General features: G+C 42.5%; 2 long non-coding RNA genes across 2 annotated transcripts; both read right to left on the reverse strand.

Annotated features, from left to right (window-relative positions):
- Nucleotides 1-25,144: 25,144 nt before the first annotated feature.
- LOC120401939 lies at nucleotides 25,145-47,455 on the reverse strand. Its single transcript, XR_005596854.1, has 3 exons — nucleotides 47,374-47,455; nucleotides 29,144-29,287; nucleotides 25,145-25,319 (listed from the first exon to the last, which is right to left on the reverse strand). It is a non-coding gene; the product is annotated as an uncharacterized LOC120401939 (long non-coding RNA).
- Nucleotides 47,456-49,490: 2,035 nt separating this feature from the next.
- Nucleotides 49,491-52,855, reverse strand: LOC120403715. Its single transcript, XR_005597691.1, has 3 exons — nucleotides 52,769-52,855; nucleotides 52,598-52,655; nucleotides 49,491-49,532 (listed from the first exon to the last, which is right to left on the reverse strand). It is a non-coding gene; the product is annotated as an uncharacterized LOC120403715 (long non-coding RNA).
- Between the last annotated feature and the right edge of the window lie 19,234 nt (nucleotides 52,856-72,089).

The raw sequence follows: 72,089 nt of genomic DNA on the forward strand, positions 1-72,089 counted from the left end.
TTATCATTTATATATTACACTTAGAACCTAAGACCTTCAGTGTCTTTGCTGAAGTCAGCACCTTCAGCCTGAGCCTGTCATCCATGTCTCTCTTGTGAATCCTTTGAAGTTAATGCTGCTCTGAACTGAAAGAGAAACTGGCAATTTAAATGTGGGGGGGAGAGGGAAGTATGTATTCAACGGGCAGATGAGTTTTGACGTAACCAGAGCTGTGAGTAGAGTCGAAGCATGCATGATGTACAGCATACAACTACACTTCCTTCCAAAACCACGCGTTTGGGCCAGATCCATAGCTGATGTAAAATTGTGTGGCTGCATTGACACCAATGCAGCTCTACCAGTTTATACCAGCTGAGGATTTGGCCTTTTTTGTCTTTAGCTCAACTTGAGCCACAGTTACTTAACACAAGAGACTCCAACAAACTCAGGCAGAAAAGCTTCTGGTTTCAGTGCAAACTTCCAAAGCTCTGGCATCTGTGGCTAATATTGTATAGTTAAATATATATCAGGCAACCTTAATAATAGCTGGTGCTACCAGCCCTGCCTATGATATCTTATCACTAATCTTAAATTATTATTCTGATACGAAAGAGAGAAAATCATTTGTTAAGCAGCTTCAAAATAGAAACACTTCTTTCTTATAGTAGCCAAAAAATATAGTTTTTCAAAAAGCTTCATTTTGTAGGTGGAATCTAATCTCCTATTCTAGGGAGTGCAAATATTGAAAGATAGCCACACTTTGCAAGTACTAGAGGCATTTGGCCTGCACCACAGAGTATGGGTAACTGGTTTTCTTTCATGGAGGGAATTTGATTCTTAATCCTTCCTTCCCAACTGCTAGCTGTACAGCAGAGAACTAATTTGACGTTTGAAAAGGACACCAGGGGAAATATAGTTCAGTACATTATATAACAGACAGGATACACTAACATATTAAAAGCTCTGGACAACATAGTGGAAAAATCCCTAGTCTTAAAATCCTTTCCCATTGCTGAAAAAGAGCAATTTCAACTTCTGTTTCTTAGAAACTGGAGCAATTGGAATGAATGTTCTGCATACTGGCCATCACGTTACACATCTCATCTGAAAAGTAAAAGAGTTTTATGCCTTTGTTGAAGTGGAAATTAAAGAAATGTAGCTACAGAATTTTCCTTCAAGAGATTTAAGTACTTCTGCAGGTTGTGCAAGGTATTTTGCTTCCAAGATATCCAACCACCAGGCATGCAGATATTCTGCCATTAAAATATTTTGAAGGTAACACTTCCAGGACTATTGTTACAGTGTGTCAGCTTAGTCAGTTAAAGGATGATCTGCAGATAAAATGGGAGATGGGTATATTTTTTAACGTATCTATTCTTGAAATGCCATGTCTACTGTAGCTAAGCCTAATGCAGTTTTAATAATACAGCAATAGTAAGGCACAATCCCATGGTTATGGACAAAACTCAATTGATTTCACCAAAGGCTGGCCTACATTAGGAAACTGAAACATGGCTGAATCTTTTTTTAGCCACAGTTTTCTCTGAACCAATATTGAAAACAACTGGACAAAACAGGTTTCAGTATCACTTGAGAAGGTATTATTGTCAGCAAATGTCTACACTTACCTCCGGAGCGATCGAGCCAGCGGGAGTCGATTTATCATGTTTAATGAAGACGCGATAAATCGACCACCGAGTGCTCTCCCGTTGACTTCAGTACTCCACTGGAGTGAGAAGCGGAGTCAACAGGGGACTGTCAGCAGTCGACCTACCGCAGTGAAGACACCACAGTGAGTAGCTCTAAGTACGTTGACTTCAGCTACACTATTTTCGTAGCTGAAATTGCGGAACTTAGACCTATTTACCTCACCCCGCCTCTAAGCCTTGTGTAAACTAGAGACACTACTAGTGCCTTCGTAAAACATCTTGTGTCCAGACCCAAAGACCTTGTCTGACACTGGGGAAATCTGCAAAAAATATTCCCAGCAGTGAGAGCCATAGGATAGATGAGGCACCTGTGACTGTCGCTGTTTTTACCACCATTTTGATTTGTTTTGTTTTTTTCAGTAGATTTAATGAAAACTGTGGTTAAAAGGGGATCTAGTCGTGTGAGCATTGTATATTGCAGCTCCGACTGGTTTTAATACCAGTTCAACTGAATTGGACTTAGAACCAATGGATTTTTTTACCAATTTTTACCATTTTAGAGACATGGTCAAAAGTACTCCAAATGGTGCCCCTGTTTGCCAAATACTGTTTGGAGTAGACCTGACTTCAGCTAGTCTAAATACCATTTCAGTATGCAAAGTTTTAGTGCCCATGATGAAAGCTGCTGGTGCCTGGTCAGACCAAATAGTCACCCCATTACTGCTCCACAATTCACTGGTGGCCTTTCAAAATCTCCCAGAATCAATGAAATAGTTTAGAACAGCACTAATGCAGATGTGGAGTGAAACTGCAGCAGTAGAAAACACACATTAGCATGGATAGTGTGGACACACTGAACTATTCGTAATTAAACAAAGTTCTATCCCAATGGTTCAGTTACTAATAGTTCGTTTTTCTCATAAAGACACAGCTGTAGTGTTGTCAAGCCTTGAGATTTTTAGAGTACTGCAGAATTGGGCCCTTAGTTAAGTGTAGTGCGATATTTTCCACACATTACACAAATATGATAGATGATCTGCAAATGCACCCAAAGAATTGAATTTTCAAACTTTAACACCTTAGGCCCCAATCAGTTTTCATCCCTAACTGTCTAGTTAATTATTAAAAATACAGGATCAACAGCAGGTCACACACACAGTGCAGATCATGCAGGTCCTTGTCCTGGACCACAGAGCCACGCAGCAGAGGAATCTGTATCTGTCCTCCAGGTCTTCTCTGTAAAGAAACTGAACAGTCACAGGTCACGCTGCTCACTGAGGAACCTAGGTTTCAAAGCCTCCGAGATCCAGGGCAGTCAGTAGCCTTCGCCCCTTGAGAGAGATGAAAAGCACACCTCCACACCCATTCTGCACTTGCTCAGCCGGTAGTTGAAGAGTTCCTTGTCAGTGTCTCTGCATCCCCAACCCATCCAGTTATTTATCCCCAAGAAAGAAACACCTTTCCCGAAAAAAGACCAGAGTTCCTGAAAAAAAAAAACGCAGAGCAGACCTTGCCCAGCCCCGGCCACCCGCGTTGTTAAACGTCCCTATGGTCTGGTGGTCCACCAGTGCTTGCACCACCATAAATTGCAGCCCATTTCTGCAGCCAGTGGAAGAAGAGGTGGTGCGTGGAGTGCGAGGAGTTGACACGCGCCATAACTGGGGCGGCTGCTGCTGTCGCAGTGTGCATGGCGTCCGCGCTGTCACCCAGAAAAAAAAGTGGAACAGATTGCCCGCGCGGCGGCGCAGGGAGAGGGAGGGGGGAGGGGGGGCGCAATGATTGTTACCCAAAACCCCACACCCAATTTTTTTCCCCAGCAGGCATTGGGGGGCTCTACCCAGCAATCAGCAGGGGGACTGGGGGACTGTGGGGGGTGCTGCCCACAGTGCAGTGCAGCCGCTTCAAAGTCGGCCCCTGCCCCATTAGTGTGGACTCACAACTCACAATTGTCCTCTTAGTGTGGACACACAAATTTGACTTTGTAAGGTCGATTCCACAAATTCGACTTAAGCTGAATCGAACTACTCTTGTAGTGTAGACATACCCTTAGTGATGGATACTGGAATATATACTAACACTTAAATTCTGAGAAGTCTTAATAGTTTACATCTGGGGTTCTTAGCCTTAAAAGCTACTATTCCATCCCTTTTCAGCCCCATTTCAAGAAATATGCATAATTTGTGCCTTATCCAATAATAATTTTAAAGCTGAAAATAAACATTTTATTTTTTTGGAGGGGGGAGGGGGATCCATGTACCTATCAACCAGATGCTTTGCTAGTTGTCATTTTAAGTTTTCAAATCTCTACATCCAGTTTACAAATTAGTACATTTCTATACCCCCCTGTGAATGGCAATAATCTGTTTTATTTGGACTGTTTCCCCCCCAGCAATGATAGCTAGGCTGAGCAGACAGCAAGTGTGAAAAACTGGGACGGGGGTGGGGGGTAATAGGAGCCTATATAAGAAAAAGCCCCAAATATCAGGACTGTCCCTATAAAATCAGGACATCTGGTCACCCTAAAGATAGCACAGCAAGAAGAATTTGTAGGCATTGTAAGAATGAGTCACTTACAAGAGGTACAGACATTATAGCCTTACGTAGGGTAGGGAATTTAACACATGGCTGACAATTGATGTTATTGCTGAGTGCAGTTGAACAATGCTGGTGACCAGTGGCATAGCCAGGTATGGTGGGCAGGCAATGACCAGAGCGCTTGGCTGGGCCCCATTTCTTATCCCAGTTACCCAATCCCCATCACTTGTTGTATAATGCACTGTTCTCTACACCACAGAAGCAACAGCCCCTGTTCCTCTCTGTCCTGTAGCTGCTGCAGCCTCCTGGCTCTGACTTCCTGCTACCTCTAGCTGTATGTTCCCCCCTGTCTAGGGGGGCTGGCAGAAGCCCATACAGGTCTCTGAAAGCAGCTGTGTTCCCCTAGTAGTGTGCCCCTTCTCTCCCTGTTGGGTGGGTGGGGCTGTTAATGATTGATCCAAAACAAACAGCTTAGGGGAGGAGGGAGATGCTGGCAGGAGCACACCCAAACCTACCTGTGGCTATGCCCCTGCTGTAGACCAGATCAAACTGTATTCAGTACCATTTCAGAAACCTTGGTTAACATTTGACAAGACATTTGTTCAATTGCACTAGTGTTAGCAGCATAGTAGTGAACTCTGGTGTAGGAATTTCTATGGCTGTGGCAGCCATTTTTAGCACTCTGCCCTGTGACACTCTTTCCATTGAAGTCAATGAGCAAGTTACCCCAGCTGAATGCTTTTGAAAATGACTCTTGTAACAGAGAGCTTGGGTGGATTTTTCTAGTAATCAGAGGACTGCAAAGACAGGATCACAGGGTTCTCCACAACACATAGTGAGCTCACAACCAATGATTCTAACTTTGTTCTTCTATTTTTACAAAAAAATGGTAAAATAACTGTTTGAGCACAAAATAACTATAAAGCCAATTGCCTGAACGACATGCACTTCAGAAAAGCAGCAAATAATGGACTCTAGGATGGACTGTACAAAACTTACATGGGTAAACAAAGGGTTAACAGGAGCAAGAGAATCAGCTAGCCCACTTGGTTGCACCTGGAGAGTGTGATAGGCAAAATTCAGTAACAGACCCAGTTGGGAGGAGCCATGTCTGCTTCCAAAAGAAAGATGTTCAGAGTGGTGAGGGAAGAGATGCAGGAGATAAGGGGTCTAGAGTTTTCTTGATCTGGAAAAAGGAACCATGGCGACGCTGCAGGAGTAGAGCTAGCTCTGGGGTGGACCCTGAAACAGGGGTAAGTGTGAGGCAAACCCACCGCTGGACCAGGGCAGCTCACTCATCTACAATGATTGACCTCTCCAGCTGAACCTGCAGTGACTTCCTGCACCAGCCTATCCCTGAGCAGGGCCTGGGTCAGATGTCCCCCCGGCACAGGTATTTCACTGCCAGGGCCTCAAGTTAGCTTGTGCAACACTAAGCTAGGAACTTTCCTGCTGCATCAAAGTGTTACAGACTCCCTAGGCTTCCAGCCTCCTTCAAACCTGTCTCTGTTCCTGCCCCAGCCTTTCTTGAGCCTTGTTCCTGCCTGCTTCAGCCTTGTCCATGCCCTATCCTGACCTTGCTCCAGTTCTGGTCCTGACTCTGCTCCAGCTCTGCACCCCCGACTGACTCCAACCATGATCCTGATTTGGCTTGTCTATAGACTCTGACTCTAGTTCTGATCCATGGCCTGTTCCCAGACCTCCATTTCAGTCCTGCCCTTGGCCTATGACTGGCTTCGCCCCTTTTCTTGACCATCACTCCAACCACCTCACCTGACCGCCTGGAACCTACAGCCTGACAGTAAGGCTCGAGGGAGCCTGTTGGTCAGTGTCCTCAAGCAGAACAGGGACTGGGACGAGCCCAAAAGGACTAAAAACCCAAGCCTGTGGGCAGAAGTGACTTAAGTTGGGTTTGATCATGTTTGGGAGTTTTGAGTTCTGCTGGGGAGAAACCTGGGAACCCGCTACTCTGAAAGAGGAGTAAGATTGAAGAAGAGCACAGGAGGGCAGAATATTCATAACTAGCATTGTGTTGGACACTTTGTTTGGGACACCTATACCCCAGAAGGATGATCAGACTGGAAGGCCAAGTCACCACAGCAGAGCACAGGAGTTCTGAGGATGAGGAGGCAGAGTCACTGTAATGCCAGGTCTCCCCATGAGGGGATGCTCTGGGATGGTACACTAGATGGGGAGGGCTCTGAGTTACTACAGAGAATTATTTCCCAGTTGTCTGGCAGCTGTGTCTTGCCCAAATCAGGGTCTAACTCAGGGATCAGCAACCTCTGGCACACGGCTTGCCAGGGTAAGCCCCCTGGTGGGCTGGGCTGGTTTGTTTACCTGCCGCATCCGGAGGTTCGGCCAATTGTGGCCAGCACATCCCTCAGCCCACGCCGCTTCCTGCAGCCCCCATTTGCCCGGAGCGGCGAACCACAGCCAGTGGGAGCAGCAATTGGCCAAACCTCTGGACGTGGCAGGTAAACAAACTGGCCTGGCCTGCCAGGATGCTTAACCTGGTGAGCCGCATGCCAAAGGTTGCCAATCCCTGGTCTAACTGATGCCCATATTTGTGGTCAAGAAGGAATTTTCCCCTGGATCAGATTGGCAGAGACCCTGGGTGTTTTTTTGTTTGTTTGTTTGTTTTTGCCTTCCTCTAGAGCATGGGATGCGGGTTCATTTGCCAGTTTAAACTAGTGGAAATGGTGGATTCGCTGTAACTTGAAGTCTTTAAATCATGATTTGAGGACTTCAGTAACTCAGCCAGAGGTTAGATGTCTATTACAGGAGTGGGTGGGTGCATTGTGGCCTGCATTGTGCAGGTCAGAGTAAATGATCATGATGGTCCCTTGTGGCCTTAGAGTCTATGAGGTTGTTACAGGCATGAACACACTAAATTGTCAAATAGCCCTTGTCAGTTTATCCTACTGAAAACAATTCTAAGCTGGCATTCCCTGCAAACACTGTGTAATTCATCCTACCCAAACTTGTCTTGCCTTCTGCAGGTAGAACACATCCTTACACTGAGCCAACAGCCAGCTAGGGAAACTCCCCAAACTAAGACAGCTACAAACTCATTATGTAAGTGTTTGACCAGCCAAAGTGGCATTTCAAGTATACACAACCCCACTTACAGACGTTGGAACTTAAATATGGCATACCCACACCGGGGAGTGCTGAACTCTAACAATCCCCCCTTACTATCCTGCATGGGCTACCTGTACTGTGGATAGCAGTGAGAGGGGAGATCTCTCTGCTATTCCTATTCCTGTGAAAGTGAGCAGGGAGCGACTGCCACAAGATCAAGGGCTAGTGTGACTTACTTTGCCCATAGAGCAAAGGAGAAGCAGATCCTCAGTTTCACAATTTGGTCCATTCTTCACTCCTGGGATGGCACATGTATGAGCTACCCCTTCCTAAGGGCAGATTGCAAGGTGCCAATCCAGCCCTAAATGTTATTTCAATTACAAAATGATTGAATCCAGACTTTATGTTTAAAGGGGGGAAAAAAGAGGGTGGGAGAGTTGGACAACCAACCTTAAGCAATTTATATTAAACAACACAGATGTTCAAGTATGTGCAATTGCATTAACAGCATAATATCATCTGATGCTAGTGTGGGTGCTGTGGATAGCTGTTCTCTCAAATGGGTTATTCCACAAAAATAATATTCAATAATATTCAATATTCAATGTCTTTCCATGAGTTCATTTGTTAGGAAACGAATGGAAGTTTTTACACTGAAATTAAAATCCCCAAAGTCTGTACTAATCAACCACATTTTAAAACAGTGTGTGGTATGTATTTTAAAATAAAGCTTCTCTATTTCTACTGGTTTACTGATAACCTCTGTACATACACACATGACACCCTAAACCTACTGTACATGTACCACAAAGCAAAAGGTTATCAGTGCTGTCAGTCACTAGTATGTCTTATTCTTTAGACACATGAATCTTGTTTGGGTTCTGTGTCTATTTCCCAAGCTGCGAAAATTTGGGAAGGTTAGATGTTGGAACACAATGGAATATTTCCTTGCATTAACAACCAGAAAAAAAAAGAGACATCCTGAAGGCATTGTCTTTTTTCATTAAATTCATAAAAAGCTGTATAATTACAAAGCTTGTGCAATGCTAATTTTCTACAGAACGTTCATGCTGTATCAACCCTACAATATATCTGAAGTGACAGAGCTGATACACTGATCAGTTGCCAGCCTGCACATCCTGCTATAGATAATGTGACCCACTGAAGCACAACCCAGTCTACATTGAGGGACGATGTTCTGGCTAGATTACTGAGAGAGCACTGGTGGGGGCAGTATGGAATCAGGGCGCCACCAGACTGCACGCATCACAGGACATTTTGCATTTTGATTATCACCGCGCACAAAAATCACAAATGACTTTTTAATAAACAATCCCACTCAATTAGGTTCCATTAATAACCATAAACAAACCCATACAACTATATCCGTTGGAAAGACAGTGTTTTCCTTTTCTGAGAACATATGTTTGTAAACCATGTAACTGGGCCCCGAGTAATTTTGGAGTGAGTAATTTCCGAATGTGCAATTACAAATGACTAAAGTGCAATAGCTCCCTGAAGCATCATCACAATTTCTGCAGCGAGTGCTTAATTGTAGCCAGACTTTGTAACCTGAACATGGCCTGTGTCCTTGCCATAACCCTAGGCCCAAGCTCCACTCTCCAACATATGGGAAAATTTTTCAAGCTGATTGCTCCAATCTGATTAGGGGAAGTTATGTAGCTGCCATTTATTCAGTGTCTTGTTACCACGCTCCAACAGCTGCTTTGTAAAAGATTCCCATTAAGGCCATTTTCTGCCTGCTCCAATTCCAGTGTGTCTGTTGAAGTAATTGTGACTGCGCTGATTGTTCTGGGGGTGCCAACAATTAAAAAACAAAAATGTTTTGGCTATCAGGTTGGCAAAAAAACAACTTTAATATCATAATGAACTGGCGAAGAGAATGAGTTTTCCCCCCCCTGTCCTCCCCAGTTTCCCAGTCTGAATTCCTTGGCGTGTCACAAGAACTTCCTTCCTCAGTGTACGCAGACTGAGACAAGCCCAGGTGTCTCTAAGAATGTGAGAGATGAGACACTCACTATATGTATATATATTTTACAGGCAACTACTTAGAATAATATAACCCCAATTTGTGACAAGAATCCATACCTTTAAATGGCAGCCTGGGAACCTTAAACATTTTTCTGGATTTTTCAATCCCAGTTGTAAGGATGCTGTGGCCAACACTGCATGTAACCGAAACGTCAAGCCAGCACTGCTGGGGAACAGACAGCATTCCGTCAAGGTACTCTGTTCCAAACTAAAATAAATGACACATATTCCAAAGTGAAGGTGCCTAAAGTACACAAAGAACTTAACAAATCTTCACCAGTGCTTTCAGCCAGTCCTGGAAGGCCATCATTTACATTGTGACCAAGGCATACGTTCTTTCCTTATTTATTCAAATGCTTTAAGAACCCATATTCATTTGGTCCAGAATTTTTAATGAACAAGCAGTCCGATGGGCTGAATCTCAATTAATTTCTGATTAGAATGTTCTAGATGGGGCAAAAATATTGATGCTGGTTAGTCCTAGCTACTAACCCTCAAAAAACTCAGGGTTTGGGTTCAGCGGCTCACCTAAATGTCTAACAGCTTATTCGAGCTCCTTGAGATATATTCACTCTTGCTGTAATTCCACTTACTCCAACAAGCATCAGTTTGGCACTTTAAATCTGCAAACTTGGGGTATGCTTCTGCATCTATTTAAGTCAATGGGAGCTTTTATGATGGGGTCCTTGGTGTGGTAATCTTGCAAGATTCCTAGTACATCCTGTTTCCAGTTACCTTGAGAATAGCTTTTCAGTGTATTTCATCATTTTCCCTATCGTTGAGAAACCATAAAGCACAAAGACAAGTGAAAATGAAAACTTTTTTTTAAGTCATCCAAGGTTTTCATGTCTCAGAGGTTTGATTTGAGTAGCGGCAGTGGTTGGAGTTGCTCTTGATTGCATCTTGAGTGAGCACGTAGGGACAATTCTGTTCTCTGGACACTTATCCAAACTGCTTGGCTTTAACAGATTTCCACGTTTGTATCTGAGAACAGAGTTCGGCCCTTCATTTTTTTGGATACCCCAGTTTGGTGTTAACAGTGAGAAAACATCTTTGTAGTATATCGCTGCTGTGTGAGTACCACTGCTAGCTCTGTACAAAACTTTCAAACAGAACCCAAGACCAAGGAAATCCAGTTTCAGCTTTGTCATAAAAACGATCCTCTACAAAGTCTGAGCATGGCCAATTTATCTTTTTTTTTTTATGACGCCCTTCAACACCTAAGTATCTGAGCACCTCTCAAGACTTAAAAATAACCAATAACATTGATCTTTCTCTCACTCCAACCTGCTGGGAAGAAAGATAAATTTACTATATTTGATTGTTGAATTTGTTGTGTGTTGGTTTGTGTGGCAGAAGACTTTACTGTGGGGAAAGCCAAGCTGAAGAAAATAATTTTGCATTAAGTTCTGAACACAGCGAGGTTAGTAGATTCTTGTTTCTCCAGGCAGGAAATTTCATATTTTAGGTATAACTCTGGTAAAAGCTTAGGGCCAAGATTTTCATAAATGTATGCCCGGAGTTAAGGGCCAATATTTTTATACCGAGGAGTCTACGTTCAGGCTCCAAAGTCCATATTTAGAAAACTAAAGGTGGGGTTTACAAAAGTCCAATTGAAATGAAGGGAAGCTGATGGATGTGCAGCACTTTTTGACAGGTGTCAGTGAAGACTAAATTCTTCATTATCTCACTTAGAAAAGACAGGTTAGATACTAGGTGGTATTTGCCAGGTCATTAGCTGGCAGGTTTTTGTATGGCTGGTAGATTCCCTCCATCAGAGGAGATGTTGACAGTGCATAAAATTTTAAATAATGCCTAAGTCCCAGTGAAAATCATTTTTGAAAAGGGGACTCAGGCTCTTAAGTCACTTATACCTGTTAGTAATCCCATATGTTCCCTACTGTCTTTGACTATCCAGGGATCAGGAGCCCAGATGTTTATCCTCTTTGTTGTCAGTGATTCTGTGACTACTACTTGTGTGAAAGGGCACATTCATGGAAGGAGAACTTTTGTGGTTTTGGCCTGATAGTCATCTTCTTGGTCTTGGCGGCCCCTAACACATCCCAGATATGCATGGTCTTCTTGATGAGATTAAATAGTTAATTCTCTCAGCCAGATAGGCTGGCTTTGGAATTGAGTGCAGATCATCTGGGTTTGTGAGATGATTTGCAACTTTGAGAAGATTTGGGAGCTGTGACTGTGTTACCTTTTTGGCAGATAGCATATAGGATCTTTGGCCCAGAGCCACAAAGGTATTTAGGAGCCTAAATACCATTGTAGATCTGGGCCTTTCTGCCTACTTTGCAGTGGAGTTATATGTTTGCAAGAATTATTTCTGTCCAATCAATTTATCAGACCAGGTTTTTCACAAGTTTCTTTCCAACAGTCACCGGTGAGTTTGGGGATGGAAAGGGATGCTTTGGAGGTATAGTTACTATAGCAGCAGTCAGGAAGTGCTTATAGACTTTCATTAGTTTTACTCCATGGCCTCTTGACTGGATAGAGCTTTCCTTTGGCAGTGACTAAGAGTATTTTGATTACACCATGGAGATGGGTGTCTCTGAAGACAGAAGTGGTCTAACCAAAATAGGGAAACAGGTCGTTCATTATTTATGTCTACCAGTAGCCCAAGGGCCCAGTCCAGACATGGCTGTCTGTGTGTGTCAAAAAGTTCTCTCTGAGAAACCTAAGGTGGAAAATTTCAGAGAGGAGATTTTGGACCATTGCATCAGAGGTTTCCCAAGACTCGGAGTCTTGTGAGTTGTATCACCATGTGAGAGGATGTCTCTATCAGTTCCTCTGCAAAGCATTTTTGATAGTAACCAATATGTCAGCTTAGTTTTGTCTCTAAACTCACCATTTAAATGGATACCCTCAAAAGATTTTATTTCTAATGAGGTTTTCCTGCATTTGAGTTCAGAGGGCTTGGTCCTCCTAGGAACCATGATGAACAGAATATCTTGGTAGGATAATGTGAAGTAACACCAAATGATGGAATGAGTCAGTCAGGGTTCTGCAGCAAGAAGACTGTGGGTAGTGAAGGGCTTAATGACCACACATCTCATGTTGATCAGCCTAGGGCTGAGGCTCTATTCCTTGTTATGGGCCCATGTGAGGTAGCTGTTTGCACATGACCATGTAATGATCTTCTTTCTAAGAACTTGTTGACTGGTTTCCTCTTTTTGTTCCCATTATGACTTGTATTGGGATTCAGGTGGGCAATTGGTCTGGTTCGCAGTAGTGATGGATTAATGGCATGTTAATTACCTAGAGAGCAGCAAGGTTGTTCAAATGCCCTTGCTTAACAGAATTGTATTAAAGTTCAATGTCAGTGAATAGATGAGGTATGTTAGATGCCCAAGGTATTGCTAAGTCTTTTGGACACTGCTGAACACAGTCCTGTTGCTGGTGAAGCTTCAGCCCAGGGTGGTGAAAAGTGGGGTTGCAGGTGGGAGCTTTTATAATATGTATTTTAGATGCAGTCATTAGGCTGCTTATAGTTGTGATGCAGACAGAAGTGGTGTAGCTTATGTTCTGAGGTGGTGTTGGTTCCCAACTATGTAGAAAGGCTCTGTTTGGCTTCCTGCTATGAGGTGACTGGGGAGAGAACAGGGAGATGTTTCTTGGCTCAGGGCTTCAAAGTTCTCAGATGGAGGAAAAGCAGCTACTCAGAGCTGATCTATACTTAAAATGTAGGTCAACATAGCTACAGCTCTCAAGGGTGTGAAAAATCCACCCCCCTGAGTTCTGCAGCTATGCTAACTTAACCCCTAGTGTGGATGCAGCTAGGACAATAGAAGAATGCTTCCCTTGAGCTAGCTACCATTGCCTGGGGAAGTGGTGTTTCTGCAGTGACAGAAAACCCCCTTCTATCGGTGTAGGCTGTGTCTATATTATAGTGTTATACCAGCATAGCTAAGGCACCCAGACGTGGCCTATGAGGCCTCATTCTGCTTTTAAGGGAAAACAGGTCTGTTGTGTGCTTCTTACTACTGGTGGAGGTTCTAGCTAATTATTTTAAAAAATCATAGTAGTTGGGGCGGTTGTTTCTTTCCAGTGTCTGTTGTTGCTAGGAAGGAAGAAGTGGAGTGACCTATCCCACAATAAGTACCTGATTTTCCCTCAGGGCTTGTCTCCACTTACTGCGGGATCAATGCAAGGCGATCGATCCACCGGGGGTTGATTTAGTGGCTCTAGTGTAGACCCACTAAATCGACCACCGATCACTCTCCCGTCAACTCTGGTACTCCACCGGAAGGAGAAGCATAAGGTAAGTCGATGGGAGAGTTTCTCCCGTTGGCCCAGCACAGTGTAGATACCACAATAAGTCGACCTAAGGTAAGTTGACTCATGTAGCTGGAGTTGCGTAACTTGGGTTGATTTAGCCCCGTAGTGTAGACCTTCCCTTAGATATAATCAGAGGCAGATCTAATGGGCAGCCAGTTAAGTAATGTTGACCAGGCCCTCCAGCTAATGTATACATACAGCTGTAATGCTTAAAGAGTGCTCAAAGCTGGGATCCCAGCAGAGCTCACCTCTGGCTACACAGAGCTGGGGCCCTTCTCTTTCCTGGAGGCCATATTCTTCCCTCACTGTAGACTGATTCAGTTACTTTGCATCTATTTTGGGGTGGGAAGGAGTTAAGACTGCCCAGCTAACTCAGTTGAATCAGCCCTGCAATCAGCCCAGCCCTCCTTGACTTGGGGATGTGAGGAGAAAATCACCACTGTTCTGGGAGCAAAATTAGTCCAGCATCCCCCTTGTTTGGGGGGAAAGAAATCATTCAACAATCTTCTCCTTTGAAAGTTTGGTGGGTGGGACAAAGAGAGAGGAGACTTAAGAGTACTGAAAGAAGATTGAAGAAAAAACCCACAAACCCTTCACATGGGGCTGGAAATTATGGTCCTCATCTCTTAGTGGATGAGAAGAGAAATTGAAAGGCCCCCCACTTCCAAGAACAGCCACATGAGTGGAGATGACATCATGGGTAGAGAGTGAATGGAAGAGTAAGTGGGGGTAGGGTTTGGAGGAAAGGAAGGAGATAGAAAACAAATGAGAGAGGGAGTGGGTAAGATTGATATAAAAGAGGAGCTAGAGATCATGGAGGAGCGTAACAGGGTGGCTTGTCCCTTAAGGGCTGGGGCTAGCCAAGCCTGATTACAGACTGAGTATACCTGGGAGAAATCAGGGTGACTGTCTCCTAAAGAGCATCAGGAGGCTGCAGTGAAGTGGGGAAATTCAGGAAATTGTAGAGAATGTAAAAGGCTCCTGCAGGGAAGTTTTGAGACCAAGAGAGCTCCGATAGAGAGGAGCCACAGTGAGCAGGAGGCTTCTGCTAGAAACCCAAACTGAGAGATGGGTTTGGGCCTGGAAGCCAGAAAGGAGGGCTGACGAAGGCTGAGCTTCAGTTAGGTAAAGCTTGGGAGTACTGGGCCCAACTCTTGCTAGAGACCCTAACTAGGAGAAAAGTTTGGCGGTCTGGAAGCCAGAGGACTGAGCCCCCGCTGGGGAAAGCCTGAGAAATGTTGAATGGGGACCTATGGGAGGAAGGGCTGGGAACTTCCTGTTTAAAGGGAGTGAGTGAATGGGGTCTGAAGGGCCAGTATATGAGGACTCAATAAGTGGGACCCCAGGAGGGGAATGTTTTAATTACCTGTGGACTGCATGTTAAGGGGCCCTGAAGATGGGAGAAATAGGGCACCACAGAGTGACCTAGGGCCATGAAAGGGTCATCAGGCCCTGTTACGAGAAGGAAGAAGGGGAGAAACTGAAAGGATATGAAGCAAACAGGAAAGAACATAAAACAAAGGAAAGGGTTGGCGGGCAAGGAAGAAAGAAAAGTAACAACTTAGTATAATTACAGCTTACACTGCAGAAGACTGAATGTGAAATAAAAAAAAACAGAGAGGAAAAGATACAGAAAAAGACAGAAGGAGGAAAGAAAAGTGGAGAGAAGGAAGAGGAAAAATAGGGAGTACAGTAAGCTTATTAATTTAGAGAAAGCTTAATTAACTTATTCACTCCCACTTCTTTCTACTGAGGACATATCCACACACAAAATAAGCTTCTCATGAGGCTCCTCCCTTCCTATTGCGACAAACAAATACCCAACACATAGAGATAGTGACCAGAGAAGAAAAACAGCCATTACTAGGAGGCCCATATTACTCCTTAATGTTTTGGTTTCCTAGAACAGAACTTTACCTCTTGTTTAATGGCAAGTGCTTGACTTTGAAGCCCTAGTCTCCCCTGATCGCTGTACTCCATAAATTAACGTGTTAATTGTACACACAGTGCTGTCTATTAGGGAGGTGTGTATTTGACAGCCTCCAGCTGCGTATTTGCAGGGATCCTGTTGTAGAAATCATTACAACGAGCAGTTTCACAGCCTTTTTAATGCACTCTTAAAAGTAACAGTTATAGGGGCCTTAACATTTGCAGCTGAAACATGTTTCGAGACTGGATCATTCAGCTAGCTAAGCATTAACTTGATGTTAGATTGAATTGAAGAACGCCAATTTAGCCTTACGCCACATATCATCCAACTAACACTGTAAGAGCTATTCTTTCTTAACCCCCCCCCGAAGTTGCCCTCACCTCCTGCAAATACTACCATTTTTACAGCATGTACTTCAGAAATTCTTTTGTAAACAGGCCCCATCTGTTCTTAATTTCGTGTCTAAACACCAAGGGCCAGAATAGGAAACTCTTGCTCACCTTGACTACTTGTGAGAGTAACTGCTCACTGGAGTGGTTTGGCAGTATGACCCCAAGAAAGATTCAAGTATATTTCATTTATTTATAGCAAATCTATTTGACCTTTCAAATGTACTGGCCACTACTACAATTAATTTTTCTAGCTTTGTGACACACGTGATCAGAGTGGCCATCTGTTTCTACAAATCTTGGATTTTCCCTCCTAGTCTACTCGGCTGTTGAGTCAAACACCTGCAATAATAAGTAAATAACTTTTTTAAAATTAGAAAAACTAAAGTCTGGCTGATATTGAAAATATAAACTTACTGTAAAACAAAAATTACCATTTTACTGCATACTTTTCTTACCAATTAAAACTACAGGCGCAGCTCTAAAACATTATCCATGAATTGGTATAATGGTATCCATAAAGGCTCCCAGACCTACCATCAAGACATGCAGCCTAATCAACAGATGATAAATTACTTTTTACCTCTACAACCAAATGTATGTTGGGGGTGGGAGAATGGATGGGGAATAATGAACATCTCATAGGGTTGGATACAAACACCTGCATTTTCAGCTGGACCTGAGTATCTGTGGCTGCAGCTAGAATAAGTTTGGCAAGAAAACAAAAGTAAGCAGTTTCCCTTCCTCTTCTCACACAAATTTCTTGTTTCCAAAACCAGAAAAAGAAAATCATCAAAAGGCCAAAAAAAAAAAAAATTCAGTGGAACTCAGAGATGCTTGACCCAGGGAGACAGAGATCTCTGTAATGTAAATAGAAAAATTTGAAGAGGGAAATAGCTTGCAGATGAATAATTGGGGAAGCTTGACCCTGGTATTGAGGGAGAGAGAGAAGAATGAAGACTTGTGAAATGTAAATGAAAAATACTTCAGTATAAGCATTTACAGACCACATGGAATCCCATCTAGCCACAGAATGCTTCAATATGTAATTTTTAAAAGCAATTTGAGGTGCTGCTTATTTTAATAATAACTTCACAGAACTCTGTAATTTGCGATTTAAAATCCATTGAGTAGCTGCATGCAATATCTCACAGGTATTCTATTTCCACAAGTCCTTTAAAGTAGGCAACATTCTGAACAGGCATCCCTACATTACAGAGCATTCTCCTTGAACATACAGGGAACCTTCACAGCTGGAATAACACAGTAGGTTCTAAAGCATTTGAAAAATAAAATCAAGATTAAGATTAACTGAAACATTTTTCTCAGTGATAAATTTAAGCAAATTGAATGTAATTGCCTCAGTTTCATTCAAAGCCAGGGTCTGAGCCGACGTTCCACTGAAGTATTCTTCCTGGCTTTTGCAAGCCTGAGTACATGACATCATTTGGACAATTTGCACATATTTATACAATTTGTCATCATTTTGTCCTTACAGTCTGGAGAGCTACCAGGATTTGCCTGCAGGCTTACTTTTCCCTCTGCACAGGATGCTTTATGAGAATCATGTGCTTGAAATACTATTTTTAAAAACTGAAAAATATAAGTAAACATTGGGAACCTACTTCATAGTTAAGGTTGATATGAAGAACATATATTAGCAGATAAATGGGAGCTTGAAAATTCTACACCTCAGCAAGGATGCAGATACAAAAGCTTTCTTTCTAAGGCTACTTTTGACATGGGCCTTGACTGCATGGGCCAGGAGTAGTATTTCTGTAGAGGTAGGTGAATTTTGTTGTAAGTAACACATGTAATCAACTTCTGTATATATCATGATTGCACAATTCTGCATAAGACTAAGGGATTATCAAAAGTATTAGGGTATTAGGGAGATAATGCTTTGGGATACAGTCCAAACTTAACTGATTTATTTGATGTGAAGGGCGGGGCAGGGAGGGGAGAGATTTTCAAAAACAGGACTCTAAAGTTAGGCTTCTACACTCAGAGTTAGGCACCTAAATAAGTGTCCTGATTTTTAAAATTGCTGAGCACCCATGCATGCCCAATGAAGTCTTCAGGTGCCCATATTTGGAAAATCTTACTTACCCTTTGTATGTTGGGGGTTCTCTCTACGGCTCCTTCATCCATTTGCTGCAGAAGTGGTTCCCAGCTCCTTCCCCTCCTGTTCAAACCCAGCAGTTGGTTCACATTAATTCATGTTCTCAAGGCTATTTGAGACAGGAAAAAGGCTAGAAACTTTAAAAAAGCTGAGATGCTCCTGTATAGTTCTAGCACCCCAGGGTGCCAACGGACACAGACTTCATGGAACTCAAAGCCTGGGTTTGTTAACAGCAGTTCTATGTATATTTGGGGCTTTCCTCAGACTAGATAGCTGGACCTGGACTACATCCAGTCAGTAAGGCCCTGATCCTGGGCCAAGAGCCTTGCCATTGTCTTCAATGAGCCTAGGATCAAGCCCTTATTGAATCATGCCAACAGTTTGTAATTTTCTAAGGGGTGTCTCAGTACAAATAATAAAAATGTAGAGCTACAAGGGACTGCAAGAGATCATCTACTGACCCCCTGGTGCTGTGACAGGACCATCCCTGACAGGGGTATGTCTAACCTGGTCTTCGAAACCTCCAAGGAGAGGGATTCCATAACCTCCTTAGGTAACCTGTCCCAGTGCTTTTCTATCCTGGGTTGGAGGGGACATTGGGAGGGGAGTCTGAGAGTGATATGCCATACCTTAGGGGAGTAATATGTACACTTGGAAGGGGCCACAAGGCTCTGAAACCTGGAAATCACCCTAGTGATAAGGTGTGTGATTTAGGCTCAGGGAAGTGTGTGATGGAGGTGTGTGAAGAGAACAGAGCAAATACATGACAGCTAAGCTGTGGAAGGCCTTAAAGGCCAGAATGAGAAGCTTGATTTTGATACAGAAAATGAAAGGAAGCCATTGAAGGGATTTTTAAGCTGACCTTGTGACTTTAAGAGATACAATGATTCTGCAAACAGGCGCAGCTAATTAAAATGTTTTTTTTTTAAACAAAACCCTACTATTATTTCATGAACATACCATGCAAGTTAACAAGCTAATACTACAACATATATATAATCCATCACAGTTTCTTGCAACTCAGATACCTAAACCAACAGATAAACTAAGGCACCAATCCTGCAAAGACTTAGGTATGTGCTCAACTGGATGTATTGTCTGTAAATCTTTGCAGGATCTGGACCGCCACATCTGTCAATGACTCCTGACCACACAAGCACATTTACTCACAATCCAGCTTCTAATCAGTATGCACACAGGTTACCAATGCACATATTTGGTACAGTGTCGTGTGATATCTTTAGAGAAAAGGCAATGACCTGCCCATCTCAATGGATACCCTAGAATAAATTTGTTAACTAACTACAAAAGAGTCCATAAAATCAGATGAGGCATGACAGAATTAAAGTCTTTAAGTCAGAGGCTCAGCTGTGGCAAACAGCCAGCTGTGCCACTGCCAGTTAGGCTATGCATATTACCATTACAATTATATCAAGGGGAAATGACTTCATGCACAGGGTATGGCCTGAATATTAAAAATTCCTTGAGCAAAATGAAAGGAGCATTACAGTATGATAGGAAAAGAGTGCAAACATGTTTCATTTTATTTCAACACTGCACTCCAGCAGATGCAATGGTAAGCAAAGGAAATTGCTAGGTCTCAGTTTCATGTTCCACAGTTTTACTGATTGGTGGACAGATTTACAGCACATGTAAGAAACAATTAGAATAGGGACTCCACCAACAACAAAGCGAGAGAATAAATTCCGATAATGAGACGGGAAAAGTACAAGGTAGAAATGATCTATGTGCTTGCATTCAGGGTATAAAATATCAAAAAGCCCTATGTCAGCGTGAATTGCACTAGGCAACAGCTGGTGTACAGATTACGCGTGTGCTCTCTCTCTCTCTCTCTCTCTCTCTCTCTCTCTCTTTCTCCCTCCCCTTTCTTTTATAGGCTTCTTTCAAAAAAAACTAGAGAGTTCCCTGAAACACATTGCTATTTATTGGCTGTCAACTGAATAACCATAAATGTTTGGTTGGGAGGGGAAAAAAGAAAGGTTGGGGGGTGGTGAGGCTGGGGAAAAAAAACTTCAAAGTTTTCCTGGTCACTTTGAATAGAAAACAAATCTACTGTTTAGTTTCTAAATTGTCAATTTAAATAAAAGAAGAAGTTTTTCAGGGTTAGGGAAATTGCTTTTTATTCCCCCCCCCCTTGCTGTGTTGGATATAGTAACTGAGTGTCACATTCAAATAAAAGTAAGGAGAAGGTCGGGGGGTGAGGGGGAGGAGAAAAGTATGAAATGGTGAAACACCACTGCAACTGGGTACAACTAAAAGAAACCTGTTGCTCATTCACAGCATCTAGTTACATTATGTACTGGTAGAGTACCCAGTTCCCATGAAGGAGACTTTTCGTATCCTGTAGAAGTCACAAGCTATAAAAAAGTAATGATGAATGGTAATATGATCTTATTCATAATGTGCTTTCAATCCTGATGAACCTCAAAGTACAGTACTGTTCTATGGAGGTAATTATAGGGACTGTTTTCTCCAATGAGCAAATGCAGCCTCTGCTGGGGTGAAACTGTTTAACAGCACATATTATACAACCATTTAGAACAAGGAGTGAAGACAATACTGTTTACAGGAGAAAGTGCAGAGGATATTTTGAGGACAATATAGTATCCAAATTGGAATTCGGCTCTGAGTTGGGGTTCCCAGCCCAAAGAAAACAAACATACAGATGTGCTACTCACTGAACTTCCTTAACCCCCATTTAAGCAGCATTTAAATTAAAAATATCCGTGAGCAGGAGGACTAGCCTGCTGATGTCTAGCCTTCTTTTACCATGCTTGTCATTCCACAGCATTCCTAGGTTTCCTAGTGCAACTATTGTACCAAAGCAGTTTGATTAAACTGACTGACCTCGTGGCATTAGAATGTGTCCAAGATATCATGTTAAATCAAGGAAGCAAGAATCTTGTGGTCTTACATTTGTCCTTGTTATCACGAATGGGTTTCTACAACAGTGCAAGCTTCTCTTTGGTTTGTGACTGATTTAACAGCTGTCATATGCTTTTTTAAGAATAAGCAAGAAAACGAGTCAATGGATGAGGTTGTCTAATGTTCAGCATTTAATTTTTAAAGAAGCTGTATATTTAGAGTACAGCTGGTCAATTTACCAAGGGTTGTGGTGGATTCTCCAGTCTCTGACAATATTTAAAGCAAGGTTGCATGTTTGTCTAAAAGACGTGCTCTCAGAATTATTTTGGGGAAGCTTTATGGCCTGCATTATATGGGAGATCAGACTAGATAATCACAATAGTCCCTTATGGCCTTGGAATTTATGTAAAATGTATGCATTTTTTAAATGTTGATAATACCTGTTTTCACGCAGAATGTTTGCTGTTTTATGACCAGCTGATTTATTTATTTATTTATTTATTTAAATTTCAAACCCTCAAAAATGGTTGGGAAATGTTTGCATCTTTCATCCAGTTCCAACTTAGAGCCAGATTGGACCCAGCCTTTGAGTGGTAGCAAAAAGACTATGCCCCATTAGGCACCCGTTGCAAGAATTGGGCACACTGGAAGACGTTGCAGTGAGGGAACACAAGGATTGCTCCCACCTATCGGTGCTCAGTTGTGTGAACAGAGACAGAACCACGGCAGATTACAGAGGAAAGTGTACACTGTATCTTCTGTATGAGGAGTGAAATGGCTGCCCTCCCTTAGAGCTGTGGAAGGTGTTGGACATAAACTGGCCCTTATCTGTTATGGCAAGATGAGCTTGATGCTGTGAGCTGGGTGAAACCTTGTTATGGGTTGAGCTAAAATGTCATTGAGATTGATAGGTGTGAATTCACCCTTCAATATACATGACTGTAAGGATAAGCCCCTCCTAAGACAATAGAAGTATGTGAACCCACCCAGGAGCATTTCCTGAGTGTTTTAGGTAGGTAGGTAGGGGTGTGTGGGTGTAGGGATGTGTGTGGGTGTGTGGGTGTGGGTGGATGGTGTGAAGGCAAAACAGACAAAAAAACTGGGAAAGGCTGAGAGAGGTAGAGACAGCTTGAAGGAGCTGCTGAAAGTATAGGATCTGACCCTGGAAGAAACTGGGGAAGAGGCTTTTGTTCAGAGGCATAGATGGAAAAAGGTGTTCTTGGTGCTATGAACACAAGAAGCTGTTTCATGACCTTTGATTCCTTCCTGTGTTCAGAGAGAGGACTTTGTACATTCTTTATAAATAAACAAAACTGCATCAAAGAAATACCTACCATCAATTTCTCCTCCTAATTGGAACAACTTGTTAGACCCTGATTTTTTTGGCTAGCTGTTCAGGTTAAAAGGGGCAACAGTATTATATATGTGTCTATGGGCCATCCACAACGGGCTGCCTATCTAGTTGGAAGTTATATGCTGACATTTCCATGTTTGTGTGGTTTAAATGTATATTTTCATGTTGCAGGCACAATCAGTCTATTATACTGTACATGTAGAAATGGGTGTGGACCTGCAACTCTTCTGAGTGTTTAGGTCTGGCTCTGTTTACAAACCTTGTGGCTTGATCTGATCTCTAATGATGATTATTCGGCCATATCCTCCCCAGGGTAGGCTGTTTCCACAGCAAGGACAGGAAATTGAGCAAGGCTTCCCTTGTGGGTTCCCTACATATTCTGCCCTTGAGACATGTGTGCTTGCTTCCTCAGTCCCACTGAAGAGGAAGGAGGGAATTTGGCCCACCCAAACCACTGGTTTTGGGGGAATTCATGGAAGTACCGTCTATCTGTTCAGAGACCCAGGAGCAGGACTGACAAGGCCTACACTGCCAACTCTGGATCCGGAACCTCCTCTTGCCCAGATCAGAGGAGATTCTGTTAAGGGTGACACCATGGCAGGCAGTCCTACACAGATTCCATCGACATCCTCTTCTTTGTCATTCAGGGCTTGGGCACCCCTCCTATAGATCCCTCAAGGGATCATCATCAGGGTGAAAACAGCTTGACTTGGCAGGATGTTTCACTTTTCAGTGAATGAGTAAAATGTTCCAGGTCTCTGAGCCACAGACTTGAGGCTCACCCATTTACCCGCAGCTTATATTCCAATTGTTCTGGAGCATGAGGGTAAAAGTGTAGCGTTTCTAAAGGCATCACTAATGGTTGTGAAATTAACGTCTGTCTTCGGAATTAAAAATTCTGGATTTTCAGCTGCTGTAAATCACTGTAGCTCCGCTGACTTTAGCTGAAGATTTCAGTACATTGCAGAAGGTTATTCCTACCCTATGCCTTCCATCTTTGGATCTCAAAGCACTTTACAGACATTAATTAAGCCTCAAAACACCCCTGTGATGTACAAATTATAAACATTATCCCTATTAGGCTTATGGGAAAAGGACAGAGGCTGGGATTTTCAGAAGTTCTCAATGCTGGCCCAACTCTGATCCTACTGAAATCAATCATAGAATCATAGAATCTCAGGGTTGGAAGGGAGGACCAGAGAGGTCATCTCCAACAACTCTGCTCAAAAGCAGGACCAAACCCAACTAAATCATCCCAGCCAGGGCTTTGTCAAGCCTGACCTTAAAAACCTCTAAGGAAGGAGATTCCACTACCTCCCTAGGTAACCCATTCCAGTTCTTCACCACCCTACTAGTGAAAAATGGGAGTGTTATAATTGACATGAAATGGAACAGAGTTAGGCCAGCAGTAAGGGCCAGATTTTCAAAGGTATTTAGGTGCTGATAGATGCCTCATGGCATTTTCAACAGCACCTAAGCAGGTTAGGCACTGTCACTGGGGTTTCTATGTTAGGGCATGCCCAGCCCCAGCATTCATCCAGGCCTTGCTCTGAGGTGTCCTGGTGTTCCTACCCATCAGTCTGGTTGTACGAGGGTCAGCCCTCTGCTTGAGCCCTGGATAGTTTGCCCCAACCAGATTTGTGAATAGAATCATAGAATATCAGGGTTGGAAGAGACCTCAGGAGGTCATCTAGTCCAACCCCCTGCTCAAAGCAGGACCAATCCCTAGACAGATTTTTACCCCACTTCCCCAAATGGCCCCCTCAAGGATTGAACTCACAACCCTGGGTTTAACAGGCCAATGCTCAAACCACTGAGCTATCCTTCCCATCCAGGCTAAATGCATCTGATGAGTATAGGATATGAACCCATGCATGCAGAGCACAATTGATTAGTAATCTATCATCTTTACCATTCAGCCACCTTGTCTGAGCTGAGTGGTAAATATAGTAAACACAAATGAAACATCCCACAGCTGGGAAAGAGTCCTCTTCCCTCTCAAGTCTTCTGTAAAGCAATGGGACCACAGTGAGCTCACAGTCTACTTGCAGAGAATAGTCCTGTCATAAGTGGACCCACAACAGGTCCTCCCTTCCTTCGGGGAGGGATTGCATTTAACCAGGAGTCCTTGCTAACTGAGGAGTCCTTGCATTTAACCAGGCCTTGCTCCAGGAGCTAAGGACTGGAGAGCTGCTCTCCTTGCTGGTCAGCCATCAACTGAGCTAGATTTTTCCCTGCTAAGCTGCTCCATCCAATTGTGACATCTCACAGGTGGGGCAGGGCAAGGTCACCGGAGTCCACATTAATCCTGTGTTGCCCAATGTGGTTTCATATACACCGAACTCCCATTGATTTCAATGGGATTTAGGGACTTGAATATTTTTGAAGGATCTGGGCCTCCCTTTCTGCTTTTCCTTGTTTAAGACATGTAACCTCTCTGTCTCACTTTCCCTATGTTTATGCCTCCTAGAGAAGTTCTGAGGATTAATGTTTTTCTAAAGTATGTCAAATATGTAAGGTGCTATAGAAATCCTAAGCAGTAGTGGTGCTGAATGTTGCCTATTGTATTAACTCACTTTATATAATCTTTCCAGTTTTAATCTGGACTTCTTTAAGGTTAACCATCCCTATAAAACTTATTTCATTTTTCAGCTCTTGGTATACTTGTTCATTACAAATTAATTTGGATTTTGTGTGTGCATGTCCAAACTAAAAGCAAATTCTGTGTTTTCTTTAAAGGCAATCAGTATTTTGTGTATGATCATTTCATAGAATGGAGTCCCTGAAATTAAAATTCTCTGTGTATGGGGTGGCAATTTATTGGCAAAAATCACTCTTGAAAGATTATAAGTCAATATTTTTATTTATATTCTTGCATGCAGTTTATTTTGTTTATTTTTAATCAAGTCTATGATGCTTAAAATAAAAGTCTCAGAAATAGGACGAATAGGAACACAAGTTCAGATCCAGCATATCGCTTAAGCATTTGCTTAAGTGCTTTACAGAATCAGGGCCAGAATGTTCATCATTTTCCAGGATCAAGCTCAAGGAACTGAAAAGAATTTCACAGAAAACATTCTCAGTAAAAATGATTGGCAAAAATAAAAACAAATACACAGATGAAACAAACAAACAAAAAAGACAAAATCTAAACTGGTTAGTCTCAAGCTGTGAAGAGGTTAAATCAAAAACTGTGATGTCTTTCATTAGGTTTATAAATAAATGTTTTTCTAAAGGTTTGTAGAATTAAAAACATCAGGTTTAAGTCTAGCCAAACTTTTTACCTGTGTTAGGAAGGTGGCAAATTTTATAATATGATTGAGTAATTTTTGTCCTAGTGAGTGCCCTTTATGTCAAGTAATTTCATTTAATATTTGGGCAGATCAATGAAACTTTTTAACCATTTTACTTGTCACTACATTACTTTATTTTAACTTTTGTCTGTTTTTTCTTGCTGAGTGAGGGATGCATGGGGAAAGGCCTTTGACATTGTGTTGATCAGGAAAATTGAGGTGATAACACAGTCTCTCTTAGCTTTGGATAGATTTCTTTATAACAAAGCCAACAATGTTTATTAGCTGTCCATTGAGGCTACAGCCAGACGGATGAATCAAGTGTACATTTATGGAACAGTGGCTGAGTAGACAGAATTAGAAAAGTATAGATATGTTACACATACTAATTTTGTTAGATATTTTTCAAATGGGAAGAGTGGTTTTAAAGTCTTGGAAATATCTATTTTCTATGGGAAATCGAGCAATTCTGGGTAGTGGGTTGTCCTGCTGTGCAGGAGTCCTAGAGTGATCAGTGACATGGCTAAGCTACAAGATGTCTCCTGCTCATCCTGATGTAACCTGGCTAGTTAGGCCAGGCAGAGAGTCCTGATGTTCTTTCTATTTTATTTGGAAGTGATCCAGTGGTTCTTTCGTTGTCTTCAAAATGTAACATTTTTTTCCACCACTTGGGCAATTTGACTCTTTCTGATGAGGGTTTCTGGCCTACATACAGAGTGGCTGTATGTATGCACGGCAGAGTTTGCTCTCTCAATCCAAATGACAAGAGGGTAAATCACTAAGCATTTAGACTGGTGTAAATGAAGGCACGTGATGGGGTGCATAAATCTCACACTGATGGGGAAGGGGCTTGTGTTCTAAAGTCTCAATGCGGAAACTTCCCAGCTCTGCAAGGAGTCCAGCAAACCCCAGGCCTATGTCCAATGACTCAGCTACCCAGCCATAGGGACTCCAATAAAGCTGCTACCCAGGCACCTCTGAAGTAAAGTGGGGCCTCAGACTTTTTTTGCCTTGTTATTAATCTAAGGAGGGGGTTAGTTTGTGTCGACCTGAACTTTTGCTCCCCACCCCCAGCCCATGAAGTAAAGTAAGTGGGCCACCAGCAGGATTAAGAGGTGGTGGCCTGTACTAGGCCAACCCTATGGTCAAAACTGCATGTGGCAAGGGACCCCAGCCCAGCTAGAGAGGCACCCCGGAGAGACTGTCTTTACAGGGCAAAATGTAGCTTTCTGCTGCAGATGGTAAGATTGCTCTTTAACATTCTAGTTTGCGCTCCAATATAGTTAGCTGTGTCCCAGCTTCCAGAGCACCTCACATTGTCATACCACATTCTTCAAAAGAGACTTTACCCTTATGTGGATCTTCTGACTGACGAATTAAGAGTGCCTTAACTGTCCTTGCTTTTATCGGAGAGTGCATTTAGCCCTTTACATTACATTACATTAACATTAAATACACTTCCAGGATATGAATAGCCCCATACTTCACCTAAATAAAAACATTCTAGTTTGCGCTCCAATATAGTTAGCTGTGTCCCAGCTTCCAGAGCACCTCACATTGTCATACCACATTCTTCAAAAGAGACTTTACCCTTATGTGGACCTTCTGACTGACGAATTAAGAGTGCCTTAACTGTCCTTGCTTTTATCGGAGAGTGCATTTAGCCCTTTACATTACATTACATTAACATTAAATACACTTCCAGGATATGAATAGCCCCATACTTCACCTAAATAAAACACCAGACATGAAAATGCAGCCTTATTCTTCCAACACCCTACATATATTTGCATTTCTATATAATTTTCTTCTTTAAAAATAAACCAAACTTTACATAAAAGTTGATCAGATGAATTACATCAGCAACATTTCTCTGTTTTGTAAATATGATTATATTATAACTATTTATTATTTGCAGTGTTGTTGTAGCTGTGTGAGTAGTGGACACAAGGTGGGTGAGGTAATATCTTTTATTGGACCAACTTCTGATGATGGAAGGGAAACGTTTTTGAGCTTCACAGAGCTCTTCCTGTTTGCCTGAAAAAGAGCTCTGTGAAGCTTGAGAGCTTGTCCCTTCCACAACCAGAAGTTGGTCCAATAGAAGGTATTACCTGACCCACCTTGCCTTTCTCTATTTATTATTTGTTAAGCATAAAAAAATGTACTATATGCTGTACCATGGAGAAAATGGTCAGTGTGTGTGACCTAGAGCAGGGATCTGTAAGCCCCCTGGTGGGCCGGGCCGGTTTGTTTACTTGCTGTGCCTGCAGGTTCAGCCGATCACGGCTCCCACTGGCCGCAGTTCACCTCTCCAGGCCAATGGGGGCTGTGGGAAGCTGTGGCCAGCACATCCCTCGTCCTGCGCCACTTCCTGCAGCCCACATTGGCCTAGAACGGCGAACGGCGGCCAGTGGGAGCTGTGATTGGCCCAACCTGCAAATGCGGCAAGTAAACAAACTGGCCCAGCTGTCCAGGGGGCTTACTCTGGTGAGCCGTGTGCCAAACGTTGCTGATCCCTAACCTAGAGTGTTTAGGTTAATATTAATTGATTATTTCTGGGTAGAAAGGATGGTCTTTTGGGTAAAGCACTGAACTTGGACTAGGGAAATCTGGGTTCAGTTCTTGGCTCCTTCATAGACTTCTTGTGTGACCTTGGACAAGTTATATCATCACTATGTGCCTCAGTTCCCATGCTTTTGCTTGTGTGTTGTATCCCATTCATCCACCTTTGTCTGTTTTGTTGTGGTATTTGTATGCTATTGAGTGGTAGAGGGCTGTACAAAATACAGATCATAGGGCTTATCTTCACTACCAGGGAGATCAATAGATGCAGTGGGTGTCGATTTATTGGGTATTGTGAAGGCCCTCTAAATCAATGGCAGAGCGCTCTCCAATCAACCCCGATACTCCATCTCCCTTAGAAGAGTAAGGTAATTTGACTGGAGAGTGTCTCCCACTAGTGCAGCATAGTAAAGACACCAGAATAAATTGACCTAAGCTATATTGACTCCAGCTAAGCGTAACTTAGGTTGATTTACCCCAGTAGTGAAGACAAGCCCAGAGAGACCATACAAGAGAGTGTACAAAAAAGCCTACAATCTAAATAGACAATACAAATATATCAGATGCACTGGAATGATGAGAAGATGGATTAATAATATAACAGTGTGAATAATTTTAAAAGAAACAAAAAATTGTAACTAAGTAATACAACACTTTGTTTTTTGCATTAGTGATGGTATTCTAGGTAGAAACAGGGGGTTTTATGAAGTGCTTTGAAAGAGGGGAATATGAACATTCCCTTTGGGGCACCTGCCATTGGCCACAGTCAGAGGACAGGATACTGGGCTTGGTAGACCTTTGGTCTGACCTAGTATAGCCGTTCTTATGTTCAGCAGCTAGGAGGAAGGCAGTCCTGGAGATAGAGCGCAGCAAGAAGAACAGGGGGAGAAAATGATGTAGGAGTGGGATTAGATTACTCCTCTTTAATCTATCAAAAAAGCTGCTGTGAGAATTATTTTCCTCCCCTGCTGTTCTGATTTTGTCACTTTCTGATTGTCACCCTCCTTTGGCTTCTCCTCACCCTGCATATTGTTCTCAAGCTTCTCAACCTCACATTCAAGATAGGCAGCCGTGGGGTATGTCTCTGCTCTGTGTGGTATCTTCTCATTCAAAACTCACCTCTTCCAGAAGACATGCCTCAGCCAAGCTGCACTCACCCACCTTGCTACTCACAAGAAAAGAAAAAATAGTTTTAAAAGAGAACTTTTCTCTGGGTCGTCAAATGCATCTAATGTTATTGATTAATTAATTAACTGTAGGTCTCTCTGGGCAGGGACTGTATCTCTTGCTGTGTCTTGTACACTCCCAAGCACATCAGTGCTTACACTAGTAATGAATATTATTAATATTAAATAATATGGACTCATGAGTTTAGAAAACAATTTTGTTCCAATAAATGGCCACTATTGGGTAATTTTTAGCATTTTTTCCCAAATACAAATTTACTCAATCAACTGATTTAGCTAAGATAAAGGACAATTGTAGCTGTTGAATAGATAACCCATATACATCCTGACAGCAAAAACAGGCCTCTGCTTTCTTCTGAGTCCAAACTACTGTTACTCCAAATTCAGTAACAAAAGATGTTAACACATCTGCCTCTATCAGATACTGTTGGAGCTTGAGTAAAAGATTTAGTGTATCAATAGCCAGCCTTCTCTTTCTTTATTTGATTTCTTGATCTGACACACAGGTCAAACCAATAAAGCTTTTTATTATTTTTTTTAGCAGTACCTCACTGCAAAAGACACATGACAGCTAGAATGTGAATTGCAGGCAGCAGCCTATCTTTCTGAACCAATAATGCAACATGTTGGAGTTGTTCCTGTTGCCTATAGCCTTGGAAAAACTATTTTATTGAGAAACATAACTGCAGCCTCTTGCTACACTATTCTGTACAGTGCATGCAATAAATCTTAATTCAGGTCATTGTCATTTTTACAGTTTGTTTGTTTGTTTTGTTTTGTGGCAGGCTATTAAACAGAACACCTAACATTGATGTTCAGGATACTTGCATTGTGTTTACTTTGTGCTTTTGACAGTGCTTTAGTTGAAATCCACTCCACCTAGATGAAACCTAAGTATCTGAGCTGTGTCCACTGGATCTTCAACTACTGAGGACAAAGGGAAGTTTACCCTTGACTTCAGTGGGCCTTGGGTCAGACCCAATTTTAGCGAAATGCATAACAGCTGAGGAAGTGAAATAGGGCCTAGGATGCAGGAAGGATGTGCAGCCCCCAATCAGCCACTATGCCATCCTATAGGCTGGAATAGCCATTATAGCTTCTCTGTACCAGCTGTGCGGGGGACTGAGGCCAATGGATCCATGTTATGCCGAGAAGTACTGGTGACTCCTTGAATCACAAGCCTCTTTGAGAATGGGTGTGAATGCAACCTTCAATTAATAGAACTATCAGGAGGAGTTAATCAGAAGACCCCACCCATCCAAGAGAGAAGGGGTTCTGAATCGCTTGTGCCCAAGAGTTTGGCCGAGGGAGTAGTTGATTTTTTCTGAGTACTGGTTTGGGGAAAGTGTGTGTGTGAGTGAAGGCAGAGTGTACTGAACCTAAGAACACACAGATCAGAGAGAGACAGAGGCAAAAAGTGTGAAAGCCAAGCCATAGCCTCTGAGCACAGTGTGACCCTGGAAAAATCTAGAGACAGAGTGTAGTGGGGTGTTCACCTTGCTCCTGCCCTGAAGGGCTTAAAACAGCCCTGGGAGAGGGCTGCGGCGGGGGAAAAGCTGGGCTTATTGGGGGAAGCAGCCACAGGTATGGCCCTATAAGAGGGTTGAGGGCCAGAGAGTGAGACTGACACTCCCTCTATCTTCAGAGAGAGAAGGACCTGGCTGCCTGGGAAGCCGAGAAGGGTATCTAGGATGAAGGATGACGCAGTGCTGGGGAAGGGCAGAGGGAGCTGGGGAGCTCTGGCCTAGCAAAGTCCCAGGCTGCAGGCGTAGTTAAGGGCCCACAAAAGGGTACCAGGGTTGCAGAGGGGCAGCCCAGATATAGGCAGAGGCAGCTGGTCCAACTCCCCTTGCCAATGATGAGTGGTTTATAGACTGTAGTCTGTCCCAGGGAGCGGGGGCTAGATGATGACTGGCAGTAGCCACTGAGGCAAGGGGAGGATAGAGGGTTGGGGGCTCCCGTGGGTGGGGAGACCCAGAGACTGGGGGGGGGGTATTGTAGAGGACACAGCCCTGAGAGAAAGTGTACTGGGGTCCGGGAGGGACACAGAGGCCAGCAGCAGGTGAGACATCAGCTGGCGGAGGGCGCTCTGGAGCTGGAAAAGAGCTAATTCCCTGGACAACCAGCAGAAGGTGCCTCACTGGTGTGTCTTGCCCCGCTACACAGAGCTTTTGGGTCAGTTGGCTAAAGAAGCTTGGGGCTGTAAAAGCTAAGAAACGGCTACTCTGGTTCTTGGTTCCTCCTGCGTTCAGAGAAGCAGGACTTTGTACATTCCTTGTAAATAAACAAGATTGCATTGAAGATAATACCAGACTCCATCCATTTCTGCTTCCAGCTGGAACATCCCCTGAACTTTGACTAGACACTCCAACCAAAAAGGGGCCACAATCTACTTAAATCTTGTTTTTTGATGCAGCCCCTGGCCTGCCCCTATTGTGACCTTCCGTTCCTTACTACAAGGGCTCGGCAGAGATCTTGTCCATGGCATGTGGTTGCATAGCAACCCTGTGTAGGAAATCTAGCAGTAGAGCTCCTGGAGCATCACTAGATAGGATTGATATGGTGTAATGGTGCTCACACTGGCCTTCAGCACATGGGCAAATTTCACCTTTAGATTATGGTCATTTAGGCCCCACTCCTGCAATTCACTGCTCCTGTGCAGAGACCCACAGACTCCAGTGGGACTCTTTCTGAGCACAGCAAATTGCAGGATCAAGATCAATTTCCCATGCTGTTCATGTGAGCCTTTCACAGAACAGCAGGAAGAAGGGAGAGCTTTTTATTTTTAAAAGGAAATGTGAGTGGAAAACCACAAAAAATTGGGAGGAGCATTCAGTGGTTGGCGTCATACTTGAAACTACTTTTGATTATGTATTTTTAAATAGACCACATTTCAAATGGGTCTTTTTAAGGGGACCCAGCCATTTCAGTTTACAAATCACTGAGAGACAACCAACATTTTGTTCTGCGATGATTTTTTTTTATCAAGACCAAATAAACAGTACTTGTCTCTACTCTGACTGAGATTTATGTTTCAGTTCATACTATGCTGCAATAGACTACAACAAGGCCTAGAGCTGAGTCGAGTGAACTTCTCATCAGGGAAGGTTTTATTTCTGGAAAACTACGATGATTATATTTACATCTATGCACACAAACTCTTAGATTATGATGTGGTGTAACATAATACCATATGGAAGATAATCTAAGATATCAAAATACATTAATTCTCTTGCCCTGAAGGCCTGCTGGCTGATTACAGACAAGTCATCAGAGGTTTACACTCCAGTAAATTCACTTAGTTTCATAAGCCAGGTATTTCTTAGTGCTGCGATACATTGTATGGCACTAACTCTATTGATCTGATGTTATTAGATATATTAAAACTCTAAAATTGTATTTGAAAAAATATAATGTAATTCTAAAAATTTTCAGAATCTTAAATATTACGGTGCACAAGAACAAAGAACAACATTTTTGGCAAAATCTAATTTGTTTCTGTTACGCTGGATAAATTTGTCCCATTTCTCATAAACTATCTGGTGATTTCTATCCATCTCTTGGGCTGAAATGTGTAGATTACAGCACAGAAAGAATGATATCTAGGGACCCAGTCTTATCACTGGATCCTGATGAGTGGCGCCTTGTGTCTGTGTGCAGCCCTTTTGAAGCCATGGAGTGTATGTGCAAGCAGACCTAATTCCAGGATTGAAGCCTAGTTTTGTTCACTGAAATTTGATGGTGCTCAAATGAAACTGTAAATACTGCCATGCAGCTGGCCTCTTTTCTTAATGCTGGGATCATGCAGTGAGTGTGAGCTCTGGTCTTCTTGTGGTGTTTTCATGGTCCCAATATAAGTTGAAGATCAGATTTTTCATTTTTCCATTACCCCGGTAGAAATCAATAAGACCGTGATAATGTATAGAGGAAAAAAGTCACGAAAAATGGTATAGATTTTAATAAGTAAATATGCGAAAGCTGTAATCAGCAGCAGGGTGGTCCATAAATGAACAAAGTGCAAAACTGGATGAAATTATTCACTCAGTATTGTTGTTAGATTAGCTAACTGTTTCATGTCATGAACACAGATGTGAATGAGGCTCTGAGGACACTTGGAAAAGGGACTGTTGAGACATATTCTTCTGCGACCAGTCTGAATAAAGTGATAAAGAGTACTGTGGCACCTTATAGACTAACAGACGTATTGGAGCATAAGCTTTTGTGGGTGAATATCCACTTTGCATGCATCTGATGAATTGGGTATTCACCCACGAAAGCTTATGCTCCAGACCGAAGTGGGTATTCACCCATGAAAGCTTATGCTCCAATACATCTGTTAGTCTATAAGGTGCCACAGGACTCTTTGTTGCTTTTTACAGATCCAGACTAACAAGGCTACCCCTCTGATACTTGACAGTCTGAAGAAGACAACCACCACCCTGTGGATACCCAAAGAGCAAGATTTTAAGCTGATGTAAATCAACATAGTTTGTTTGAAGCTACTGGTGCTATTCTAGTTTACAAATCTGGTCCTCTAGAGCTCTCATTTTAGTCCTTCCTTTTACAGTGAACCAAAACAAGGGATACTTGGGCAGAAGCAGCAGAATCTATTTTTACTTCACAGTCTATCAAAGTAACCCACTCAAATTCTCTCGTCATCATTAGCCTTTGGCTCTACAGTGCATTGTCATGACACTTGCTATTAAACCAAACTGATTTTTTCCATACACGTTTTCATTTTTACATTGTTTCACTCTAATCCAATTCTTGCTGAAGTCAAGGGAAAGACCCAACTTACTTCAGTGGGAATTGGATCAAGACCATTATAACTACCTTCCTCATGTAAAAAAAAAAGGGGAGGGGAACTTCCATGTCTAAAGTTCTGTGTAGGCCAACATTATCTCTTGAAAAGATTCTTCATAAGACAGTTTCAAATATAATTATATCATGGACACTGTTTATTAGAAACTCAACTCGCTTGCTTTGTCAACCATAAAGTTTAGCCTCCCATTTTACATTCTCTAGGAAGCAGCTGTTCATTAATTAAGAAATGTTTTACTCAATTATTTCCCATTCTTCCATCAAATCAATTTATTTTCTGGCAATTAAAGATACAGTAGCTATTGTTGCCAATACTTTGTTTTGTTGCCTCTTTACTCTCTTTTAACATTCTGCCTTCACCATCACTTTTTCTTTCAACAGTTTCTTGCATAGTGCTAGTCTACCCACTTTTATAACCTAAACTATTTTTCACAGATTATTATTAGTATTATGTGTTTTAATATTTATATAGCACCATCAATGTGCATGACTATACATTTATATATCGCCATGCACACTGATGGTACTATATATGTGAAATGAATTCTAGGGCCAAATTCTCAGCTCATGTAAATGGGTGAAACTCCACTGAAGTCATTGGAATGCTGCATAGAATTTGGCAGATGGTATCAGACTGAAGATTCTTAACATACCATGTTTAGAAATATCTATTAATGTAAAGAACTTTTTTCCAATGAAAGACATTCCAGTTCATCCATCTTTGCTGTTGACCTTTTACTGTGTCATATTTATACACCTGAAATACATTTATTTTTAACTGAATGACTATTTTCTTATCACTGTTCTTTTTACTGATACTTTGTGTGGGTAACTGGGGGGGAGCCTATTGTGCTGTGTAGATCATGGGATGGAGAGTCAGGAGACTTATGTTACTGTTGTTACCCATGAATCCCTCCATGACTTTGGGTAAGTCATTGCTCCTCTCTGTGGCTCAGTTTGTCTCCGTAAAATGGAGATAAATAATGAAAACTTCTCCTCCTAGTAAAGCATTTTGAGTTCTATGTGAAAAGCACTATATAAGCACTAAGTATTAATTGCTAGTATTTATTGCTTTATTGAATTGTTAATTTGTCTACCATCTGCCTTTCTCTCAACAACCACAGTTCCAGTCCTGTTCCCTACTACCTAGCTTCACTTGTACATCTGCTGCTCCTAGCAAATTTCATTGTCTGATCTGAGTACTAATTGCAGTAGTGATTTAAAACACAAACAACTCATATAATAAGTATACCCCATACTACAAGCTAGGTATCCTCTGACATAGTAATAAAAGATAGGTCAGACTGCAGAAGTCTTTTTCCTATAGAAGACATACACTGCGTCCTACACAGAACTATTCATGCTGAGTAGTACCTTAGGGCTTGTCTACACAGGGAAAAGGCCCACCATAGCTAGTGTGGACTAGCTTGTATGCACCTGCTACTCTGCACTAACTCACCATGTGGACATACCTTTGTGTAGTTTAGCTTAATACTCTTTGGAAGTATGTTAACTAAAGCACACAAACTCAGTGCAGAGTAAATGTAACCACATGGTGAGTTAGTGCAGAGTAGCTAGTGTGCTTTAAATTCACACCCTTGCTCATTTTACATTAACTTACCCATGTAGACAAGCCCTTAGTCTGAGAGTAGTGCCAGTGAAATGAATGCAACCAGTTGCTGACAAGGTACTATTCAGCCCAAGTAAAAGAGGCAGAATTGGGCTTTACATGAGACACATTAATTTAGAGGCAAACGACAGACTTTGATTAAAGCCAGCTTGGATGTTCTTATTAAGTTTTGCCTCCAGGATGGGATGTGAGTATTTGCATCTTTCTTGTAGTTCTGAAGACCTCTGTCATTGTACATTTTCTCCCCCTTTGCCCACAGTTTAAAGACATCACTCAACATCCTCCTGGTGAGGAGGACTGGACAAAAATCTCTTCAGAAAGATTGTGCTCTTTTACTTAATCATCCAAACAGCTGTTGGTAAGTGATGTAAGGCATTTCAATCCCTCAGAGACTGAGCACTCACAGCTCCTGATTGCTCAGGGAACAAGAGAGCAAGACTGGGATCCTAAATCAAACCCTGTCTCTCTCCCACTGAAGGACAGATCACTATGACTAGGCCCTCTCATTAGTAATCTTTTCCTCAGTTAAAAGAGACACTGTCCAGTGTTTTTTTCTTTTAGAGATTTTAATATGTTATTTTATATCAGTAGAATTTGTAATATCTTAAAATCTGTGGCATCTTTTGGAACCATATATACTGTATACTTCCATGCCATGACATAGCACCATAAAGCACAAGGCTGTAAAAGCCTATAATAATTTATGAGACTACATTAGATAGCCATGTATAATTTATAAAATGGCTATTATGAAAGCAGTAATCTGACTGACTAACAAAGGTTGCAACTATATGGGTGTCTAGTGTGACCACACAAAAAGGGTCCATTAGCCAACATTTACTAAACTGTAACAAAGAGTATTTTACAAAAGAAGCTACGTATTCCAAGAAATGAAATTACACTGACTAGAGGTAGTTCCTGAGTACGTGAAGGTGATGTTTTTGACTTTATGCCTCTGAATTAGAGATTTCCCACAATATTCAAATCCAAGTTTCAAACACTAGAAAGTTTAGGGGAGTTTAGAGCTAAGGTTTTATGTCAACCCATGATAAAGTTACGGGCCACTTGCAAAATATGAATTTGTATCCAGATCTGAGTTCAAATTATGAATCCCCCCAAAGTTCAGGGAGTGTGGATTTGCGGGGTGAGATGGGATGGGGAGGGTACTGGTGATTGAGATCCCTCTCTACTCAGAATTCATCCAAAGGGCTAGTCTACACTTACCTGCTGGGTCGACGCAGTGAGTTCGACTTCTCGGAGTTCGAACTATCACGTCTAATCTGGACGCGATAGTTCGAACTCCCCGCGCGCTCCGGTCGACTCTGGTACTCCACCACTGCAAACGGCGGTGGCGGAGTCGACCTTGGAGCCGCGGACTTCGATCCCGCGGCGTCTGGACGGGTAAGTAGTTCGAACTAGGGTACTTCGAGTTCGGCTACGCTATTCACGTAGCTGAACTTGCGTACCCTAGTTCGACCCCCACCCTTAGTGTAGACCTGCCCAAAGAAAATTGTAGCAAAGAGGCGTGGCCACCTTCAGAGGTTGACAGTGAGGGATGGCCAGATGCCCCCTGGTGGGCGGAACCAGGAAGGTCATGCTCATCACGCTGGAAGCAGAGGAGCAGGACAGGAACAGGAAGTATAAAAGTGGGCCCTGTAGCTCAGTTGGATGGCAGTTGCCAAAGGAGACAGATGGGTTCTCTCCACTGCTGATGCAGGAGCCTGCAGAAGACTTCAGTTACCCTGAGGACTTGCTCAAGCTACCAGAGCTGTCAGACCCAACCAATTCTGAGGAGCTGCTGGAGTTGCCAGCAGTGTACCCCGAGGAGACACCAGACTCTCACCACACCGAGGTACCAAACCTTGGGAGAGTAGGAAGTAGGGCAGGAAAACTAGACAACCATCTGGTAGAGTGCTGGCCTGGTACAAGGTCAGTGTGTTGCTGGTGGATCCCTGCTGACCCAGTGGGGGACCACTCCGCCACTGTTAGGGCCCTGGGCTGGGATTCAGTGGATTCGGGTGGGTCTGAGTCCTCCTACCCTCTGATACCCCATCCCTGGAGTGGCAGCCTCCCCACCTTCGGCCAGGAGGCCTGTGTGAGTCTACCATCTGCTGAGCTAGGATGCTAGACTATGTTGGGCGCTCACCCATTGCTGGTACCCCCTAGGCTATGTTGGGGGCTCACACCTGCCTGAAGGCCCGGCTCCTAGACTCTGACCTGCTCTACCCTTCTTGAGGGCTGGAGCTCTAGACTGCTTGGTGCCCTGCCCTACCCATGGGCCTGGGCCCCTGAACTTTCCTGCCTGAGAGTTTGAGCCCTAGAGACAGCTAATTTCCCCCTTGTACAGACTGCCATTCCAGGTGCGTGACAGCAAAGAGGCGTGGTTGCCCTCAGAGACTGACAGTGGGGGATGGCCATGCATGCCTACACAAATATAATTAAAAAAAAACACTAAAGGGAGAAAGATGCCTATGGTGTCATTCCAGCCAGTGGTTTGCCAGGGATGGACTTGTAGAGAACAAGTACAGCACCTACCTCAACCGCTGTTCCTGATCTTTTAATAAACTTTATTCAGTCATTTAATTATGTTGCTTCCCGCAACATCTGACACAAAGGAATTTTTACTATTATTTTTGGTAGCTTTTAATGCCACCCACAAGTGTTAAAAAATCATGAATAGCTTCCTTCTAAATCATGAGATTTTAAAAAATAAATATTGGATTCTTTATGGTAGTGGAATCTTTGAGATTCACATCTACAAGGGCTCTGCTAAGCCTATAATGCCTACTGAAACCCAACCTTCACTTAGCTTTTGGAGCTGAGCAACCTAGGCTGAATCCCACTCCCCTTGAAGTCAATGGGAATTTTATTGACTTCAGGATGGGCAATAATAGTCTCCTGTGGTGTAGCTTTCTATATGGATTTGAATCTTATTCACAACCAATATTTGTTTCCTACACTGAAAATGCTGAATGCAGCACTCAGTTTACTTAGAGGATGGGCACAGCATGGCTACTGGTATTGTGAACTTGCCCATGCTGCCTTGCAGGGTTCCTCAAAACAGACCTGATCAGACTGCCTTGGGGATTAGAGAATAATTTATGTCCAATGGAAAGTCCATGATCTCTCCTGAGACTGCCAACCACAGTGCTAAGAGGGGAGGCGGTACAACCAACGGAACAGTGAGTTATGCGTGTACTTCTTTGCCTGATCCACAGAGGGTGCTAGTAGAAGTGGGTGGGAAATAGTTTTACTGAAAAGCTGTTTTGAAAAATTCCCCACCAGCTCTAGCTATGAATCTGTGACATTCCCCAGTGACTGCGCTTTACTCTTGGCTCAAATTCTAGAGAATCATATTTTCAGCTCAACCCCTATTGTTTGCAAAGATAGTAGTTGTCACAACAGCTTTTAGAAACTGGACTGAGGCTACTAAAATCATTTCACATAGGCCACTTCTTCTTTCATCTGCATCACAAGTTGCTATCTCAATTGTTCAGCCATCTAAATGTTGCATCATCAAGGATAGCAAGGTGTTGCAGTCCACCCCTCAATCTTCTAGTTGTGCATGTCTCCATCACATATTTGACCATCTGCATTGCTGCCCCATAGTCACACTGAAGATTGAACTAAGCTAAATGTCTGCATTGTGGAAGACAGTTTGGCCATTCCAGTCAGCAACATGTTAAGCCTTGTCCGGGATCTGTGTCCCAGATTGCAAACAGGTGGATGTAAGTTATGGCTTCTGAAAATTGTCAGCATTCCTATCTCTATCCCAGAGTTGCGGCCATTCTGCGAGGACATAGCTGTCAGCCCAGATTGGCACTGGGCTAGAAGCACTGGACATGAGTGCATGAATGGCTGCTGCAAAAGGGTGTCATGAAGTCAGTCAGGGCACGTCAGCAGGAACTGCAGATGTTGGTGTTATGTTCGAGAGGCAGACAGATATAGGCCATGGAACAACCAACAGATGGTAAAAACCTTTGGTCACTACCAACCTGGACTGGATTTGAACTGTTGATTCAAGAATGAAAAGATTCTACATCCCCTCAGCCACCTCCTGAGTCTCCAGTATATTTTGCTAACTCTACCCACATATCATTGAAATGATATGATATAATAGGGAAGCCGTGTGAAGTAGCAGAGAGGGCACTGGCCTGCAAATTAGGAGGTTCTGTTCCTGGTAGAGCTGATTTGAAAAGCTTTTCTCAGTGACTGACAATTTACACACACACACGAACACACACACTCCATTTCCTTCAACATTTTCAGATATTTTAAATATAAAATTATTCATTCCATTGGTTCTAATAGATACATTTTTATTTCAAGTATCAGAGGGGTAGCCGTGTTAGTCTGGATCTGTAAAAGCAACAAAGAATCCTGTGGCACCTTATAGACTAACAGACTTTTGCAGCATGAGCTTTCGTGGGTGAATACCCACTTGCATCCGAAGAAGTGGGTATTCACCCACGAAAGCTCATGCTGCAAAACGTCTGTTAGTCTATAAGGTGCCACAGGATTCTTTGTTATTTTTATTTCAGTTTTCAAAAGTGCAGAAATTTTGGTTTTCACTTTTCACTCTGCTGATTTTTGGGTCCCCTACCCTTTCTCTTGCTCTTTTTTTTCTCTTGTCTTTTTTCCACAGGAATGAAGGAGGAAGGGGCCCAAAAAACAAAACCAATAAATTGAAAACAAACAAACAAAAAAAAGGAGTAGGTTCAATTTGAATCCTAACTCCTATTGAAATCCACAGTTACCTGCCCAGCCTGCTTAGGTGATTTTGAAAATCCCACTAGGTTCCTACCTACATCTGGCCTTTGAAAATCTCACCCTAAGTGCCTTGCCTAAGATCACGGAGGCGGGGACTATGGCAGAGCAGGGAACAAAGCTTTTTCAGCCACCATTAATTCTCTCCTTTGCTACTGACCTGCTGTGTAACATTGAGCAAGTCACATCACCTCTCTGTGTTTCTCTCTCCCCTCTCACGCTCAGTCTATCTTTTCTATTTAGATTGTAAGTCCATCAAGGCAGGGACATCTCTTACTATTAGAGCTGACTGGTGAAATTCCCATGAAACATTTTTTGTCAGAATTTGTTGATTTTATCAAAATGTTTCATGGAAATGTTTTGACTTTGACAAGGTTCTGATGGCAACCAGGCAGGTTTTCGCCAGCTCGCCTGCCAAGGCTCCAAGACAGTTGACCATGCAGACTCCCAGGAACCTCAGGGCTTCCTGATTCCTGGGAGTTGGGTAGCCCAGGCAGCCAGCTGCCCTGGGACTTGGGGAGCAATGCGAGCCCTGGGTTCCAAGCTTTCAGGCTTCTAGCTCCTTGACAACCCACCAGATAGGCTTCCGAGGACCAAGACCTTCCCAAGTCTTGGGCAGCCCACCAGGCTGGCTGCCATGGATCCAGAGATCCTGCAAGCCCTGGCAGCTGCTAATTGAAATTGCCATTGTTGTCAGTTTCAGGGCTTCCCATCATTGGACACTGTATTTTCCACAGTACTTTGCACAGCAGGGCTCCAGTCTCAGTTGGGGCTACTATATGCTACTTGAATATGAACAATACATTGATATAGTACTATATATTAAGTGCCAACAATGTGCTTAGTCATCTACAAATATAAAAGATGTCAGTGACCCTTTTCTAAGAGATTTATAATCTAACACAGATAGTCAGTATAGTGCAAACACATAACACACTGGATGATGGTCTTTTCTCAAAACATTGTGGTATACTTTTTTAACCTAGTTCTGATACTGTGTGAAGACTTCATAGAAGAAGTGAACTTTGGGGAGGAATTTAAATCAAGAGAAGGCGGTTGATTAGCATGGTAGGACAGGATGGGAGTTCATAGGAATGTATATGCAATGTAGTATATACCCATAGGTATGTCTGAATGATTATAAGTTATATGTAAAGCCCAACTGGTGGGGTTTTTTCATTGAGGAACCAATTCAAGAGATTTGATGTAAATGATGTTTTCTATTGGAACATGCACTTGTTTATTTTGAAAAGTTACAATTTGTGAAAGCAGCAGGGTAATGGAACATCTATGAACCAACTTACAGTAAGTCCTTCACTTACAGTAGGGCACATCAAAGCACCTTAAAACTTTCTGCTTAAGATGCTCCAGCTATTAAATGATGAAGCCGATGTCAGCCAATGAATCCCTCACTTCTTTCATCTTTGGTTTTCCTTTTGACTCTTCCTCCTACATGTGTGTATCCCTGTGCTATTGCTAATTGCCTTTTAACCAGCATACTAGCAGTCCAGACCTGCCTAGCAGCTTGAGATCTCTCAGAAACGCTCTGTTTCCCAGGAGCCAACCTGGCTGGATGAAAGTTGGTGCTTCTATAGTTGCAGTCCTTACCCTATAATATCTGAGGTAAAATCTGGTGAAAATCTTCCATATTTCCCTTTAGTATGGCTGGCGTAGTGTCAGCTTGACTTTCAGTTCATTTTAATTCACTTAGCATGGCAATAACCTTAAATGCCACCTTCTCCATTTTCAACAAAATATGGACAAATTTTACATGGTTCCTATAATCAATGCTTGATTGTATATTTAGTGTCAGCTATTTTTCCTCTCGTGGTCTCTAGAAACCTCTTTGTTGGAGGCATTTAAAAAAAATCCACAGAGAAACTGCATATTTTGACTAACAAAAGCAGCAGCAGCCTTTTCCTCCATAAATCACATTTTGCAAAACATCACTTGCCTGAGCGGGGCTCAGTTTTGTAAAACAAACAGGGCCATTGTTCTAGCCAGCTTCTAGAAAGGGTGGCATCTGAAAAATGGCCAGCCAGTGCATACCTGATTGTTCAGCCAGTGTTCCACCAGATTGGTGTCAGCTGGGTTTGCCCTTAAGGTTGCACTCCCCTGAGGCACTACAAATGGAGGCTGCTAACACAAAAAAGAGCAGCCACTAAGCAGCAGGTGGCCCCACTGAGGTAATCAGGATCACATTCAACTGGGAAGCAGTCTCAATTTTCAGCCCAGTGTCTGCCAAGGGGCCTGGAGCTGCCTTGTTAATGCTACAGGGAACACGTGGGACACATTGACTGCATTAATTGTCCCCACTCATTCAGAGGTGGATGAATTATAATGTTACCACTCCAGGGTAAAGCAAACACCTATCATAACAATCATGTCATTAGTGTGCAGATGCTGGTTGCTCTGCTTAACCTTTTGTATATTTCTTTCTTTTTTTTTAATAGCGTGCAATAAGAATATTTTTTATTGTTTTTCATATAATTGATTTTTAGGTTATAAGTGTTGAATAAACCCTTGAAACAAGCAGAGCCATATTATTCAACAACTAGGAATAAAAGCACAGACTGGCAAAACCCAGATTAAAGTTCCTTTTGAGAGAAACAGCAGGCTTTTAAAAGTTTTTGCTTTCAGTGTAGATTTATCCTGTGTGGTGTGACTGACAGTTGTTGTTCACGTGGTATTGGCTCCAAAATGACACATGGTATTAAAAAAATAAAAATCTTAAAAATGCTTCCAATCTAACTGTAGTTATCCAGGCCCACAGACAGAGAGTCACATATTCTGGTTTGTGAAAAATACTATTCATGCCTCTTAAATTTGCAACTAACACCTTAGTCTGTGTGTATTATATATATATAGATAGATAGATGATACACACACATGGTGTTATACCTGCTTTTTTTTTAATCTGTGACAAGACTAATTTTGTTGTTACACACAAAAGGAAAATCATATAAATGTTAAAAAAATAAAAATCTACTTTGGCTGGGTAAGGTGTATCTAATCACAGGCGCACCAAAGAAAATGTACTGGCAATTTTGTCCATAAAGTTTCTTGGCATGTTACATCATCACTATTCTGTAATTAGAGATCCTGAATTGGCAACGTCTTCAGTTGCAACAGCCACACCTCTAAAACTTCCATCATTAGTCAAGCAATGCTTTGTATTTATTATTATAATAAATATTATAATTTAGAACTGCACCCAAGAGTTTGTTTTGTGCTTTCCAAAACAGGCTTCTGAATCTTAGATGCCTTTGAAAATGTTACCCAGTATCCTTTCCCTAAGACATTTACAAATGAAGGGCCCAATCCTGAAAATTCTTTCACATATGAGTAGCTTTACTCATCTAGTCAGGAGAGTAAAGTTACTAGTCTGTTCAAGAATTTGCTAGGCTTGGCACAAGGTAGGACCCTGATTCTGCATTAGGATTCACTAACATAGAGCCCCATGCCTGTGTAGAATCCTGTTGAAGTCAATGAACTGAGTTCTGTACTGTTATTGATTAATATCACAATATGTATTGCTATGGTCCCTAGAGGTTAACGAGGTCAGGGCCCATTTGTTCCAGGTGCTGTACAAATATATAGAAAAGGACACTCCCTGCCCCAAAGGCCTTACATACTAAGGCCCCATTTCTGCAAAAACTTACAAACATGCTTAACATTACAAATTGTGAATAATCTTATTGGCTTCAATGAGACTACTCATACTGCACTTAAGCATGTGCATATGCCTTTGCAGAATCAGGACCTAAAAGACAAGATTTAACAGATGGGCAAGACAAATGTGTGGGCAGAAAGGATGAGGTGATGATAATAACAGGGTGTATTGGAATAGGCTATCAGGCTATAATTCATAGACCTACTAAACCAATCAGTAACAGTAATCGTGGATCCCAATGCAGAATCAGGGACTAATATCAGACATGATATAACAAGAGGGTAACAATGCAACAGAAGGGATAGGGCAGGAATGACTGGATATCTTGGTTACTGAGCACTGGCTAGTACATCACATGATGAGGTTAAGGTTTTATGGTTATTGTTTTGGCATTTTTTTGAAGATAAGGAGACATTTCATCTGGCTAATTTAGTGTAGGCATATGTGGTTTATGAAACACAGAAACCATTTAAATTGTTTAGTCACGTTAGTCACAGTCTAATATGTAAATATATTTCAGATATGCCTGTTAAAACTATGTTGTTTATGAAAATCACTATGTCAATCCTTTTGGATAGATTTCCAAAGTGAAGAGTTTCAAGTAAATTTATGTTCCATAATCAGTAGAAGGTGTGTTTGCTTGACATCAGAGTTTAATATGTTTATTATTATTATTATGGATTCATCTTTCTGGGAAGAATAGCATTTTCTTGTCTGCTATATTTCCAGAATACAGGCCCTTTAATGCTGCAAACAAATATATACAAATTGTAATATTTTCTCTATGCTTACCACCTTGATTGCTTGTGTAAACACTGTGAAGGGGCAAAATTGATCTTTCAAGCTTTCCTAGGTCTTCTACACACAAGTCCATACCGATAAACATAAAACGCGGCAGTTTCAATGCAATGCTTTTTATGGAAAAATAAATAAATAAGTCTGCAAGGGTATTCAGTTTGATCCATCTATTTTCAATTTATGGTATGTTTTTTTTCAAGCATGCACATTTAGTTGATTGAAAATAAACAATGTTATTCAGCTGCAGCTGGGTGTTTGAGTGTGTGTGTGTTTTCCCCACAAGTAAGCTAGGTTCATATCAACTTTATTCAGACATGTTATTTTTTTCTAGTCTCCAAAAAAATTACTGTAAAAATGAACCCATATGAAAATGAGCTCTTGCATGTAAAATATTTTCCCACCCATTACTGCTGGTGAATGGTTTTACTTAGCTTGCTCAACGTGGCACCCCGGCACAAATAATGAATGTGCACTGCCTGCACATCAATTCTCACCTTTTTTTACTTGAAAACTATTGTATACAACACAGATCTCCTGTATATTTTGAACTGAACCCTCTCTTTATAATAAGTTTTCCACTGTGGACCAGTAAAATGATTGTTGATAATTCATGCTCCTGCAAAATGCCAGTGCTCCAGAAACTGGCTTTTTTTTAAAAAGGTGCAGTTTATCATAAAAAAAAAAGTTTTTGATAATCCTTTGAAGATGAAGGGAAAGAACAATTTAACCTAAAGATGACATGGGTTGCAATTTGCTATAAATGGCTGCAGGAACAAAATTATTCAAACATGAAAATCTTGTGGAGTGAGATTCTCAGATAGTGTAAATCAACATTCACTGAAGTCAATGGAGCATCATGGATTTACACCACTTGAGAAACTGCTCGGTAGCATATGTGCTTTTGTTTAAAAAAATAATAATCATGGATTGTTTTATACCTAAACAAGTGCATTATTAAAATAGCTGATGGTTTCCTATGTAATATATCTGTAGCTATATTAACTCTATTGCTGTAATGGTTTAAGAAATAGCCCTGAATGCAAAGTTATATTGTCTTAAACTATTCATAAATATTTTAAAAGTTAATTAGGGGACTACAGGTATGAATAGGCCAAGATTTATTTATAATTAAAAGCTGATATCAGATGTCTCCTCTTCTGATACAGAACATTCCTTTAATTACCTATAATTAGGTATTTGTTTCTACGGTTTTCCAAAGTGAACAGAATTGGGATGACACTTTACCACTGTAAACTTGTTAGAAAGACTCACTGATGGTAATGAGAGAAGTTTCTTGGGTTTAGTTTGTTTGTTGCCTTGTTTTTAACAAGCAGGTAAAGTACATGATAGAAATAGTAAAATCTGCATTCCAATTATTTCACTGATATATTAAATCATAGTATAATTTTGGTATAAATTGCCACCTGACCTTTATATGATGCTTCCTAGCTTTCCATGCCAATTGTTCTGTCTCTCTCAACCAAAATTTGAACACAAAACTGGACTTGTGGCTGACAGTGTAACCTTTCAGGGAAACAAATGTGGGTTTTTTCCCAAAGTCTTAATTAGGATACTTCTCACAAGGTGGAACTTAAGGAGAGAAAAATAGACTTTCCAGACCCCAAACTTGTGGGAAATTCAATGAACAAAACAAACACCTGAAAAAATTGCTGGTTATGTGTTTGGCACTAAAATATAATCTATATATGTGGATGTATATATGTTCTGGGGTGTCCTTATCAATTATTATTATTGTTTATTTATTTGTATTGTTGTAGTGCCTAAATGCCCTAGTCATGGACCAGAACCCCATTGTGCTTGGTGCTGTACAAACACAGAAAAAAAGATAACCCCCACCCCAAAGTTTACAATCTAGGTAAATCTATTATATTGCTCTTCCTACGGTCTCATTAATTTGTCAGTACAGTCATACAGAAAATTCTAATACCCCACCCAGAATTATACAGTAACTTCACCTACTGACCAGGTTACATACAGCGTTCATAAAATTATTACACCTCAGTATGATTAGATTATTTCATAGCAATCCAATGGCTCTCACATGGAGTTTGAAAGAAACACTAGCAAGGTAACCTTTAATGAGGCTCTGATTTAATGTCTCTGCTTCCTACAAGGCTCGGCATTTTTACTGGTATAGATAATATCAAGCCCAATTCTGAAAAATCTTAAGACAAATAGAGTCCAGGCAACTTTTGCTTGAGTAAGGACTTAAGAATTGGGTACTGTATCTCCAAAACTACAAGCAGCTTTTGGACAAGTGCATTATGGTCTCTCAGGAACAAATCTGCCTCTGTTTCCTTGCTTTGGTGTAATGAAAGCATTTGGCAGGCAATTGCCACACTTTTTTCATTTACCTTTTTGTTAAGCTGTGTTCTGAACTGTAGTAAAGGGAGATTTCTTAGTCAAATTCTGTTCTCATTATATCTATGCAACTGTAGTCTACACTAATTAGTTTTAACAACACCTTTAGGAGCGAAAAGTTTTTTAATCCCTACAGCGTCCACACATTTAACACGACAACCCGATTTATTTCTTTAACCGAATTATATCTTGTAAGGAGTATTAGTGTGGACGCTACAGTCGGTACGCTTAGTATCGTATATTATCCGGAAGCTGACGCGGATGCGCCACAGTGTAGCGGCCTCCGAGCGGATGCAGCAGAGTGGTAGCGACTGCGGTGGTGATGAATCCCGGAGTGGTGGTCAGTGCAGCAGAAAAAGCCCTCGGAACCCACCTGACCTGTTGTCAGTCAGTGGGAGCAGCAAAGTGAGGTGGCAAGCAAAATAAAAAAAAAAAAAGATCGAAAAGAGCTGGAGCACGGATGGATGCGAGGCAAGGCGGGCAAAGAAAAAAAAGATCATGGGCAACAGCTCAAGAAAGACAAAATCCTTTTCAAGGACTCAGCGTCAAGCCAGCGCCAGACAGAAAGGGAAGCAGCAAACTGCAAAATGGAAGCCAAGACTGGAAAGGAAGAAAGCGAAATCAAATGGAGCTGGATGACTCCCTCAGCTGGAACTATCCTCTCCTCCAAATGCTCTTGCATTCTTGGCTGAGGTCAAATGCTCACAGGGTCAAGGTCAGGTCCAGGCTTGTGTCACCCCCCCCCAGGGCATCTAAAGCCCCACCCCCCCCCAGAAGGGAAAACAATCCTCTGACTCTGAATCATGCAACTATACCTTGCTGCAATGCAGCTGCAGAAATGCTGCCAGTCTCCACAACACTGCCAACACCCTACTCAAAATGGGTGGGTATGGTACAAATGACTGCTGTGGTATGTAACCGCAACCATCATCAGCTGGGTGGCACATGCAGCAGGTGCCTAACTAGCATCATTCCAGGTCAATCTGGTTTTTGGGTGGGTGGTATGGGTTGGGTGGTATGGTGGTTGGTAACCATTGTCATCAGGCAGGGCCCCAGGCCCCCCCACCCCAGCAGATGTGCCCCTGTCAGATTCAGTTGCCCTGCACAGCCAGCTGGGACCTGGGCTCTTCACACACTGCTCCTCTTCTCACTGCTGGATCTGTCAAGCTGGGGGCTATGCCTTCACTCATTTCTCACACACACTTCACACACTTTTTTTCTTTCATTTTTCTTTTTCTCATCACACACACTTGGGGGGGACATGGCTGGGGGAAGCAGGGAGGCTGGGGGAAGAGAACGGAATCAACAGGTGGGGTTTGGGCAGCAGAGCCTGGGCATGAGCAGATCTGTGAATAGTTTCTCTGCAGGATCTGACACAGTCAGCTGTGCTTCTTGGTTCTATGGATACAGTGGTTATCTACACTCTTGCCTATATTCTAGGCAGGACTGATTCTTTTTTTGAAAAAAAGGAGAGGATTGACTCAGGAGTCATTCTTTTTTTTTTTTTTTTTAACTGCTTCAGACAGCAGCCAGCCACAACAACAGCAAATGGTACAAAAAGGACAAATAGCCATGATCATCCATCATCATCATTTATGGGAAGGGTTGGATGGTGCATGGTATGCATAGTCTCTCTGCTCTGTCTGCAAAAAAAAAAAGCATGCTCTGTCTCGCTGCTGCGCTGCTAGCCTCCTCTGTCTAGTCTACAACATACAAACAGAGTCACAAAAAGCAAAAACAACATGCATGATTGCCATGGCATGGCATCTGCATCCAGGGCCAAAGGAAAAAAATGAAAATCTGCCGCTTGAAGTGCTTTCCAAGAGGAAGACATTTACCCACCACCAACCCCACCCCCCAATTTTTTTGATTTTTTTTTGGATCTCAACTCAAGGGGAAGTTCCAAGGGGGGGGAAGGGGGGGGGAACTGGGGGGAATAGGATATATAGGAATAGTGCCACAGTGCAGCCAGACGAAAGCCGCTAGACCGGGACACCCACCACCACCAAAATGGCTGTTGTGTGTGTGGGCGCAATGGATTTTTTAAAAAAATTTTTTTTACAAAACCGGTTTATGCACATTCGGAATAGTCCCGTAGTGTAGACGTACCCTGTGTGTAGAATTTGTTCCTGGGGTCCAAAGTAAGATTCACCTATAGTAGATAAATGAAACACACATTGTTCAACACAAACCAACAAGGATATATTCAACACATGCTTATGTTGATGTGCTATATGTATAAATGTACTAACAGAAAATGGCCAGAAAGCTGGAAGGATGGATTTGAGAGTTAGACAGCCATTAAAGATTATAGACCAAATGCACCTGAGCAACATTATTGATGGTCTATGTACAGAATTTAGCTCTATGAATTTCACAGTGTATCACAATTATAAAAACATCACGTGGTCATGGTTAAATTATTTATTTCTTACTGACATCAGGGGTGTGTGGGTGGTTACACATTAGAGTGTGCACTTCCAGGCTTCTTTAAATACTGGTAATTACAAGAATCTATGGAATAATGTACCAGTGTATTTTAATTCTTGTGTTGTTTTTTCCGCCTGTATTCCTATTTAGTACTTTAACACGATAAGGCTAAATAGATGATAAAGAAGCTAAGATATAGAGGTGAGAACATAATTCATTAAAACTAGAATAGAAATGTATTGAAAAGAAAAGAAAGCTAAAGGGCTACATTTGAATTGAAATCTCCCCTACTAAAACTAGGGGGTTTGCTCTTATCTGTTACCATTCATATCTGGACATAGTCAGGGACCATTTTTGTCAGCCATCTGCATAGTACCTGCTGTCCTGTATACAATAATCAGAATAATTGCTACCAATTTAAAACAAAAACAGCTCACATCTACTGTGGGCTGAAAGATCACCTCCACTGCTCAGCCATGATGGGCACTAAACTGATAAACTCCTGAGTAGGTTTTGACACACACGCACGTTTGTATATCAAGTTTGCCCTTGAACACAATGGAAATGATCTGTTGTTCACCAGCACTGAAGCCATAGTCAGAGTCCAGACAATCCAATTTGTGAGGGAGAGGTGACAGTTCTGTACCCATAGACACAATCCTCCCAAGTTGTACTTGTGCAGTGTTAACCTATGTGAGGTTTCGAATGGCTAAAGCTAATGATGCTGCCAAGATACAAGGCGAGGCAGGTATATTTTTAGTAATTCCTCCATTTACTGAATATCTGACCTACACTTTTTGGATTCTAATTTCTTCAGGTATTGGAATACCTGAATAACTTAGACCTGCCTAAGGACTAATCTGATTTTATTTTTACTCGAAAGAAAAAAAAGGTGGGGGGGAAGAGCCCATTTATGGATTTGTTCATTCCAGTTCCTTCTCTTTTCATTTGTTCTCTGCTGACACCTTTGGATTTGCATCTTCTCTCACCATCCCCCAGCTGCACACCAGCCATCTCAGTCATTGCATAGTCACAGACTTGAAGCTATATGAAAATCTTGGTGTAAAGAGTGCAAGTCGTTGCCCTTTCATGTGCAGAACACTTATGCCTTGACTCCTTCTCTGGGTTTGAAATAAAATTCAAAGACTTTTGCAAATAAATAGTGATTTTTAAGTGTCTGTATATGCTGTGTAAGACATTTCCTGTGCTTAGTGAGATTTTTGTGCTATAATAATCCATAAGACCTGTTTAGTTCAGTACGATTTTGATTTCTATTGAAATGCAGCATATAACACAGACATGCTGGTGCAGTATCTGTTTTTTCCATTTACCCAGCAGATCACACTTGTTTTGCATGGTGCTTTTACACAAGGCCAATAATATCACATTACTCCATTCTGTAAATCATGACATATATTATTAATTCAATGTTTTATAAGAATTCAAGTTGGGAGGAGTAACTCAGTTTTCAAGGAGTCTTTAGTATCTCTTGGACAGTATAAAAGGCTATGGTAGTAATTAGTTTTTTAAATAATTCCTTATGTCCTTAAGCACATTATGTAAATATGTAGTACACATCAGATGTGTGTGTGTGTGTGTGAGAGAGAGAGATATTTCTTGCCATATTTGCATTGCTGCATTTGTAACTGAGCTGAAATGATGAAGCAATTTGTAGTAGTGTCAGTGACTCCTCGGGGGATACTCTGTGAATGCATGTCATTAGATGCAACACAATTTGCTTGGCTTTTTGCTCACTGTGTGCCGCCTGGGCGTGATTTTTGTAAGGTTTTGATATTGGATTTTAAAAGTGTTAATGTCTTGTTAATTTTAAACAAACCTGAATGTTCCTGTTTCCCCTGCCCAGACTGCTTGGCAATGCAGAAATTATTCTCTACTGTTTTCTAGAATATTCTTACTTAGACTGAAAGGGGTTAATTTAACCAATGCGGGGGTAATGGGGGAAGAGGTATTGGAGGATGGCTTACAAGGCCTTCTGCGCTGCTTAAGCATTGAGATGTGTAGGTAAAAGGGATGTGGGGGGACCTGCCCAACGGGCTGGGGGAAAGAATGCTTCCTGCTGCATGCTACTGGAAGGGAGCCCTGAAGATAATGAGCGTGTTGGAGAAATTTGGGGCTAGACTGCTAATGGACCGTGGAATTTCAGCATTGCAGATGCTGTAGTCCTACCACCCCCTCTAAGGAGTGCAGAGTTCAGTGGCTTCTTCTCCAGGCAATGGACTAAAACATTGGCCATGGAGGGGCTGGGTTGCAGCTTCACAACCTGCCTTGGGGCTGGGGAATGAACTCCCTTCTCCTTGTTTGCCGCCTACATACAAAGCCTGTGGTTCAGCTTTTAGGTTAGATTAAATCAATATTTACCATCTTAAAAAATAAGCTCAAAAATAAAGTATATTTTAACAAATCCAAGTATCATCATTGCAAAAGCACTGAGCACATACATAGCACTTGACATCCTCACGCTGCTTTGTACATACTAAGTGCCACACGAAGGGAACCAGATAACCTTTTCAAGACACTCAACTAGCAACGGGCTGCTAGTTTGTATCAAATATTTATTTGATTCATTCTAATCTGTTTGTTGTTGCTGTTGTTCGCAAGTTGTCCAAGCACAGTTCGCAATTTTCTCAATTCTATTTGTCAGGCACAATTGTGGACATGCCAGGTCAATGAATATACCCTAGTTCACTAGCAGCAACCACCAGTGCCTTTCTTATCCCTTCCCCATCCCAGTTTCACCAGAAAGATATGAAGTAATATTCTCCTTACTTTTAGTTACAGGTGACCCAAAGTACTTCAGATGATCCCGAATCAGTTAAAAACACACCTTAAAAATTGCAGAGAAATACAGTGTAAATCATAAAAATGAAAAGAATCAGTTACGTGTATAAGTGCCAGGACATAGGTTCATGTTTCCCGTGGAAGAGGCAGTGAGCTCACCACAGCTTAAAGCAGCTGAAGGGAACTCTAACTGTTGCAGGAGAAAAACAACTCTGAACTCAGATCCTGGGGTTGAACCCTGGGCGGTTTAGTCTTAGAATGTACACAGGCTTCAGATGTTTGCATGGCACATGCACACACCGTTCTGTTTGGATCTAACGGTCCTCACTCAGGCAAACCTTCCAATGAATCTTCCAATGAAAATGAAAGTGCATTCTCAGTGTGCCTAGGTAACGAAGAATTTGCAAACAGTACCAATGCCATCACTATCACTAGCCTGTGACCTTGTGCAAGTCACTGCTGTGATCCGTGCCTCAGTTTCCCCACATGTAAAATGTAGATAATGACACTTACCTCCTTTGTATAAATACTTTGAGATTGACAATGGAAACAGTTGGTACTGTTGACAATGGAAAGCCCTATGTAGGAGTTGGGTATTATTATTATATTTCCTTCTTCCCCTTACTATCTTCTCATCAGTTAGAGGATGTTTGACTACCCTGGCAAATGAATGAGTGACGTTGTGATCAGGGCAGCTTGTAATATGATGGCAAAATGAAATCTGTGCCTGACAAAGTAGAGTTCAACTTAAAAATAATGTTAATAATAAAAAAAACCTCCTATTGGTTTACTTCATATTAAGAATTTGATTTTGTAGTTTATACTATTACAGGGCAATGAAATCTGCCCTGAAGAAAATTTTCAAAATAGATGCACCTCACTGAGACTTTATAATCCTTTTATAATGAAAATTGCTTTTTTAAAGAATGTTATTTGGGACAAATTTACCTGACCTCACTGACTCCATGGATTGAACCATTTTGCCCAGAGTATTTTTCTGCAAGTAATGCTAACCACATTGCGTGGCTGTTCTTTAGATTAATTTTCAAAAGGAGGCTGTAGCTGCTGGGGGCTGAGACTGGTACTTCTATGTTCTCTTCCCAGTTCTGCCATTGCCTTATTCTGTGAATCTGGGCCACTCACTTTAGTGTGTTCATGCCTCAGTTTACCCATCCACAAAGAGGGTATAGTGATCTGTAGCACTCAGTGGTGGTGTGAGGTTTGTTTAATTTCTATGTGAACGTATATAATAAGAATAAAAGCAGACTGAGATCCTTGGATGAAAGGAACAATGGGATCAGTCCTGCAAGGTTCTCAGCACTCTGGCCATGACACTGCAAAGCACTTAAATATATGTCTAACTTTAACATGTGTGCAGTCTCCTGGAAGTCAAACTTAAGCATGTGTTTAAGTGCTTGGCAGGATTGTGATCAGAGTGCTCGGTGCCTTACAGGACTGAGCCCTGAATAAGTATAGAGCATTATTACTTAATCGCTATGTACTTCATGAGTCTCTCATAATTGCAGCCGTACTACACAATTTGCCCTGCTGAGCCAGGCTTTCTAACATACGTCAGGCCATGACGATACTTGGCTGAGCAACAAATAACTCACACCTGCTTTTCTTCACGGTGGTAATGTACTTTTGTGCTGCCGCTCTGGCGCCAATGCTTCCTGCAGCCTTTCTAGCTGTCTTTGCCTTTTCTCACTCAAGGTAAGGTGTGAAACAGACACAGAAGGGGCTAGAGAGGGGCTCCTGCCATGGTGGGGCTAGAGGAGGCTCGACTGTCACTCAACTCCCTCTTAAAGCTACACAACCCTTGTTCAATCTAAGTAATGGGTCCAGTAGGCAAGTAATAGGTCCAATGGGTCTATTACCCATTTTTATTGCATAGCAAAGTAAATAGGCCAGTAAAACTAACACGCTGCCCCAGGACTGCAATAATTTACACACCTTCTTACACCTTCCTTTTTTTTCCCCCTTCAGAGTTGCTTTAGTGAACTTTTCCAACATTGCAGGTAGGGCTTTTGTGAATTCATCAGTAGAGAAGGCAGCAATTGAATAAAGACAGGATTTTAAAGTGTTGTATGTTTGTTTAGAGTAATAAAGGCCATGGCTGGCCTTTATTACTTGGTTCTACATTCATGCAGTACCTAATGAGATCACATTTTACTCTCCCTACATTGTTTAGTAGCAAGGACATAAAATAAAAGAGTATAGGCTAGCAGATTTGACTGCCCGAGAGAATGGTTTTTTTCCATGTGGCTAAGGAAGGGGTGATTTCCTATTGAACCAAACAGAGGTACTGAGGAAAAGAGCATTCTTTCCTAAATAGCAACAATTACGCATTTGGGAGCCACTAATAAATGAGATTCTGATTCCCTGCTCAACCATAGTTATTCTGAGCTGGAAAACCTAACAGAAACACTACCAGATCAAAGGGTAGGACTGTACCTGGGACTGATTAGAGAACAATTGCAGAGGTGCTGCTTTTCCTTCTCAAAGCTTATTCATGTTTTTTTTCCCTTTTTTTTAAAACATGTGTTTTAATGGTAGAGTAGAGAATGACCCCTTCCCTTTTCGGTTAATTCCCATTCATTCGTTAGTTGGGCAAGTGAAAACTTCTTATGGACAAGTGTAGATGCGGGATCACAATGATAATGAAAAACACTGAACATGCAGGGAATAGTAAAAAAAAAAAAAAAAGAAAAAGAAAAAAGAAACCCTGACAGGATTCCCTTGAGATCTCCAGTGCTTTCTGCCTTTAGTGAGAGCAGTATTTTGGACAGTGTTTTCTCACTTCTGTTTCTGGTCCTAGCCAGAAAGTATGGAACTATAAGAAAATATTTTTAATCAAACTTTTTTGAACAGCTCTGGCCAAAAGTAGGAACATAGGAATCCCCATAATGGAACAGACCAGAAGTCCATTGACTCCAGTCTCCTGTCGCTGACTGTGATTAGTTAGTACCAGTTGCTTTACACGAACATGCAAGAAAACCCACAGTTGACAGTTATAGAATAATTTACCTACAGGAAGAGTTTCCTTCTAGCCCCCATTAGTTAGAAGTTGGTTTATGGCCTTCACTAAGATTATGGGATATGGGATTAGGCACACGTGGGTTGATATCCTTTCCAAACTCCTAGGGTGTGTCAACATGGCCCTGCAGTATGGATTAGAGGGGTGTGAGTTGCAGCATGCACTAAAGTGTTGTGCTGTAATTGCCCCAGGTAGACCCTGCTACTCTGAACTAAAGGTACCTATTTGACATTAACATAGTCCTGTTTCAAACAGAATGACATTAATGGAAATTAGATACTTTTTAGTTCGTGCTAGCAGGGTCTACACAAGGAAATTACAGAGCAACAGTTTAGTGCTTGCAGCAAATACCACCCACCTAAATCAATGGGTTGGGAAAATGGATGGGGCTGACAGTGAAATGGCGACAGTCCCAGTGCAAGAGAGGGAGACACTCTCCAAGGGACAATAGGTAGCTCCTCACCCTGGGAGTCTCTGGCACCCATTAGCCAGCTGGGGAAGAGCAGTGCTGATTGGCCAGCATTCCCCAGCTCCCAGGATTTAGCCCAGTGCAGGAACTATGTGGAGCCTCTTTCAGCTCCGTTCCAGCAGCCAACCCTGCCCAACTAAATTAGGAATGGAAACCCAGCCTGACAGATGCTGAGGGTCTAGCCAATTACCCATTTGGTGTCAAGAAGGAATTTCTTCTCCCATGGGCCAATTGGCAGAGGACTAGGGAACTATTTGCCTTTCTCATAGCACCTTCAAGCCACAGTGGGTTAAGTAGGAATGTGCTTAGAACCTAAATGAGGTACAGGGGTGGCAAGTTGCAGCCAGTTTTCAGTGCAGTTAAGAGAATAAAATGACCGGGCCCAGAGGTAAAATGGGGGATTTTGGTGATGGGCCTTAGGCTCATGTGACAGGTGAGACCTTGTGGGCTGAGATTCGCCACCCTGCTGCACCCTCTGTCCCTTTTGCGATGGGAAAGGCTCTAGGATTCAGAGAGAGCTGAGTCCTGGGGGATAGGCTGAAGAGAGCCAACCCTGCATTAGGTGTCATATAGTAAGGATCCCTGTAACCTGCACCCTGGCATAAGAGAGTTGGGTGCCCCTCCCTTGTGCTAAACTTTAATAAAAGTTGCGGCCTGCCACTTAATTCCATGCACGTGTGTGTTCTCCTTTTGTCCGCATCAGTTCACACCCTCATAGTCCACACTGCAGAGCCATGTAGACAAGCCCTTAGTTACCCTTAATCCTTATGCGTATAACTCAGGCTAGCCTCATTATCCAGGTGGTGGTTGAGGATGATTTTATCTAAAGCAGCTGTTTCCACTTCCCTGGTTGTGAGGCACAAAACCGTTTAAAATAAAAATCGAGAGGAATTGCAAAACTCCCTAGATTCTATGATGCACATTAGACAGAGTGCGTGAGACAGAGGCAGCGGAAAGGAGCATGAGCTCTTTATGAATTGGTACTTTTCCTCCCCCCAGGATCCTCATTAACACCCCCAACATGTAAAAAAATCTTCTATTTTCAATTTGCTAAATGGTGAATAAAACTTTATGGAAAAGCCCTGGTGGGATTAGTGTTCAGCTAGAAACCATGAGAATGCCACAGCGTAACATAGATGATTACGGCACAGGCGAGGAAACTAAGCAGAGATCCAGTACGTAGAGAGGTGGAAAATAAAGAAAGGCCCTCTGGGACCAAGTCAGGTTAAGCTGTCTGTGAACAGTAGTCAGCTAGTGCTCATGCAGAAGCAGATTTGGAGCAGATAGTTAATGCTGGAGAACAGAATATTGGACATTTAAAACAGGGGGTGTTGAAAGCTCATTCTTTGAGGTAAAACAGGTAGACAAATTAAAGATTAAAATAACATGAAAGAAAGCTCTCTTTACAGTGTTGTTTTTCCTAAGTAATTCTTCTTCAGAGTTAATTTAGTGCCTGTGAAAGTTGCCAGACCGACAGCCCTAAAGACTGATGTCCTCTTTTTATCTGCAGAATGGGTACAACACGGATAATGGGAGTGTAAAGTTTCCTCCACAGCCCAGCTAGTGTCCCTCAACTATGTGTAAGGGGACTGTTGCCCCCTTACTAACATTCAGTGGGGGTGTTTTGGTTGCTAGCTCCCAGCACTAAAAGGGGAGGGATCGATGGCAAATCAGGACCCTGAGACTGACAGTCCCCAGGAACAATGGCAAGAGGCCAATGCTCCAGGTCAGCCTGATTGACAGGGCAGGCCAGCTAATCAGGGAGACAGAAGGCCAGGGTGGGTCTCGTCCTCCGTGTGAGCAGGAATGTGCCGGAGGCAGACGGAGTGGGGCCGAGCTAAGGAGGAAGCAGGGGCCCAAGCTTAGCTGGAGAACAGAGCCAGGCCAGATCCAGAGGGGCCAGAGCTGCAGCCAGAGAGCCAGAGGCACAGCCCAGAGAGAGCAGATCCTGTGCTGGGAGCAGAGCTGCAGCCAGAGAGCCAGAGTGTGGTGAGCAACTGGGGCCAGCCAAGGGGGGACCTTGGGCAAAGGGCCCAGCGCAGGAAGACACCCCAGCCAAGGTTCCATGCAGGCCAGGCTGGGAGGGGGATCTTAACCTGACTGGGGGGCTGGCACTGGGAAGAAGGATCCCACCACCCAAAGCCCGGAGGTGTGTGGTCACCACCATTTCAAGTGTCCCACCCACAGCATCCCTGCAGCACAGCCAGGGCCTGAGAAGGAGGCCTGGGGCCTACAAGGAACAGACTGCAAAGTGCCTTGATATCCAGAGACACTGTTTGTAATGTTCCCTGCCACAGAGCAGGGTGATGTGTTTCCCTGTAACCGTTCCCATTTATTCTTATTCTTTTCTTTAAATTGATTGTTAAGTAAACAACTTGTTTTTGCTTTAAATTGTCTGGAATAATCAGTGGGTCAGGGAGGTGCCCAGTGCAGAGAGGGTACCCCGGAGTGGGGACACCTTAGCCCCTGTCCTAGGTGGCCACAGCAGGGTTGGGGGTTGAGCCCCCCAGGAATCCTGGGCCCAGTCTTGTTGGGGCTACGAGAACTCTGCCAAACAGGAGAGTCCTCAAGGGCAGGGAGGCCTCTGGGTAAAGGAAGTGGGAGCGAGGACTCAGATCCTTTCGCTAGCCCACTTCACCGGGGTAGCACAGAAGCCAGGAAAGTTCCCCACAATAGCGGGACCATTCCCCCGCTTACATATAAGAACCACCTCAAGGAATAACAGAGTGTCCACATTCATTCAGTCCCTGGACTCTCCACTAAGAGTGTCAAAAAGTGTTTGTGTTGAGGGTGGTTTAGTAATGTGGTGCTATGTCCCTTAGGAACTGCACAAAAACCACCAGTACTTTTCATACAGACCACCAAATGGCAGAGATTACCTTCTGCAGTGCTTTATGGATCACCATTTCCTTATACAATGAAAAGAAGACTAGGCATCACTATTTGAGGAACATTAGCCAAGCTTTAGTGATAGTACGCTATAGACCACCAGGAAGCAGTCCCATTAGAACATACTACTTACTAACAGACTGAAAATGTTCAGGCCTCTTGTCTGGGTTTAATATAATTGTTCTGCTGCTGCTAGAGAGATCCTGGAGTTTCTCTAAAGAATAAGCAAAGATACTGTCCTTTTGCACTCCCAGGAGCGTAATCTTAAAAAATGTCTTCACTGTTTTTCCAGTGGCTATAGCCTCCTCTCACATTGTGTTACTGTGTATAGTGAGGACATTCACGGGGGGAGTGGGGGAGATTCACCCCTCTGGGTCCAAGTAAAATTGGTACTGGTTGTCTCTTGCGTTCCAGTCTTAAAAACACTTGACAATTTGACACTCACACTGCTAAGTGGAACTGACAGAGGCTCATCAACAATAGGACATTGTTATCAGCCCTGGCAGAAATCATACCAACAGCCTTATGTGAAGTGATGACTTGCATTTACTTCCAGGAGGGTGAATGCAATTGGGTGTCAGTTGTTCCTTGTGTATGACTAGGGAAAGGTGAGGAAGTTACTTAAAGAACTTGTGTTCTTCCTGCTTCCCTCTCAGTCATCTTGGAAATAGATTGCAAATTGTTAAATCTTAAAATGCTGCAGAATAAGTGTCTCATTATTTTACTGTATTTATATATGGCTTGGAAAAACCTAATATGCTCCAATGATTGGTTTCAGATGTTGGTCTTTATCAGGCCCAAAATGCTGGGCAAAAGATAAAGGCAAATTGTTAGTACCATTGTGCTTGCCAATAATCTTTCTCCCCCCTTTTCTCCCCCAAGAATCTGGTTGCATTAATGAGACTGTTTGCACAATACACACTGCACTGACCTTTCACGTTTGGGACAGGCATACCAATCCTGCCTCAGCCAGAGTGATGGAAAGCAATTTGGATCTGAAGGTTATAAGTGGTCAAAGCTGAAATGAATTCTGACAAGTTGTAGCTGAATTCCTGTTGCACAGAAACAGCCATCCCCTCTCCTCTCGTCCCTTTAAATGATCCAAAATTGGCTGTTTAATATCTGAGTTCCAGAGCTGGAGATTGTAGGAAATGGAAGGGTTTTATTGAGGCCAGCTGAAGGTGCTCTCATCAGGTGAATGGAGGTGTGTTGACAGCCCTTGAGCGTGCAAGTGAGTGACATGCAAATCCTGCGTCCTAAAGTGACCTTGGAAAAAAGTGTATGAAGAAATTAACGGAAGAATTTAAAAAGGGTTAGGTTTACTGTGCTGTCATCCTATTTCATGATACTCACTTAATAAATAAAGAGAGATTAAATATTTCCCTTTCACTACTCCATCATTGTGCAGACCTGTTGACAAAACTGAGTAATGTGACATTTGAGTGGAAAATGTTGAATGCGTGCATGGGCCACTGTACTTGAAAAGGATCATTATAGTATTGCATAAAATAAATGCTGTAAAAACTGTAACTTAATTAGGGAAGTATTTACCCTTTCCTCTTCCAGTGTTGGTTTGGGCTTTTTTATTTCATGACCTTTACAGTGTGCATCTTAGATTAAACCAGATAATATAACATCTTTGTAAAAAATAAAAGTGACTAGAAGGCACAAAGGGCTTAGTGACTTTCCTGCGCAGTAAACCATCCACCCCATGCTCTTTCTGAACGCAAACATCAACCAAGGGAAGGGATATGGATTTCTCTACACTTGGCTTTTCATTCTTAAACCAGTTCATTTGTTTTTCTCTGCCATAAATTCTAGTGAACTTTAAGATACTGCAAGCCTATATATGATGAGGCTGCAACCCAGGGGCATGTGAACTGCTAAAAACTAATGGTTTCTTCTTCATTTTCTAACTTCTCGCTAAAGAAGCCCCACCTATGCAGAGCCAAAAGAACTGTTTAGAGAACACCTAACTATTACCCATACATGATCTTTCCTTTTTTCTTCTCTTTTTGCTGTGGGGTGATAGAGGAAACACCTGCACTGGGGCTCTGGCCCCTTCTACCCAGCTGACTTTTTTCATCCATGCACTGGCTTGGGGTCAGCCTAGCAAACAGGTGTTTTCCCTCAGAATAGCTTTCTTGTCTGAGTCCAAGTGGATCATAAGGGTCGAACTTTGCGGCGGGAGATCATAGGTCAAACACAGCAGCACTGGGTCCCTTGGGTACTGAGCTTACCAGGTGTTTAATATTATCAGAGGTTATTTGCTGAAACCGTGATAGTGTTCTCAGCGATTCAAAATAAATTTAACGAGAATGCTTTTAAAAGCCCCCCCCCCCCCATTAGAGGATGTCTGTTCAATGGACAGAGATGCTAACGTTAATTCATTCAGGCATGTGTACTTTCTCCAAAGGGGAACATGTGTATGCAGAGGCTTGGCCCCATTTGTTGCAATTTTGGGTCTCATTTCCATTTGCAAGAAAGATAACTACTTACATATGGAAACAATAAATAAGAGAAGTCATTAAAATTTCTCTAATTTAGAAAAAAAAATCTTAATGAAGTAATATCTTTGCCAGGGCAGGCAGAAATGTAAATTAGAGAATTGGAAGGAAACCTATTAAAGGGATTGCTGTGTTACTAGTATTTTTTAATCTAATGAATTTATGAATTGCTCGTTGTTAGGCCACAGACTTTGTTAATTTCCTATGTGTTTAGTTAAGCAGCACAAGGGAAAAAAGTGCCTGGTAACAATCAACCTGGCCTAATACTTTCATACAATATGTTAAGTCTATTAGTCTAAATCTCAAAATAAAAAACAATAATATTTACAGGAAGCGTAATGCAATAAGAGGGAATCTATGCTGTGTAGAGTGTGTCAGTGTATCTACCTCTGTACTAAAAATAATGGCACTCTTTTATAATTTGGGGGGTATTCAGTTCTTTTACTTTTACAACACAATGAGTGTTAAAAGATTGAGAAATGCACTGAACAGTTTTATTAGAGGTAAGGGAAATGCTACCCCCCCCGCCCAATATCAATATAGAGCATCAATTTAACAGTCACATGTCCACTACTAGTAAAATCAGAGGTCTGGTAATGTCATACCCTCCTGAACAGCCTCTGCTCCAATGCCTGCAGGAAGATTTACATACTCCCTCTTTCTAGCAGACAGAAGGGGCCTCATAGGCTCACTTCAGTGGAAAAATGGAGTCTGAGCAGTCAAGGAATGACTAAGGCATTGAATTTTAGTTCCTATATCATTGCAGATTGGGAGCTGGAGTGGGTTGGAAAAGGTTTATCTGTGAACTCAATTAGCTAAAGTAAAAATTGGGATTTTCAAAAATGCCTAAGGGGACTGGGTACCAAGTCAATAGGAGCTGGGGGCCTTGCCAAGGGCTTTTGAAAATCCTACCCTTATTACCAGGCATGTGACAGTGGGGAAAAAAAGGTGATCCTTCAATAAGTCAGTTCTTTCCATGTTAGAGATGTGATGGCATTGTGTTTGGCTATACTGGCACGTAAACCAAAGTAGGAATGGACCTATCTCTACAGATTAGTCAGTACCGTGTTGGAGCTACCTACTTCTTCACTGGTTAACTGTGACACCTCTGTTATCTAATTCTGGTGACCTGATTCTGAAAATAGGTCCTCCTAACGTCATTGGGATCCTCCTGACTTCTTGCAGCATCTGGCTTTTAATGAATAACCAAGACAGTTATTTAAACCACAACCTCCTGTGGCAACTGAGCAGTGAATCTTTCATCTTTTTATACAAGTTGAGTTAGTGGTGATAGTATCCACTGCAGTTAGGTGGACCAGTTCAGATAAAAAGATAAGACACACACAAACTCCAACCAAACTTCTTATAAGTCTTGATAAAGTTTAACTTTCTTCCCATTATATTTCACTTTTCTGTGTCTCCACACTGCTGCTTCTGGTCCCACTGAGAACTCAGAAGTGCAAAACCACCAAAACAAAGGATATTCTTGTATAAGAACATAAGAACGGCCATACTGGGTCAGACCAAAGGTCCATCTAGCCCAGTATCTGTCTACCGACAGTGGCCAATGCCTGGTGCCCCAGAGGGAGTGACCCTAACAGGCAATGATCAAGTGATCACTCTCCTGCCATCCATCTCCATCCTCTGACAAACAGAGGCTAGGGCCACCATTCCTTACCCATCCTGGCTAATAGCCATTTATGGACTTAACCACCATGAAATTATCCAGTTCCCTTTTAAATGCTGTTATAGTCCTAGCCTTCACAACCTCCTTAGGTAAGGAGTTCCACAAGTTGACTGTGCACTGCATGAAGAAGAGCTTCCTTTTATTTGTTTAAAACCTGCTGCCTATTAATTTCATTTGGTGACCCCTAGTTCTTGTATTATGGGAATAAGTAAATAACTTTTCCTTATCCACTTTCTCCACATCACTCATGATTTTATATACTTCTATCATATCCCCTCTTAGTCTCCTCTTTTCCAAGCTGAAGAGTCCTAGCCTCTTTAATCTTTCCTCATATGGGACCCTCTCTAAACCCCTAATCATTTTAGTTGCCCTTTTCTGAACCTTTTCTAGTGCTAGAATATCTTTTTTGAGGTGAGGAGACTACATCTGTACACAGTATTCAAGATGTGGGCATACCATGGATTAATATAAGGGCAATAATATATTCTCAGTCTTATTCTCTATCCTCTTTTTAATGATTCCTAACATCCTGTTTGCTTTTTTGACCGCCTCTGCACACTGCGTGGACATCTTCAGAGAACTGTCCACGATGACTCCAAGATCTTTTTCCTGACTTGTTGTAGCTAAATTAGCCCCCATCATATTGTATGTATAGTTGGGGTTATTTTTTTCCAATGTGCATTACTTTACATTTATCCACATTAAATTTCATTTGCCATTTTGTTGCCCAATCACTTAGTTGTGTGAGATCTTTTTGAAGTTCTTCACAGTCTGCTTTGGTCTTAACTATCTTGAGCAGTTTAGTATCATCTGCAAACTTTGCCACCTCACTGTTTACCCCTTTCTCCAGATCATTTATGAATACATTGAATAGGATTGGTCCTAGGACTGACCCTTGGGGAACACCACTAGTTTCCCCTCTCCATTCTGAGAATTTACCATTAATTCCTACCCTTTGTTCCCTGTCTTTTAACCAGTTCTCAATAAGAACATAAGAACATAAGAACGGCCGTACCGGGTCAGACCAAAGGTCCATCTAGCCCAGTATCTGTCTACCGACAGTGGCCAATGCCAGGTGCCCCTGAGGGAGTGAACCTAACAGGCAGTGATCAAGTGATCTCTCTCCTGCCATCCATCTCCATCCTCTGACGAACAGAGGCTAGGGACACCATTCTTACCCATCCTGGCTAATAGCCATTTATGGACTTAGCCACCATGAATTTATCCAGTCCCCTTTTAAACATTGTTATAGTCCTAGCCTTCACAACCTCCTCAGGTAAGGAGTTCCACAAGTTGACTGTGCGCTGCGTGAAGAAGAACTTCCTTTTATTTGTTTTAAACCTGCTGCCTATTAATTTCATTTGGTGACCCCTAGTTCTTGTATTATGGGAATAAGTAAATAACTTTTCCTTATCCACTTTCTCAACATCACTCATGATTTTATATACCTCTATCATGTCCCCCCTTAGTCTTCTCTTTTCCAAGCTGAAGAGTCCTAGCCTCTTTAATCTTTCCTCATATGGGACCCCCTCTAAACCCCTAATCATTTTAGTTGCTCTTTTCTGAACCTTTTCTAGTGCTAGAATATCTTTTTTGAGGTGAGGAGACCACATCTGTACACAGTATTCGAGATGTGGGCGTACCATGGATTTATATAAGGGCAATAATATATTCTCAGTCTTCTTCTCTATCCCCTTTTTAATGATTCCTAACATCCTGTTTGCTTTTTTGACCGCCTCTGCACACTACGTGGACATCTTCAGAGAACTATCTACGATAACTCCAAGATCTTTTTCCTGACTCGTTGTAGCTAAATTAGCCCCCATCATGTTGTATGTATAGTTGGGGTTATTTTTTCCAATGTGCATTACTTTACATTTATCCACATTAAATTTCATTTGCCATTTTGTTGCCCAATCACTTAGTTTTGTGAGATCTTTTTGAAGTTCTTCACAATCTGCTTTGGTCTTAACTATCTTGAGCAGTTTAGTATCATCTGCAAACTTTGCCACCTCACTGTTAACCCCTTTCTCTAGATCATTTATGAATAAATTGAATAGGATTGGTCCCAGGACTGACCCTTGGGGAACACCACTAGTTACCCCTCTCCATTCTGAGAATTTACCATTAATTCCTACCCTTTGTTCCCTGTCCTTTAACCAGTTCTCAATCCATGAAAGGACCTTCCCTTTTATCTCATGACAGCTTAATTTACGTAAGAGCCTTTGATGAGGGACCTTGTCAAAGGCTTTCTGGAAATCTAAGTACACTATGTCCACTGGATCCCCCCTATGTCCACTGTATCCTGGCATAAAAGGAAATCTCACTGAAAAACCTGTCCTTGTGAGATTTTCCAGCCTATGTTTGCATTCTTGAGGGTCAGATAGTTTGGATAAGTGTCATAGAGGTATTTGAACATTTTCTTTTTCTCCACTGAACCTCCAAACCTTCTGGCTCTCACAAACAGCTAGACATGTTTGTGCTGCTGGATTAGATGCACTTTCATGTGCCCTTGACAATGAAAATATTTACCAGGGAGTTACTAGTTGCCAGTTAGAAAAGTCAAAAGCAGATTTTCTGGGTCTCCTTTGCCATGGTTACAGGTGAAAAGTGTTTGGTGATGACTTAGACAAGAATATTCTTGCAGTTCAGACACTGGACTAGAACTCAGAAGAGCTGGCTTCCATTCCAGCCTTGGCCAATGCTTCCTGTGTGACCTCGAGCAAGTCATTAATGTCTCTGGGCCTCAGTTCCCCATCTGTTAAATGAAGATAACGCTTCCCTACCTCACAGGTATGTTGTGAGGATAAAATCTATTAAAGCTTGTCAGATACTAGGAGCACCTCAGAAGAGCTGACCAATGAATTATTCCTGCATAATGAGCCAATTGAAGAAGCCCTTATTTGGCTATGGTTAGCGAACTCTTTTCATGGGGGCCAATCTTAGGTAAAATCCAAAATGGAAATTCTGAGGAAGCATAATGAACTTCAGTGACTGATTTGTTTGGCAGTCAGTAACAATTAAATCAGCTTGGATTTTATACCACATCAAAACATTCCACCCTATTGTTTCTAAAGGTATGAGCCAACAGCATGAGAAACTATGCCTGGCTTCTGTGCCAGTAATGTATTTATTATTTGTGTTTGGATTTCTATATCCACACCAGTCTAGGTGTACAAAGATGGATCAATTTTAAAACACACACACAAATAATTATCACCATTTTACATATAACTGTCATTACGACATTTGCAAAAGACACTGCTTCCTATGCACTAGATGGAATAGCCTGCGCTGAAATTCATGAGAGCAGGATTGGATTCCAAAGTCCTACCAAGCTCTTGAAATCAAATCTTGCCCTTTCAGCTCAACCTATCTCTCCTGAAAATGCTTGAGAAAATATATTGGGATATATAATGGTATAAATTGTCAGAAACCCATTATGGGCCTATAACCATTTATACCAGTTGAGGATCTGCCTCACTGTTCCTGGAAGATCAACAAAATCAAGCTCTGTCTGACTGAGAAGGGAAGTGAGTTCCAGAGTCAAGGGCCTTCACTGAAAATGTCTTGGGCTTCTATCCCCTAAGACTGAACTGTTCAAGACTGCTTAAGAGAGCCCTGTTCCCATAAATGTTAATAGAAATTGGGTGTCCAGGTCCCTCTGGCTGTTTTGAAATTTTCACCCCAAATGTATGTCTCTGGCCGGTTAACTTTAGTGTCCCAGATGATCTTGATTGTTGTGGTAAATGACTGAGGGCTTGGCTACACTTGCAAGTTAAGTGCATTAAGTAAGGTGCCCTAACCCCTGACGTGTCCACACTGGTGAGGCACGTAGAGAACCCGGACTCCGTGGCTGGAAAGCCCATGGTAATCCAGCTCCATGAGAAGCATAAAGCTTGCTGCGCCCCGGCTGGAGCGCCGCAGTGCCAGTGTGTACGCCCTGGTCTATTAATGCATTCTGATCGGCCTCCAGAAGTGTCCCACGATGCCTGTTCTAGCCACTCTGGTCATCACTCTGAACTCTACTGCCCTGCCCTCCGGTGACCAACTGTGAGACCCACCCTTTAAATTCTCTGTGATTTTTGATATTCCCCTTCCTGTTTGCTCAGCCAGGCATGGAGTGCTGTCAGCGCATCTTTCCAGGTGACCACCCCTGCACGCATCAGGCAATCCCCAGTATGGAACAATGGCGAGGTGCTGGACCTCGTCAGCGTTTGGGGAGAGAAAGCTGTCCAGTCCCAGCTGCATTCCAGCCATAGGAATTAGGATACTTTCAGGCAGATATCAAGGGACATGACAGAAAGGGCCCATGACTGGGATATATTGCAGTGCAGGGTTAAAGGGAAGGAGCTGTGGAGTGCCTACCACAAAGCGCAGGAGGCAGACTGCCACTCTGGTGCTGCCCCCACGACCTGCCATTTCTACAAAGAGCTGGATGCAATACTTGGGGGCGACCCCACCTCCACTCTGAAGACCATCGTGGACACTTCAGAGTCTGTAGCAGCCCAGTGTTCAACAAGGCAGGAAAGCGGGAGCGAGGAAGAGGGGGACAGCCCAGCATTCCTAGATGCATGCAGTCAGGAGCTGTTTTCAAGCCAGAAGGAAGGTAGCCAGTTGCAGCGAATGGTGCTTGGGGAAGACCAAACAGCAGAGGAGGTACCTGGTAAGTGGCTTTTATTTGTTTTTTTTATTTGTTCATTGCAGGTTCTTGGGGTGAGGAGGGTTAGGGCTGCGTGCATGCCTAGATGCAGAATAGGGCATGGATGTGCTCTCTCACATTGTGGTAATTAGTCTCAGTGATCTCTTCAAAGGTCTCATGCAGAAGCTGGGCAATCCGCTTGCACAGGTTCCTTGGCAGAGCTACTGTGCTCCTTGTCCCAGTAAAGCTAACATGTCTGCGCCACTGTGCCGTGAGGTTGGACCATTGCTGCACAAAAGCAAGCTGCATATGAGCCAGGGCGGAAGCCGCATTGTTGTAGAAGACCCTCCCTTGCTTCCCAGGTCACCCTCAGCAGAGAGATATCTTCCAGGATGAACTGATCCTGTGGAAAATGTGGGGACAGTGTTCAGTACAGGGGCCCTCTACAGCTGTTGGCTCTCCCCAAGGCACAGAAACCCAGAGGACAGTATGGCCCTGAAACAATCAGTCCCCCTTGCCCCTGTGCTTATTCACCATTTTGGGGTTCCTGTGGGTTATGTGCACTCGCTTTGGGAAGGACAATTTCTGCTATTGTGTAGACTGTGCTTGTCTTTAAGTACAGCCAAATCATTGCTCTGTCTGATGTGAACAATGCTGTCTCTGTTAAGTGTTGCATTTTGGCTTTACAGATGCAACCTTGAGATCCCAGCTGTCCATGTTATCAATGGCCGAAAGACTCCAAAGAATCAGGAAGAGTCCACGAAGAAGCAAAGAGGATATGCTGCATGAAGTCATGCAGCAGTCCCTTAATGAAAATCAAAAAGTGCAGGAGTGGCGGGAGAGTCAAAGGAGATTCAGCCAGTAGAATGCACTGGCACCAAAGCACAGAGCAGCTGCTAAGCATCATGGAGTGCCAAGTGGACTCAATACAGGCACTCATAGCAATGCAGATGGAGCACATCTGTGCCCACCCTCCTCCCTGCCCCCTGCAGCCCTTATCTCAAAACTCTTTCCCTTGTGCCCCCATGTCACTGCCAACCCACTTTCCCCAACATTCGGATTCTTATCACTACCAGCTGCCTCCAACACCTGTAGCTTCAACACCCAGCCCTGCAAACTATGACCCTTACCCACTGCACTCAACTTCCATCACCATGCATTTTATCCAGCCTGAAGGGCACCATGCATTGCACGACACTCCAGACAGGAAGACTGAGTATGATAACAGGACATACTCAAATCTCTGATTGTCCTGTTCCCCACCCCACCCCTTTCCCTCGTCCCACACAGCACAGATGTGTCATGTCCTTTCTGTTTCCCAAGCAGTTGTGTTTCTTTTCAATAAATGAATTTTCTTTTCAATAAAAGAGTTTTTTGGCTTTGAAAACATTCTTTACTATTGCATTAAGTGAAAGATACCATAGCCCAGGAAAGCAACAGGCACTGCAAGTCAGTCCATCATAAGTAGCAAACACATTCCTTCTAACATTGGAACCACTGCACTTCACTCCCATGCAAGGCACCAAACATTACTGATGGCTTTCAGCCTCATATTGCTCCCTCAAGGCATCCCTAATCCTTACAGCCCCTCACTGGGCCCCTCTAATAACCCTGTTCTCTGGCTGTTCAAATTCAGCCTCCAGGTGTTGAACATCCAAGGTCCATGCCTGAGTGAAGTTTTCACCCTTCTCTTCATAAATGTTATGGGGTGTACAGCATGCGGCTATAACCGTGGGGATGTTGTCATCAGCCAGGTCCAGCTTCCCATACAGACAGCGCCAGTGGCCCTTTATACGGCCAAAAGCACACTCCACAGTCATTCTGCACTGACTCAGCCTGTTGTTGAACCGCTCCTTGCTGCTGTCAAGGCTTCCTGTGTAGGGTTTCATGAGCCATGGTATTAAAGGGTAAGCGGGGTCTCCAAGGATCACAATGGACATTTCAACTTACCTTACCATAATCTTCTGGTCTGGGAAGAAAGTCCTGGCTTGCAGCTTCCTGAATAGTCCTGTGTTCCAAAAGATGCATGCGTCATGCACCTTTCTGGACTAGCCTGCATTAATGTCAATGAAATGCCCACAGTGATCCACAAGCACCTGGAGAACCATAGAGAAATACCCCTTACAATTTATATACTTGGAGGCTAGGTGGGCTGGTCCCAGAATTGGAATATGCGTGCCAGTTAGGGAAGCCCATTTGTGCAAAGTCAGCCACAATGTCATGCACATTAGTCACGGTTCTTCTGAGCAGGATGTGATTAATGGCCCTGCAAACTTGTATCAACACGATTCCATTGGTCGACTTTCCCACCCGAACTGGTTAGCGACTGATTGGTAGCTGTCTGGAGTTGCCAGCTTCCAGATTGCAATAGCCACCTGCTTCTCCACCAGCATGGCAGCTCTCAATCTTGCGCTGCAGGGTGGGGGCGAGCTCAGCACACAGTCCCATGAAAGTGGCTTTCCTCATCCGAAAGTTCTGCAGCCACTGCTCGTCATCCCAGACTTGCATGATGAGATCCCACTACTCAGTGGTTGTTTCCCGAGTCGAAAAGCGGTGTTCCACTGTGATGAGCATGTCCGTGAATGCCACAAGCAATCTCATGTTGTATGCATTACACGAGTCAACATCATTGTCGGACTCCTCACTGTCACTTTGTAGCTTAAGAAGGAACTTGACTGCAATTCATTATGTGCTGGAGAGACCCATCAGCATATTCCTCACAAGTTCAGGATCCATTCCCCGCAGACTGAAAGGGAAGACAGAAAACGCAGTACAAAAAACATTGAAAGATGGCACCAAATGTGGACGGAAGCACAGGGATTGCTGGGATGAGAAGTGATGCATTGCGGGGCATTGGGACAGGACCCAGAATGCCCCCCACCCTCCTAACCCTTTCCCATAAGCCACAGAGACAGAATGAGCAGAGGTGCTCTGTGGGATAGCTTCCCATAATGCACTGCTCCCAATACCACTGCAAGTGCCACAAATGTGGCCACGCCACTGCACTTGCAGCTGACAGTGTGAACACATGGCAGCGCTTTCCCTGCTGCAGTCTCTGAGGGCTGATTTAACTCACAGCACTCTACGTCTGCAAGTGTAGCCATGCCCTGAGAGAGGGGATCTCTAGAGGCCTGTTCCACAGCCCACTGAAAACTGACTTTAATGGGCTTTATATCAAGGCCTAAAATATCTATGGAATAATGTGAACGCAATGAAAGCAAATCTGCTTTCTTTCATTTGAATTTTTGTGTCGATTGAAACATGATAAAAGCTTTGTTTAATCAGAGCCACCTACTGTAAATGAACAGTTCAGTGCTTTAGTTGGGATTTCCAGTACTAAACTCAGCGAAACTCATGGTTCCTGACCCCGCCCATCCTCCTATGCCAAAAGTTGGAGGATTTTCCATATATTTGTTTAATGCAGCAAAGCACATGTTGCACATGTATTAATATTATATGTGCCACTATGTAGATGCATTTTAAAAAGTGCAAGGTTAATTAGTCTTTCTGGTTTGTATGATGTGTTGCATGACACAATGTAGATTATAGGCTATATTAACATTTCACAATTATAAAGTCACACTATATATTTTAAATATCACTAACATTAATCTGTTTTATAGCATTTTAAGTACATTTTCTAACTGGTTGCATGGCTTTTCCATTTGCTGTGTATACAATACTCTAAAAAAGATCTGAGGAATACATTCTTGTTCCATGTGGGTTATTGCTAATCTAATTTAATTCAAGGTTCTCGTGATGTCTTGTATCAACACAGAGTAAAGGTCTCAATATGGGGGAAAGCACCAAGAGATCGGTAATGCAGAAAGATAGGGAAAGTGAGTTTTCCTTTTCATATTTTACCACAGTGAGTGCAAATGAAAATGTCTGTAGAGGTTTGCTAGTACAATTTACTGAGCTCTAGGCGCTGGCCACATATTAGATTTCTTATTAAAGTATAGTTAGTACAAACAGAGGTATTGTAAAGTTACAGGATTCCAATTAAAATAACAGAAAAATAACTTGCTGCCTGTAAATTACAGTGCTTTGGGAAATGTACTTGGTGGAAGGAGGAGAAAAGAGGATGGAAAGAAATGGGGAGGAAAAGTCCATTGCAAATCTGAGCCACTCACCTGGAATGATAGACAGAATATATGAATGAATAAATAACAGTGGCTCCTGGCCAAAGAATACAATTAAGGGGAAAAGAAGTGTTTAAACCAAAATGCCAATGAGCATGGTAGATGTT

Source organism: Mauremys reevesii, linkage group 1 (genome assembly GCF_016161935.1).
Source record: "Mauremys reevesii isolate NIE-2019 linkage group 1, ASM1616193v1, whole genome shotgun sequence".
Lineage (NCBI taxonomy): Eukaryota > Metazoa > Chordata > Testudines > Geoemydidae > Mauremys > Mauremys reevesii.